This window comes from Rhineura floridana, chromosome 2, assembly GCF_030035675.1.
Source record: "Rhineura floridana isolate rRhiFlo1 chromosome 2, rRhiFlo1.hap2, whole genome shotgun sequence".
Lineage (NCBI taxonomy): Eukaryota > Metazoa > Chordata > Lepidosauria > Squamata > Rhineuridae > Rhineura > Rhineura floridana.
The window spans coordinates 122,870,200-122,923,120 of record NC_084481.1 but is presented as its reverse complement, the minus strand read 5'-3'; the positions used below and the strand labels follow the sequence as shown (position 1 = coordinate 122,923,120).

General features: G+C 41.0%; 1 protein-coding gene across 1 annotated transcript; it reads right to left on the bottom strand.

The window, feature by feature from the left end:
- Positions 1-23,662: 23,662 nt before the first annotated feature.
- On the bottom strand, positions 23,663-52,551 carry CTR9 (CTR9 homolog, Paf1/RNA polymerase II complex component). The gene is made up of 25 exons (XM_061610413.1): positions 52,220-52,551; positions 50,942-51,040; positions 48,165-48,404; positions 46,933-47,050; positions 45,240-45,329; positions 43,541-43,689; positions 41,308-41,415; positions 40,620-40,727; positions 40,282-40,518; positions 39,397-39,486; positions 39,171-39,299; positions 38,877-39,060; positions 37,922-38,010; positions 37,318-37,503; positions 36,814-36,901; positions 36,560-36,708; positions 34,699-34,815; positions 34,434-34,579; positions 32,970-33,041; positions 29,918-30,053; positions 29,241-29,384; positions 28,280-28,434; positions 26,557-26,653; positions 25,550-25,662; positions 23,663-24,871 (listed from the first exon to the last, which is right to left on the bottom strand). Exons 1-25 carry the CDS (start codon positions 52,262-52,264, stop codon positions 24,427-24,429), a joined length of 3,534 nt encoding a protein of 1,177 aa, XP_061466397.1. The 5' UTR covers positions 52,265-52,551; the 3' UTR covers positions 23,663-24,426.
- Between the last annotated feature and the right edge of the window lie 370 nt (positions 52,552-52,921).

Sequence of the window (52,921 nt, the reverse complement as noted above, 5' to 3'; positions counted from 1 at the left end):
CCTATGCCTAGGGTAGACGCAATGTTAGAGTTATTGGGGGCAGCAACCATTATCTCTACACTAGATCTCTGTAAAGGATTTTGGCAAATGGAACTAGACGAGCAATCCAGAGCCAAAACTGCCTTCAGTACACCAGATGGGTTATATGAGTTTGTGACCTTACCCATGGGACTAAGGAACTCACCAAGTTCATTTCAGAGGCTAATCAATACTGTGTTGCGAGGCATGTCAGATTTTGCAGTGGCCTATATCGATGACGTGGCCATTTTTAGCAAGTCGGTGCCTGAGCATGTCCAACACCTGACAACAGTATTGGAGGCCTTAAGAAAAGCAGGCCTCACAATAAAACCTAAGAAATGCCAGTTTGGACTAAAGGAAGTAATCTATTTAGGACATAAGGTGGGGAGTGGGAAAATCACCCCCTTATGGAGCAAGGTGGAGGCAATACAAGCGTGGCCGATCCCCTTAACCAAAAAACAAGTAAGGGCATTTCTGGGTGTGGCTGGATTTTATAGGAAGTTCGTGAGAAATTTTGGGGAAATAGCAACCCCCTTGCATGAATTAACAAAGAAGAAGTGTTCTGAGCATGTGATATGGACGGATGAATGTCAGAAGGCTTTTGATCTACTGAAGCAAGCCTTGTGCCAAGGATCCATATTAATAGCACCAGACTATGAGAAACCATTCATCGTGGCTACAGATGCATCGGACCTCGCGCTGGGAGTCGTCTTGCTACAGGAGAGAGAAGGCACCAGACATCCAGTGGCGTACCTGAGTCGCAAGCTGACGCCGAGGGAGAAAAACTATTCGTCGGTCCAGAAGGAGTGCCTAGCGGTCGTGTGGGGACTGAACAAGTTGCGCCCATACGTGTGGGGACGAAGATTCACAATGACTACGGATCATCGGGCCTTGTTATGGTTGCAGACTATGAAAAACCATAACACTATGCTGCAGAGGTGGTCCTGGGCCCTACAGGACTATCAAGTGGACTTCCAGTTCATCAAAGGCAAGGACAATGTACTGGCCGATGGACTTTCCAGGCAAGTGGCTGGGACTGCAGTGACGTGACCAGACAGAGGAACAAAGAAAGACATTTTCCCCATAGAGACTTTTATTTGTTAACGCGACGTATAAATCCTGGAACAGGAATAATACTCTGCTGTTGTTTAAGGGGGGGGGGAAATGTGATGTTCCTATATTAATGTATATATGGTAAGTGTTGGTTGTATTAGAAGATACATGGTAAGTGGAGTGAAAGAGGAGGGGGAGTGAATGGGCAGTAGAATGCGAGATGATTGGCTGAGTGTTTAAAATGGCTGAATGTATAAAAGGAAGAGTGAGAGTGGAATCAGGGGGGGAGAAGAGAACTGAGTGGGTTGCTTGGTGGGGTTTAGAGAGTTGTTTACCAGGAGGAAGGTGGAGTTCGGATTAGTATTGAGTAAAACCATATGCTTATGTGCCTTAAGAAGAAATCTTGTTAATCTTGTTAGCTTTGTTATCTGTAATAAATACTTAATTTGGTTTACCAAAGGCCTGATCCTTGGCTGGGGTTTCACAGACCAGAAGGGAGGGTAAGGTAATGACCAAGGCTGAAGGGGAACTGTAACAAATGGTGGCAGCGGTGAAGAGAATAACAATACCAGTATTTAGAGTCTCTGGGAATACTAGTATTGGGACGTTACTGGTGGTTGCCTAGCAGGGGGATCTGTTGAGATCTGTGCTAGAGCGGGGAGAGAAACCATAAGAGAGAGCGGCCCGGACTGGTGGAGTCCCTGGTGGTGCCTAGTGACAGGCAGTAACCACGAGCAGGTAGGAACCTGACAGGGAGAGCCAGGGAAGGGCTGTCACAGAAACCATACCGGGTTTCAGCCTGAAGCTAAAGCTCAAGAAACAATAAACTTGAATGGGCGGGTCTCTTCCCCCTCGCCCAATGCTAGTTTTGCCCACTGGAGCACCAGTAGTTCATAGGTTTAGAGTCACAATCCCAGTAGTAGTCGGTCAAAAGAGACCTCCGCTGGGCTATTGTAGACGTGACGGATCTGTTTATAGACGTGACCGATATAGTTGGCATCCAGTTACCAGTACTCAAATTACAGTTAAGATAACTACTTGAGAGATTGGCTTACAGGGAAATTATTAAAAGGTAGATGGGTGGAGCGCTGGTTCCCACCCCAGCCTTCCAAGTAACGCCTATTCAGCTACCTTTTGATCCAAGACCACATACAAAAGTCTTGGTTTGTGCAAGTATTTTGATACGAGGTAGACGGTGTCTCCTTCCCACAGTTGAAACGTGGGTTACCCCTCGGGAATCGACACCTGTGCTACTGAGACGGATTCGTTGGTATTAAAGTAGCGAATGGGAGGCTCTGCACGACCTTTACCTTTGAAGACAGCTGTACAAGAGTTTCCAGGAGATAGCCGACCAGCGGTAGATGTGATAGTATTGTACGCTCGACCTAGGTTAAATCAGAAGGGCTACGTACGAACAAGATACCGTTGGAAAGTACTGACTTGGGGCTTGTTAACATTTTGGAGATCAGGATTAGAAGATATTAACATAGAATAGATTATAATTAGCAATACCTTATGTCAAAATGGGTCGAACCCACCCAAGTACTAACTCCTTTGGCTTTAAGCCTATGTTTGGTACTATCTTGTGTTTTGCTTATATATTTATGGTATATGTCTGCTTCCCAGCTTCTTTTCCCGCGCAAGAAATGAGAGTATGCAGACGTCAAAGGCGCTCATTCCAGGAGAAAGGGGAAAATGTGTTTGTTAAACTTGCCCAGGAAGTAGCAGAAGGATTTAACCTTAGCAATTGTTGGGTCTGTGGCAATCCAAGAGGGTTTCCACAGTGGCCATGGATGGCAATACCTCTCAACCCCAAGTGGTTATTAAGTAACCTTAGCGAGGTACACAATGGAACAGGAGTTTGGGGAACGAGTCACTGGTGGTATTTAAATTGGATTCCTACCGGCCAGTATTGTATTTCACAGAATTCTACCAAGGCAATGCATTGGCTCGGAAATAGTAAGTGTAATTGGACTCTCCAATATGCTACTCGATATTATCCAGGACCTGGAGAGACCATCACTCCTTGTGCCCTGTGGAGTAATGGGACACATGTGGCATTAAAGAATGGTACTTGGGCACCATGTATTCGGATGAAAAAGAATGGGACAAATGATTCATATTCATGTCGTACCCATTGGAATAATTTAACTCAAGAGGGACAGTTATGTGCCTGGTTCAAAAGTAGCAAGAATCAGTCCCTCAATAGAAAAGAATGGGTTTGGCACCATTTGAATGGGACAGTAGTGAGTGGATTTCAAAACTATTGGGCAGTCACTAACCATACAAAACCAGGGTGTGTCTGCAAATGGAAAAATGAAACAGGGTTATGGAGATGTACGGTAACCCAGGGAGGTGCTAGTTTAAGCCCTCTTGGAAATGAATCATACTACATCCCATATCAAATTAATAAATCTATGTTTAACAGAGAGGCACTTCCAGCATCAAAAGGCCATTATTGGATTTGTGGATCCATAGCCTACTCAATTTTACCAATAAATTGGACAGGCACATGTTATATTGGGATTATACAACCCCAATATGCAATAAAAGGTGGAGGTTTGAATCCCTTAATCCCAGTGTTTGATGAAGAACAGTCTGAAAGAAAGAAAAGGGCACTCGATCTTTCCCTGACGAAGGGCCAAGGTAATGGTTGGGGGGATACTTGGCCTCCAGAACGTATCATTGCAACTTATGATCCTGCCTCATGGGCACATGATGGTTCAGCAGGGTACCGAGGTCCCATATACATTTTAAATAGACTTATTCGACTACAAGCAGTAGTGGAAATTATTACTAATCAAACAGCAAAGGCTCTGATGCTACTTGCGGAACAATCAACACAAATGAGGGAGGCAATACTCCAAAACAGGCTGGCCTTGGATTATTTGTTAGCCAAAGAAGGAGGAGTCTGCGGACTCCTCAACTTAACAGAATGTTGTTTGAAAATTGATGATAATGGTGAGGTAGTAAAAGACATTGCTAACAAAATCAAAAAGCTTGCCCACGTCCCAGTGCAAACTTGGAAAGGAATAAATCTTGGAAACTGGGGAAGTTGGTTCAATTGGTTTGGAGGAATGAAAACAATGATTGTATTGGTTGTTTTGATTTTATTGGGATGTATGCTTTTACCTTGCTTATTACCTATAATCATGAATGGTGTTCGCAGTATAGCAGATAATGCAGCAGCAAAAAGTAGTATGCAAATGTATGGCAAAATTATGTATCAACAAGTTATTCAGAATGAAGAAGCTATATGATATAAATATCAAAAAGCTTCTAAGGGGGGAATTGTGACACTGAATTTTGGTTATTTTAGTTAAACATAAAGATTGCTCATTTTGGGAAGTGTAGCCCAGTTAATTTACACAGTCAATTTACTTGTGTGTGTGTTAAAAAGAAATGCTAATCTGCTGACTGGCCTTGTTTGTTTAAAGCTGTGTTTGCAAAATGAGAAATTAGATTTAGTTGCAATATGCAACTGTGTTTGTAGGAAAAGGTATCAGATATGAGTGAAACATCCAATTTGAAATGAGAAAAACAAGTGTGAATAACAACTTCCAAATATGGAGTTAGGAAGAAGATGGGCATGGATTAAAGTGATGTAAGGAAAATGAAAGTGATGTAGTTATGATGCTAATGATGCTAATGTAATTAACATATCAAAGTTAATAAGAAGGCTGACTGTGCTCAGCTTAAATCAGAACTGGCTTGGCTGTTTCTCCACGTGCACGTGTTAGTAATAAATATACTCCTTCTCCATCATTGTTTCGTCGTTTTCTGAACTCTATTGGGTGAGTATTGGGAGCGAACTCAAGCCACCAGGATCCCTAAAAGGAACTGGGGCATTTTGTTTGTAACATTTCCTTCCACCACCCCTTTTCCTGGCCTACCAGCTGCCACAACAGAGGGCCACGGGAGGGTGCTGAATGGCATAATTCCCCCCCCCCGGCCGATCCTCCAACATGCCCCGGAATGCCCTTTTGCAGGCCTTCTGCCAGCTCCCCTTCTACCGGTCTGGGCTTCCCCAGCTGAGCCAGGATGAGGGGGTTATGCCGGCATAGCCTAGCTGAGCTGGAACCCAGCCAGCTCAGCCAGAGGTACGCCATATCCAACTCACCTCAGCCCAACGTAAATAGCAGTTGGATTGCACCCTAACTAGTTATTTTTTTCAGCAGTCAAGTTTTAGCTTTACCTAGTTAAAAAAAGAGAGCCTCTTTTTTAAGTTAAAGTATAATTTAACAATATTTTTCAAAATATTGAAATCTGGCTTTCCCAGATTTTTCCCTGATAGAGTCACTCTCTAGGGGTGCTTCCAGACAACCTGTTTATTGAGCATTTATCCTGATATGTTTTCAGGGAGATTAGACAATCCTGGCTATTTAATAAGCATTAATTCAGATTTGTTTGTGGGGAGGTTAGAAGACGTTGCATCAAGGCATGTGTTATCCCACTCTTTCCAGTGCATTTCCTCCTCATGTTCCTCACAGCAAAAAGTCTGATCTTTTGTGAAAGTGGCTTTGTCACACAAGACTTCCCAATCAACTATAATTGCACAACCTGAATTTGCTGGTGTGTGATTGAATCCCACCTGAAAATAGCAACAATCTGGAATAGGCAGAGCTTGGAAAAGTTACTTTTTTGAACTACAACTCCCATCAGCCCAATCCAGTGGCCATGCTGGCTGGGGCTGATGGGAGTTGTAGTTCAAAAAAAGTAACTTTTCCAAGCTCTGGGAATAGGGTTGCCAGGTTTCTGGCCTGAGACTGATCCTGTATGTTTAGGAGAAGAGAAAGTCTGCCAAGTGCAGGTGTTTTTACAACACTGTAATGAGAAAAAGCACAAGGTGGAATTCTCCCTTCCCCCTACACACCTTTTAAAGATACAGAAGACCTCTTCTCCTAAAGATACAGGATCAGTCTCAGGTCATGAACCTGGCAACCCTAATCTGGAAGCATCCTAGGACCTCACAGCAGTATTTCTTTATTGCAACTACAGAAATTCCTGTTTGAGAGACTGATATTTGGCTTCTTAAAGAACTACATCCCAAAGCTCCTTATCTCATGCTGGCATTTTCTGTGCACTTGCAGAAGTCAACAGGGCAGACTCTTGGTTGCAGGACAGGAAACAAGCACGAGTTAGACATAGACAAGAATAGTGACGGGTACAGAATGAGCATGCTCATCACCACTGTCCCCACCATGTCTTTAGCAACAGTCTTTATCAAAACTCCTGAAGAGGGCCCTGCTGTTTATTCTAAATGAGAGAGCCATCTGAACCCATTAAGTCACTTGCCCTACCTTCAGATTATGTCCTGAGGCTAGTATCTGAGTTTTTTCTATAAGAATACAGTGGAGGCAGCTGCTGGGGTTAACCTGGTCATGGTGACAGCTATGCCCTTTAGATTCTACACTGTGTCTCTGCCAGTCAGACCAAGAAAGTCTAGGGTTTCTAACTTAAGAACTGCTTCTTGCTATGTACTGCTAGTAACTACAAAAATAATAAATTTAATAAAATTTTAATATATTTAATACATTTTGAACTATGCTTAAGGCCCTCTTTGTAATTTGTGTGCATACACAATTGTCTTTTTAAAAAACAAAATCAAAATAACATTGATCTGTAATTATATTAACTTGACTTTCCCCAAAAGGCATGTACGTGTGTAGCAGTGATACACCCACTGATGATGATGATGATTTTTACAAACAAGCATTTTGGAAACAAAAAGTAGAAGACTAGTGACTGATACTTAATAGGTGATTGTATTTGTTAATGCCATTAGGCAAAATCATGGAAACATGCTCATTCTGGCGCATTTGCTTAGTTTATATATAACAATGAAAAACTAGCTTTGGGCCATAATCATGTGCTCTTGGACTGTTATTTGGAGCACCGTTTCATTCTGGAAAGGTCATAATTTCCATCTTGGGACACATGGAACAGGATACTGGTGTTTTCTCGATGCTAATCTCAGCGGAAAGTAGATTCCGTGTTGCTTGCTGCAAATCTCTGTGGAGTTCCATCTTCATTTCTTAATACTGTTATGTGCTCATTGCTTCCACTGATGCATAAGAAATAACTCTTCAATTTCACCTGACGCCAAGAGAACGGCAGAAGAAATGCTGTTGGCAACATTAAAGCACCTTGTGTATAGGGGGGTATGCAAAACAAGAGCATTGAAAAATATGAAGCCAAATATAGAGAGGGAAATACACATCAGAGAACCAAGGGCTGGTTTATGCCACCCCTATCTCTGACTACAGAAAAGACACCCTGCATTTTACTGACTCTCCATTTTCTTCCAGAAAAGTCATAAGGTGGAATTCAATGGGCTTCCAACAGGGCGCCGCCTTCTTCTCCTCACCCCTGCAGCATCACATGCACACCCAAAAACCCATCTGGAGGGTCCCCCTAAGGTGCAGGAGGGGTCGCAGGGAGGGGGAAGGAGAGGAAGGTGAAGTCTCGTTCCACTCAGGCATGTACAGTGATGGATGCAATCTATAGCAAGGAATAACTGTTAATGTCAAGATGAAGAGCTGAGGATGAGTCTAGAAACTGGACAAGCTAGAGGCTGAAGTGCGTTAAGTTGCAGCTCTGCTGACCAGACATCAACAAAGTCAGAAGGCCAGGCTCTAGCAGTTACACCAGGGTTCTGAAGAGGGTTTTACAATGTGCACCCCAGGGCAAACAAGGGGATCATCCACACTACAATTTACTGTGTGTTTGGTGCTACTCGCATCCCCTTTTAATTTGCATGGTTCACATGACGTCGCAGGCAAGCAGAAGCTGTCACACAGTTTCCCCCTTTAAATCTGTATTAACACAATCTGCTGATAATGCAAAAAGGGAAGGAAAACCCATCTCAGCTGCGCTGTGCTCCTCCTTGTAGGAGCTTTGCTTCAATTTTTTTTAGTGGGCGGGTGAATTGTCACTTTCAGCTGTTCCCCTTTTTCTACCCACTGTAACTCTCCCTTGAATTCCATTTTGTTTCCGGCAGCTTAACCAGCGACTTCCAACTGACTGCTCTGTCCTCCCCCATAGGACTTTGCTGCAGCCCTCCTTTCTTTCCCCCCTTTCTCCCCCAGTAAATTTCCTTCCTTCACTCCTTGCAACCACCAATGGGCTCCATTTCCACAGTATCTCATCAGAATTGCCATCGTATTTCATCCTGCTGGGGGGTGCATGACCCCACTTTTCCAGGTGCAGAATCCCCCGTTCTCCCCAGCCTTTCCCCAGGATGCTTTCATTGCACCTGCTGCCCACAAAAGCTGCCGCAGCTACTGCCTACTTTGCCTTTCACTCACTCCCCATCCCCAGGTCCATCTTTCACTCAGGTTTGGTCAATGGAGAAGGGGAAGGGGGTGTCTAGTCAGTTTCATTGTTTCTTCTCAATTGCATGCCAATGTGCTTTCCCAGCTTCAGTCTTGAAGCCCAAACAGTCATGGGGACTGCAACTGAGGGAACTGTTGCCTTCTATCACCACTCCATGGGGAGTAAACATGTAAAATTGGGGGTGGGGCCACAAGGAAACAGCGACACTAATCCTTCCCAGAGGAATGTGTACTTGTGTGAATGGAAAACAGTGGATTGGAAGCTACCATTGAGCAAGAAGTGTGGACCTTGAAAATCTATTACGATGGTAAAAGCAGCATCTTTAGTACAAAGTTAGGTCCAAGATGTGACTTTAAACACATGTTTAGAAAGCATGCCTTATACTGGCTATGTGTGTCTGGTCTCAGAAAAAGCAGTTGAGGGCTCTGTCATCTAAACTGGGACCATGGTAGGGATTAACCCTTTCCCCTGCAATATTTTCATCCTTGACACCACAAACTGATATTTACCAAGGACAGGGGAGAAGATTAAATTTCCATGGTCCAGACCAGTCGGGGGCAGGCGCAGGATCCTGCAGCTGCTTTTTCTACACACATGGCCAGTCTAAACATGTCTTTTAACTGGGAGGGGAGATCTCAGAAATTACAGGCTAGTTAGTTTAATGTTTATCCCAGGAAAGCTGGCAGAAAGGATTGTTAAAGATAAAATAACCAAGTGTATAGAAGAGCGAGCCTTGCTGAAGCAGAGCCAGCATGGCTTCTGCAAGGGTAAGTCCTGTCTCACTAGCCTATAAGAGTTATTTGAGAGTGTCAACAAGCATATAGATAGAGGTGATCCAGTGGACATAGTGTACTTGGACTTTCAAAAAGCTTTTGACAAGGTACCTCACCAAAGACTCCTAAGTAAGCTTACTAAGGAATAAGAGGAGAGGTCCTCTTGTGGATCAGGAATTGGTTAAAGAGCAGGAAGCAGAGAGTAGGAATAAATTGACAGTTCTGGGATGTAGAAAGTGGTGGGATGTAGAAAGTGGAGTCCTCTAAGGATTGGTATTGATACTAAATTATTCAGGGTCGTTAAAACAAAAAGAGATTGTGAAGAGCTCCAAAAGGGTAGCAGGAAGGCAAGGAGGGAAGCATGCAGAAGCACTTGAACCAAAATGAGAGGACCCTCAAGGTGCCACACCAGCAAATGGCAGGATGTTAAGAATAGGAAAAATTATTTATTGGGCTTCAATAAATAATTTTTCCTACTCTTAACCTCCTGCTGTTTGCTGGTGTGGCACCTTGAAGGTCCTCTCGTGTTGGTTGAAGAGGTCCAAAAGGACCTCTCCAAATTGAGTGAATGGGTAGTGAAATGGCAATTGCAATTCAGTGTAAACGAGTATAAAATTATGTATATTGCAGCAAAACATCTTCATTTCACATATACACTCATGGGGCTCTGAACTGGTGGCGACTGAACAGGAATGAGACCTTGGGGTCATCATAGTGGATAGCTCAATGAAGATGTCTACCCAGTGTGTGGCAGCTGTGAAAAAGGCAAATTCCATACTAGGGATCATTAATCATAATGCCATAAAAAAAAAATCTGTGGTGCAGCCGCATTTGGAATACTGTGTACAGTTCTGGTTGCCTCACCTCACAAAGGATATTGTAGAGTTGGGAAGAGTTCAGAAAAGGGCAACCGGAATGATCAAGGAGATGGATCGACTCCCCTAAGAGGAAAGGTTGCAGCATTTGGGGCTTTTAAGTTTAGAGACAAGGTGAGTAAGAGGTAACATGACAGAAGTGTGTAAAATTATGTATGGCATGGAGAAAGTGGATAGAGAAAACTGTTTCTCCCTCTCTCATAACACCAATATTCATGGACATCTCATGAAGCTGAATGTTGCAAGATCCAGGACAGACAAAAGAAAGTATTTCTTCACATCGTTCATAGTTAAACTATGGAATTCACTCCCACAAGAGGCAGTGATGTTCACCAGGTTGGATGTATTTAAAAGAGGATTAGACAAATTCATGGAGGAAAAGGCTATCAGTGGCTACTAGCCCATGATGGCTATGCTCTGCCTCCATAGGTGGAGGCAGTATGCTTCTGAATACCAGTTTCCAGAAACTGCAGGAGGGGAGAGTGCTCTTTGCACTCATGTCCTACTTTTGGACTTCCCATAGTCATCTGGTTGCTGGACTAGATGGGCCATTGGCCTGATCCAGCAGGCTTTTCTTATGTTCTTATATGCTTTAAGTTATGTTTTGTTTAGCCCACAGTTCCAAATAGCTCACTGGGTCAGTTACCACAAGCCATTAACAAACTACAGTTCCCAGGATCTTTTTTGGGGGAGAAATGTGCTTTAAATATACAGTATATGCCCAGCCCTGGACAAAATGATTCATACTGTATAAGATCTGAAACTGGTACACACAGCTTTATTTTGCCTTTTGTACTTCTTATTGGAAATGCCAGCGGTCTGCCAAGACACTGTATTTCTTCACTGTTTTTCCTTCTCTTCTATGTCATGTTCCAGTAAGCACCTCCCCCTTTTGGCCTCATAATGAAGTAAGGTTGCTTTCTCTAAAGCCTCTTCAGCAGCTTCAGTTCTATATTTCTGAGAGATTTCACTGGGGGGGGGGTGTTGGAGAACCACAGGAAAAGAGCCAAATTGATTAGTGAATGATAATAAAGAAACCAGCTATCAGAACTCCACAACAAGTGCCATGCTGCAAATTTATTGTGGCATGTCCCCTCCAAATTCGAGTACTTTGTAGACCTGTTTCTATCTACACCTACATTTTAGGGCTTAAATGTTTCTATCATGCATGTCTTCTGCTTTTATCAGTGAAGAAGCTCTAGCTAAACTAAGGGTTATGTATTGGATAAATATTTCCAAATGTTACCAAATTACACTTTATCTAGATAACTTTCCTGTGAGTTCTAAAGGCACACCTGCCCAAAGCATCAACGGTAGCACTAGTAGCAGCATATCTGTTGAACCAGGGCGAGGTCTCTGAAGAGCACCTGGTCCTCAGGACTTTCCTTTGCCACTGCCACCAGAAGAAGGAGCCACATGATACCATCATTTGATGTTGTCTACAGCAGTATTCATATCTATCATTTTCAGAAATCTGATCATCCTCAAATAGGAATAAGGAATCTGTGGCCCTCCACTATCAACTATCAGCCCCAACCAGCATGGCCATTGGTCAGGGATGATGGAAGTTGTAATCCCAAAAATATCTGGAGGGCTACAGGTTCCCCATCCCTGTTCTATACATTTGATTTTATTATTGTGAACCACTTTGAGAACTATTATGGTTGAAAAGCGGAATACTAATATTGTAGTAAATAAATAAATGAATAAGTACAGAGGAAAGAAAGATCTAATCATTGCCTTGAGGGACTCATATCAAAAGACAACTTTAATTTTGCTTTAATCTTGATGGTGGTAGACTCATAAACAGCTCCAAGAATCACCATTATCCATGCTTATAAATATTCTTGTTAGAGCTGCCCAAACAAGTCATTCTCTTAGTCCATGAGTTGCCAATGCTGATCTCCAGATAGTGTTGAACTACAGTTACCATCAGCCTCAGCCAGCATGGCCATTGCTCAGGGATGATGGGAGTTGCGACCCAACAACATCTTGAGGATACCACATTGCCTACCCTGCCTTAGTCTGTCTACATCACACTCCTAGATTAACAGCAGTATGACACAAGACATTGGGATCACTTGTATCTATGGCATCATCAAAATAATTGCGTGGAAATTTTGGACAATACATGAGCATTTAGACAAGTGCATGGAGGAATTTGGCAGTGGTTTCTGTCTGAAGCAACCCAAAGGAATTAGACTATGATGGAAGAATAAATATTTATGTAGATGCATAGGCTTCCCCATCCTGAAGGCTCAAACTAGGTAACAAAAAATAAAATTGTGACAGCAGAATAATATTTTATCTAATTCAGTGAAATTTGATTGTCATCTTAATGCTAAGCCCCAAAGGCTGGTGCAAACAGGAAGGTCAAATGACACTTCCAAAAGGTTCTCAGGCTTGGTCTTTGGAGAACTTGGGAGAGAGAGAGGTTGCCTCTCTCCATGCCCTTGCTGAATGAACTTCATGCTATCGTTAAGAGACTATTCTCAGTGGATCTCAGCGATCATAGTGGGGATGATGCTTGGAGTGTTCAAAGTCAAACCCAGAGTAGCAAGTAGTGGCTGGTGGGGCAGTATTGCTTACCTGGCTTCCCAATGTGGAGGTCACGGCTGGTAACTGAGAGGGAGAAGCAAGAGGTGGCGGGGAGATCAATGCAGCAGTGAAGCTAATCTGTCACCCCTGCCACTGCGCCTGCACCATGCCGACCTTCCCTCTTCCACCTCCTGTCAGATACCAGCAGTGACCTCTGCATTGGGAAGCCAGGTAAGCAACACTGCCCCACCCCACTCCACTCCCTGCTACTGCCTGTGGCCCTCCCTTGCTGTTGGACTACAACTCCCATCATTCCTGACCATTGGCCATGCTGGCTGGAGCTGATGGGAGTAGGGAGTCCAACACACACACATCAGAAGGGCCACAGGTTAGCTACCTCTAGTTTAAAGCTTTATAATTTATAATTTCCTCCGCCCTTGTCCCTCCGCCCACCCCACATCAGAGCACCTCACTCTGTCGCACTCTCTCGTGAAGTCTTTGCTACATACTCCCCCCACACATTCCCATTATGGAGATAATGTGTTGGAGATGATTGGAGATGGCTCTTTTGGAAGGGTATACAAGGGGCATTGCAAATACAGCGCACAGGTGGTGGCCTTGAAGTTTATCCCCAAAGTGGGTAGGTCACAAAAAGAGCAGAAGAATTTACAGTGAGAGATTGAGATCATGCGGGGACTTCATCATCCCAACATTGTCCAGATGCTTGACAGTTTTGAGACTGATAAATGGTGTGAATGGAAAACAGCGGATTGGAAGCCACAAGATCCTGCTCAACAACAACAACAACAGCCACCGCTACGTCCGCCTCCTCCTTCAGGCAAGGCCCAGGCCCCCGAGCCTGAGCTGCCGCTGCCACCACCCAACATGAACCACCACCAGCAGCAGCACCAGCAGCCGCCGCAGCAGAAGTCCAGGGAGCAACAGCTGAGTGAGCCCAAGGACGTGCAGATGGAAGCAAGCCTACCTGGACACTGAGGGAAGACACAAATATACTAAATAAATAAATAAATAATTTAAAACCTTTATCCCAATTTTAAGACAAACTAAGAATGGAGGGGATGTGGGAGCTTTCACAAAATGGAAGGTAACATACACAGAGTCTACAATGGAATAAACAAAATTTAAAATCATCATATGCCAGTGCCAAGATTTGGAACACTTCTGTGAAATAATACAGACATTTATGATAAAATAAGCAATTGCTTTCCGAGATGAGAGAGACCAAGTTAAAAATCTGAAAACCTTACTTTTCTTTACACTTTGAATTCTCTTCTAGTATTCTATCCAGTTTCTGCTTTAGTTCATTCCTTTCATGCTCCAAATACCTTTTTTCCTCATGGATGACTTCTCCATTGTTATTCTCTCTAGTTTCATCAGACTTTCAAAGTGACTCTTTTCCAATTGTGCTAAGAGCTGTTGCAGCTCAGTTAACTAAAAGAAACAAACTAGAAAAACATGTTTTCCCTTCTTTAAGACAGAAAGTTGTGGTGAGCCTGCTGCGTAAACTGCTCCAATGGCCTCCCAAGCACCCTGGAAGTGCTACCACCCCCCCAACAGCCCCTTCCTGGAGCTGGAGCTGGAGCTGTGGGCAGAAAGTAGCACCCCCAAGATCCCTTTAGGAGATTCCCAACTTAATCCAAATAAGGATCCTGCCCAATGCCTCTCCTGCTGAAATAAAGTTATGACAAATAGAAGTTATTCATGTCATCCCACCACCGCCCAGTATTGCTATCAGGAAGGCAAAACCCCCACTGACCCTGGCCCAGTTGTGGCTGCGGGTAAAAATTCCTTTCTAGACCCTTTAGCCAGCAGCTAATCAATGTCCACAGGAATGTACCTCAAAAAACACTCCTAAGAAAAACAATGCAAAGTTCAGTTAACAATAAAGGGAGGGCGGGTTATGGAGGAAGTCTCTGTCAACACGGCTGGAGCCTCCCAGGCTGGCCCTGCATTCATAGCCCAGGAGCAGGCCACAGGGAAGAAGTCTCCCCTCCAGTCTGCTTGCCAAGCCCACACCCAGTAAGCTAACTGGAGGCCCTCGTTGGCTCCCTGGAGGCAAGCCTGCCTATGCACCAGTGTGGATGAGAGGCACATGCTGTGAGACAACAGATCCCACTACCTCCCATCTGGGGCACAAGTCTGGGGGCCCAAGTGAGTCAGGGACCCAGGACTTCATTGATTGTGCCCATTCACAGTGCCATGTATTTGTGTATGCATGCGCAAGTGAGGGGGATTTATTTATTTAGAATATCACTCGCCTGTCGATCATAACCGGTATCAAGGCAGCATATGCATGTGTATCATCCTGTGTGACACCCACCCACCCTCTCTCATTTCTATTCATTCTCTCCCCCCCCTTTATTTCTCCTGTTCTTTCTAGAACTGCTGCTTCAGTGGCTGGATGGGAAGGAATAAGCTGAAGCTGAACCCTGACAAAACCGAGGTACAGTTCTTGGGAGACAAGAGAAGGTTGGGGGATGTTAACTTGGTGCTTGATGGGGTACAATTGCCCCTGAAAGACCAAGTCCGCAGCCTGAGGGTCATTCTTGACTCCCAGCTGTCCATGGAGGCTCAGGTCTCGGCTGTGAGCCAGGCGGCGTTGTATCAACTCCATCTGATACGAAGGCTGCACCCCTACCTTCCAAACCATCTGCTCCCATTGGTGATACACGCCCTGGTCTCCTCTCGCCTACATAAGAACATAAGAAGAGCCTGCTGGATCATGCCAGTGGCCCATCTAGTCCAGCATCCTGTTCTCACAGTGGCCAACCAGGTGCCTGGGGGAAGCCCGCAAGTAGGACCCAAGTGCAAGAACACTCTCCCCTCCTGAGGCTTCTGGCAACTGGTTTTCAGAAGCATGCTGCCTCTGACTAGGGTGGCAGAGCACAGCCATCATGGCTAGTAGCCATTGATAGCCCTGTCCTCCATGAATTTGTCTAATCTTCTTTTAAAGCCATCCAAGCTGGTGGCCATTACTGCATCTTGTGGGAGCAAATTCCATAGTTTAACTATGCGCTGAGTAAAGAAGTACTTCCTTTTGTCTGTCCTGAATCTTCCAACATTCAGCTTCTTTGAATGTCCACGAGTTCTAGTATTATGAGAGAGGGAGAAGAACTTTTCTCTATCCACTTTCTCAATGCCATGCATCATTTTATACACTTCTATCATGTCTCCTCTGACCCGCCTTTTCTCTAAACTAAAAAGCCCCAAATGCTGCAACCTTTCCTCGTAAGGGAGTCGCTCCATCCCCTTGATCATTCTGGTTGCCCTCTTCTGAACCTTTTCCAACTCTAGAATATCCTTTTTGAGATGAGGCGACCAGAACTGTACACAGTATTCCAAATGTGGCCGCACCATAGATTTATACAACGGCATTATGATATCGGCTGTTTTATTTTCAATACCTTTCCTAATTATCGCTAGCATGGAATTTGCCTTTTTCACAGCTGCTGCACACTGGGTCAACATTTTCATCGTGCTGTCCACTACAACCCCGAGGTCTCTCTCCTGGTTGGCCACCGCCAGTTCAGACCCCATGAGCGTATATGTGAAATTAAGATTTTTTGCTCCAATATGCATAATTTTACACTTGTTTATATTGAATTGCATTTGCCATTTTTCCGCCCATTCACTCAGTTTGGAGAGGTGTTTTTGGAGCTCTTCACAATCCCTTTTTGTTTTAACAACCCTGAACAATTTAGTATCGTCAGCAAACTTGGCCACTTCACTGCTCACTCCTAATTCTAGGTCATTAATGAACAAGTTGAAAAGACTACTAGACTACTGTAATGCGATCTACGTGGGGTTACCCTTGAAAACGGTCCGGAAGCTGCAACTGGTACAGAATGCGGTGGTTCGCCTGATTAAGGGTAGCCGCCAGCGAGACCATATCACTCCAGTGCTGAAGGAGTTGCACTGGTTACCAGTTGCTTTCCGGGCCCAATTCAAGGTGCTGGTTTTGACCTTTAAAACCCTGCACGGTTTCGGCCCAGTCTATCTCCAGCATCATCAACGTTGCCGCCCAACAAGATCAGCCTCAAAAGACCTTCTCTCCGTCCCACCAGTTAAAACAGCTAGACTGGTGAGGACTAGGGAGAGGGCTTTTTCAATCGTGGCACCCACTCTGTGGAACTCCCTCCCAAATGACATCCGCCATGCCCCCTCCATGATGAGCTTCCACTGGACCTTGAAAACCTGGCTCTTCAGGCAGGCTTTTGGGGCGGGTTAGGTTTTAGTGTTATTGTTGGAATTTTAAGGTTTTAATGTGAATTATATGTTTTTATGTTGTACATCGCCCAGAGTGGCTGGTAAACCAGCCAGATGGGCGACTAATAAATTTAATTAATAAATAAAAAATAAAAAATAATCATCCCCATAAACCCAATACTTCATTATAACCAAGCCAAAGGATGGGCAATTGAAATCACACATTTTTCTTCAGCCTACCCATGCCTCCATTTGCCTCTTCATCATCTGCTGTTTCCCTGAGTCTGTTTATAATAATAAGCCCTTTTTGGGAATGGACACATTCTTATATCTGTATTTTTTAAATAAAGCACCATGTACATAGAAGATATTAACTAACTAGTATTTAATTGGGTGGAGATAGTGTTGGAAAGTAGTGTAACTCTGCTGGTCTGCAGGATGTTATAGAGCAGCCATCCAGTCATGTATCAAATAAGTGTAACTTAACGATATTAACCCAACCAGCTTTTTATTTCTTAGGTTTTCCCCATTCTCTTAGCCAGGCCTCACTTCAGCAGCAGCTTCTGTAAATGATTGGTTTCTCCTAGCCTTCACTGAAGTTTCCAAGAATTCAGTTGTTCTCTATCTACCATTCATAGACTTGTCTTCACATTTCAGAGTGTTCTAAGATAAACCAAATATTAACTCACCAGTTTAGCTTATGCCTCATTTCCACTAATGTGGTGGTAAACCTGTGTCTGGTCTGTATCACCTTATACTGCAAGTGGTATAATTAGTTTAAGCTCACATAATTGGATGCTCCTCCACTGAAAACAAATCTGTCCACTCGGGAAAACTAGGCTGCATACACACCATACATTTAAAGTATATGACTTCCTCCAAAGAATCCTGGGAGCTGTAGTTTACCTCTCAGAGAATAGAGTCAAGCAAGGCTAATAAGGTGAATTCAGAGGAAGAGCTAACAATCTCACCAAGGTCATGCCAGCTGGAGAAAAGGTGGTTACAATTAGGCAGATTTCTTTCTGCTCCTAGAAGGAGCTCTTACCTTGCAGCATAAGGTAGAAAATGCTAGAGTAACTAGTGCCAGGAGAGTGCCCACCTACCTCTATGATATTTTAAAGTGGCTGGACATGAAAAGTCTGCTGTTGCCTCCACATGTCTAGTTTGTTCCTGAAACATGCCTGGTTGGTTCCTGTTCTGTATCCTGATATATGCCTAGAATGCCTGATGCTGCGTTCCTGTACTGACTTCTGGAATAAAGCTTCATAAAAAATCCAGCCTCAAGACCTGCTTCTTTGGTTGAGAGCCAGGATACCGGGGGGGGGAGCCCCCGGGGAGTGCGGTGTCTGGGTGGATGTCTGTGTGTTTGGGAGGGCTTGTGTGTGTGTTTGGGAGTGCCTGTGTGTGTGTTTGGGGGTGCTGGGGGCGGGGTGTTTGGAGGTGGAGATGGGAAGCATGCAGGCCTTGTACAATAATAATTACTTACAAAAATGCAAAAATTATTTTTACCACTGAGAATCACGATGCTCAAGGAAAATTTAAAAAGCAAGCATGCTTTCGAAAATGTACACTTTCTTTACATCTAAAAATTACACATTGCTCTATGTTTTGTTGAGGCATGTCACTTTAGCACACAAATAGCCACTGACCTCCCTTTTTCTCTCAAGTTCTCCTTGCAGACCGTCAATGTGGGCAACAGAGCCGCCTTGCATCACAGAGCTTGTTGGGCAAATCCAACAAACAGGTCTTACCCCACAATACAGACTGGCATGATGATCCCCGAGAGAAGTGATAGAAATGGGAGATTTTCCAGTAAGCCCATCAAGGGTTGGTTTGCCATTAGTGGCGGATGTTGCGACACCAGCATTGCTGCAGTTGACAGTGGAAATGCCTTTGCCGCCTGCTGCGTTCTCCAGCAGAGATGGTTTTGTTGACAGGTTGGCCCTTTGTGAGTCTCTCTGTAAGAATGTCTTTTGTGGCATATTTGAGAAACATTTCCTGAAAATTTGTTTAAACTGCTAAGAGTACCTGTTCCAGATTTTCCAGCTGAATAGGTACTACCTCTTGCTTACACAGTAAAAAACAGCCCTTCTTCTGAATACTTGCAAGAGACAATGAAGATCGAAAGGCTACTAATCTGTTACTGGAGCCCAGAATAAAAAGAGCAGAAACAGAAGCTTCAGGCCAGCGATGGGAACAGACAAATAAAGATTTTAACTCAGAGGTGCTACGCGGTGCAAGTATTAAGAGCTTTTATTGGTTCAATTAACTGAATGCATTATTTGGTTAATGGTAGGAACCAACTGCTAAGCACAAAATTGAATCACCAGGGCTAGAAGTTAAAGCATTTTTCTTTTGGAGGACTATTTTGGATTTGAAGTGTCGCTGTAATAAAAAGGAAAGTATTTGACATTCCTTCTAACAGTGAATGACAGCTTTCATGTATAAAGTACAAGTTCTCCGAGGCTTCTTTCAGTATCTCAGGAAGGCATCTCTGTATTTATGTATTAGTCATAGCACATATTCATCACCTGTATTTATCTTTACAACATAATCCTATAAATGACTTGGTAACCTCAAGACTTAATTACTGTAACACACTTTATGTGGGGCTGCCCTTGTATCTGGTCTGGAAGCTGTAGCTAGCGCAGAATGCAGCTGCCAGACTGCTGACAGGAGCAGATTGCTGGCAACATGTTACCCCGCTGCTGAAAGAGCTGCACTGGTTGCCAAATTGCTATTGGGCCAGGTTCACAAACCCTAAACAACTTGGGCTCCAAGTATCGTAAGGACTCCCTGACTCCCTATGTCCCATCTTGATCTTCTGATGGGCACTTTGGTGGTTCTTGACACCACCCCTGAGGTTCAGTTGGCTTCCACCAAGGACCGAGCCTTCAGTGTGGCAGGTCCTGCCCTGTGGCACTCCTTACCAATGGAAGTTCGGCAGCAACCATACCTTCTTTCTTTCAGGCGTCTCTTGAAAACCAAACTTTTCAGACTGTCCTTTTAACATGAATTTTTCCCAACCAATGCAGTATTTGTTGATGCTTTTATTAATTGTTTTTAATGTCTTTATTGGTTTTTAATTTTATCATGTCTTTGTATTTTGTAAGCCACCCTGACATACTTTTATGAAAAGTGAGGCTTATAAATACTTTAATTAATAAGACATCATAAAGTCCCACTGAATTCACTAGGGTGTACTTCCAGGGAACTGTGTATAGGATTGCAGCCTTCATTAATTAGTTAAAAAGTGGATGCCTTATCAATTAAATATTATTTAATTGATGGAGAGGCCTAATAAACAAACAAAACCACACCCACAAACTATTGTTTCCCCTCCAAACACCTGGAATACATGGTTGTGGTCAGTTTACACATAATGCCACTCTTCTTCGGGTCTCCCCTTTTCAGACTGGATGGGAGTTTTCACTTATTTCAATGGGTTTACTGTGTCTGGATCCATCCCACCCTGTTATCAGTGTTCCTTGAGAAAACAGAGACCCTAGCCATAGTTTTGGGCAGAATCTAACATTATTTTAGAGCAGGGATGGGGAACCTGTGGCCCTCCAGATGTTGTGGGGCTCCAGCTCCCAGAATCCATGACCATTGGCCATGCTGGCTGGGTTGATGGGAGTTGGAGTCCAGCAATGTCTGGAGGGCCTCAGGTTGCCCACTCCTGTTTTAGTGGGACACAGGTTCCTTTTCAGGTCACACAATTGACTAGGTCAGGCCGGTATGGGGGAACCCAGGCAACCAATATAAAAAGCAGTAAGCATGGATATAAAGTGGCAGATTAGAGACAGGTGTGTACATTTGCTCTAGGTGTTTCTAAAATAAATAAATTTAGCAAGCGAAGCCATCGTATCCTACACTGCTCTTCTCCATTACATTTCAGAAGATGAGTCCACTGCTGGGTCCGTTTGATAACCTGTAAAAGCAGGCACAATGAAATGAAACAATTGTTGTTTCTGTTCTATTTCTGAAAAAAGGTAGCCATCTACAATACAGAACAGTTGTTAGCATTTTCTTTGCATGGCCCTTATGCTATCTATGGAAAATTAGAAGTACAACCTATACCAAATCTAGCAATTATTCTGCTTGCTTTTCCTAGCATAGCAACAGTGTCACTTTTTTGGCAGGAAATCAGACTTGCCTACATTTCATATGGAACTCCAGCATATGAAAAGTCAACAAGATTATAATCAGGGTATTAGGCAATCCAACACTTAAAAAAAACACCCTGACATTTCTCAAGGAAGGAATGCATATAGGTAATTCTTACCTCAGTAGCAGCCTATGTGAACAAATGGAAAAAGCTCTTCACATAGTACCTTTTGAGTTTCCTGCAGTTTGGGGTGTTCTATTAGGAACAAACTTTCTTGAGAAAATATTTTCTTTCATATAAGTCGGGTGGAAGACTGTGACCCTCCAGATGTTGCTAGACTCCAGCTCCCATCATTCTTTACCTTTGGTATGCTGGCTGGAGCTTATGGGAGTTAGAGTCCAACATCTGGAGGGCCACAGGCTCCTTGTTCCTAATGTAAGCGAATAGCTGCCATTCACTTTATAGGAAAAAGTAAATTACTAAACTTTATGGCAGGCAGAGGGGGAGTAGAGCTAAAATTGTTCCTGGCCCTTTGGCGTGTGCATACAATGTGTCCAGCAAAAACATGGCTTCTCTCTCTCTCTATAGTCAGAAGCTAAGTTCTTGCTGAGACAGCAAATCTGGAGAACCACATAACTCAATCCTTCTTCACGTACACACATTCCTTCCCTTCACAAGTTGGGGAAGCTAGGCTAGAACTCTTCTGCCCAACATTCCGGTTTTCTGTATGCAAGGAATTTTATTTGAGACTCAGGGAGGAGTCATATAAGCCCCTATCTGCTATAGTAGAGTCCAGCCCAGCTTTTGCTAACCGGGTACCTATTAGATGTTATGGACTACAATTCCCACCAACTTTTTCCATCATGGTACCATTATTCAGTTTTAAAATGCAAGGGCCTGGGTCTTACCTCAAGCATGTATAACTTTTAATACAGCTCTTAAACCCTAATTTGCCACAAAACTCTGTAACTCTTTGACCTTTAATAGAGATAATAACACCCCTATGACGAGGGCAGACTATGGCCATCCATAAAATGGCTCTGTAGCATTGCTTCTTGGTCAGCAAGAGTGATGTTATTCCGCTCTTCTCCCCAGGTGGGGAGTGGGATGGTATGACAAAGGTATATTTTTAAAGATGCTTTGTTTAAATATATTTTAAAGTCTGTTTTTAAGATGTTTTAAAGTGTTTTTAGTGTTTTGTTTGCCACCCTGGGCTCCTGCTGGGAGGAAGGGTGAGATACAAGTTTAATAAATAATAAGAATCCTTCCCAGATTGCCTCTGGAGGCTTGGTCAAGGAACTGGGCTTCCTCCCACCCATTAGCTATATACTGAGACCACTCTCTTAAAAGCCCAATAAAACAGATGAAGAATGAACAAGTCCCACAACAGGTTTTGGCAGTTCTCTCTTTGCATCAGTCTTAGTGACCTCACACTCAGGGATTGGTAGGACCATGCAGTATGATATAACCCCACTTTGAAGAGTCTCCTCCCTTTTGCTTCTTCATATTAGCTATATAGAAAGCCACAAATGAGACTCCTTGTATACAAATCATGTCCAAACTGGCTATGCCATGTCAGGGGCAGCTCCCAAATCATTCCAGTTCAGTGAGACAGGGAATGAAACAATACTATCTCTGTAGTTTTTTTAACTGAGCATTTATCAGTCGTCTTCTTGCCTAACTCATTTACTCAGATCACATTCCCATATTTGTTTTACTGTTGTTGGACTGGAAATTCATTTCATGAATCGTAGGAGTTGGGCATTTGGAAACAAGTTTTCCCCCAAGTGTTACTCAACTCTGCAAGCAGCTTCTTTGCAGTGAAATGACTAGCAATGTGTAGGTGGGGAGATTGCATGAATAACCACCTAGCTTTCCTTTCATGGGGGGCAGGAGGATCACACACTCTTCAGATCCTCACCCTATAAGACAGCCTTTGCCAACCTGGTGCCCTCCAGATGTTTTGGACTACAACTCACATCAGCCCCAGCCAGCATATGCATAAGGTTGGCAAAGGCTGTTAAAAATTTCAATCTAGATTATATCAATTGCTTTAGAAAAGACTCAATAGAGACAGTGCAATCCTACTGGACAAGGAAATTGTATTTCTTTAGGAGGGCTAAACATTTTACATAAGTAGGTTGAGAGAAAATATTTTTCTTCAAAAATGTTGATACTACCCACATCTGTTATAGGAGTACAAAATTAATTTATGTGTAATGTATTGTTTTAGTAAGTAAAGGCATTTAAAAATATACCAAGTGATTGCTTCTATCAAACAAATGTTATAGAAGCAATAATACCTCAGTGACTATCCTGAGTATTACACAGGAATGGAGAAAAGAAACACTAGAACTTCAGCAACAAATAGAACTCATCTTCTTTTAGGGCCTATAAGAAAAACATATTCAGAGTGAAAATACAATGGTGTTCTCCATCATCTTCACTGACCCATAATTACTGGTCAAAGTGGGGAGGTTTCTAAAAATGTCTGATAGATAAAAGATTTCACATGGGCATGGCTGTTCCTCCCAAAATTTCCCAGACATTCAATGTATGAGAACAGGTATGGAAATGCCTCTTAAAGGCAGCATTTCCAAGCCTGTAGAAGGCTATTGAGAATTAGAAATTGAAACCTGCAGGTTCATAGAATATGCCAAGTTCAGCAATTCAAGAATACTGGAATATGATCTAACAAAATATTAAAAACCGTAGTAAAAATAGAAGACTCTGAACCAGATGGCAGCAACAGTTTTTATTAGGTGCCGCAGGCAGATCTTTTCACTCCACAAAGACTTCTAATTTTACATTCTTAAAAATCTGCCAGGTCTTAAATCTGACATTTATCTACATTCCTGAAGCATTTTTAGACATTGTTTCAATTTTAAGCATTTTACTACAGCACATATGTACTTTAACAGAACATAAAAATATACTTTATAAGAGCTACATAACCAGAAGAACAGTTTTGTAAACTCAAACATTCTTTATACCATTTGAGAAATTAATGGGAGTTTTATGAATACCCCTATTCATATATATATATATATATTAAAAAGTACAACACTTGATCTGACTAGGCAAGACAGCATGAGCTACAACCTTTCACTCAGTTAAATTTGCTTAAGTGCCAATTCTTCCAGAGGGCCTTAAGCAAACATAACTGTATGCAGTATAACAATCTTGGTGTTTTCGTTCTTCAGAACTTAGGTACACTCGAACAAAGTTTCTTAACCCCCTATGCAGCATACTGATCCTCCAAGTACAGAATGTAGGTAGATACAGTATGCTAGAGGAACATTAGCAAGTGTATAGTTCAGTAGAAAAATGCTATGGGAAATGTTTCAACTTTTTAATATATACTTTTCCCTAAATCATAGCTGTCCATGTTTTTAAATCAGTTTTCAAATATAAAATATGGATATCCTCCATCTTCCCGTTCTTTTGAACCAAAATATATTTACAAAGCAGTTAATAAAAAACAGGCTGCAACTGAAATCTAATCACTGTCATCTGATCCACCATATGAACCCCGTTCAGATCCTTCATTGTTAGATGCCTCTGGCTCAGACTCATTACCTGAGCCCCCATGATCAGATGCTCTGTCAGATGCTCTGTCAGAATCTCTGTCAGAATCAGCACTGTGAGAAGCTGGGCGAGATTCGTTCTCAGAACCACCCGAATGGCTTCTCCCTGACTGCATAGACTGACTTCTCCCTGACCGCACAGATTCGTTGTCAGACTGTTCAGATTCAGACCGTCTCCTCTTTCTGGTTGACCCATCACTGTCCGAATCCTCATCAGAAGGGCGGGCACTGCATCGCCTGGGACTGCCCCCCTCGCTGCCAGACTTATTACTATTATCCAAATCACTGTCCGACATGATGCTCTTGTTGCGTGGCTGCTCTGCATCATCGGAATCACTGTTGCTGTTCCTGACATTTCTGTTCAAGAGTAGAAGGTCATATAGTAAGGCAAGCATCCCAAGTGTAACATTAAACTTTGTAGCGCTATACGTGCTAAAAAAGCCCCTGAAATTCTGTACCAAAGTAACACAAACTGCATGCCAAGAAAAATTCAACTGTGCAACATGCAAATGAAGCCTGTATTGCTTCCCATTTATTCTGCCTCTTTTTGTGATTGTAATTTTGTTAATCAGAAGCAGCACCAGAAAAAAAATGGTGGTGGGGGGGAACAGAAGGGGCAAAGTATATTTCTAGGAGATCAAAACATACTAGGTGGGGGGGTGAGCTCCTTGTTTGGGGGGCGCTTGTCCCCCCTCACTGCCGCCCCTGGTTAATCACAGAGATAGGCAGGGGGCTACACAGAGTACTGAAGTACTGCCTCTTGGAAACCGTGTCAAGTCACCTCTGTAGCTCCCGAGATGTTAGCAGGCATTCTGCCATCCACCCACCAGCTTCTAGAAGATCTTTGCAACCAAGAGGGAGCTTAGCATTTTATTTTATTTTTTTAATGAATACTGGGAAATTTCCAGGAATTTGAAATCTGTACAAAATACCATACCATTTTCATACTCCAGAACTGGAAAAGGAACCCATGTTTTCTGTGCTTTTTACCAAAATACATGTAACAATATTTCTAAGTTCATAAACACTACATACCCATCATCAGCAATCTTGAGTTTATCTTCATCAGATGAGTCATCACTTGATGAAATGATGGCTTTAGATTTGATTTTTCCCTTCATTGATGGAGGCAGGCGTTCTGGCTTGGACTATAATGAAAAAATATTGTTAAAGAATAGGAAAGGAAACTGGACTTTAAGCTTTATTATTATTACTATTACTACTAGTAGTTTTACTTGACATTAGTTGCTTGTTACCTAAAAGGTGTCCAGGCAACTTACATTTTAATATATATATATTATACCAAAAGAAAAAAATGCATAAAAACATTTTTCATACAACATATAACCCCCCCCCAAAACAAATAACAGCCATAGGAGCTTTGGTCACACACTATTATTATTATTATTTATTCCTACAGTTACTTATACTGGGAAACTCCAACTATTGCGGTGCGAAACCTATGGCCCGCCAGATGTTGGTCTTCAGCTCCCATCAGCCCTAGCTAGGATGGCCAATGATGGTCAGGAATATTGGGAGAAATAGTCTGGCAACACCTGGAGAGCCACAGGTTCTCCATACCTATATTAGACGGGTTGATGTTTGTATCATCTACCTCTTCCAATCAGATTACAGACAATTATACAGAAGCAATTTAAAATTAGTAAGCTTCAAAAAAGTGTTTGCTTCTGAAGCACAGAGAAGTAAAATATAAAATTTCAGTAGACTGCAGCTGAATTCAGATGTAACAAACCAACCATATTGTTACATGCCCTAGGTTTGCATGCTTCCCCTCCTCTGCACATGAAGGAAAGAAGTCTGAAACTTCCATTCACTGTTTATAACAAACTGAAGTTTGTTTTGAAAATGGGAAACTGCAATATATGTAAACCTCAGAATTAAACCAGTATCAAACCAGGATCCTGGTTCAGTCAATATTTCCAATTGAAGCACACTTAACCTTTTACCTTTGACCCAAAACTACTGCAATTCTATTAAACCGAAATACCAATTAAATGATTTAATTTTTTAAAAAAACATACTGCTTTTCTCTTCTCATTCTTTGCTGGGCGGCGTTTTTTAGGTCTGGGTGCATTGTCATTTTCATCATCATCAGTACCCTCATCTGCCTTTTGGGGTCTTTGGGGAAAAAGACATGCACACAAACACAAAATTCATTTCAATTCAGTCTTGTAACTATTATATCCTAATCAAATTGCTACATGTGAGTTTATTGTATGTATTATTTTTTGTTCCTTACAACATCTTATGATTGTAAATAGTTCTTTTAGTAATTCATTAGCAAAAATGTACTTCTTCATCTTCTTCATCCTTTATTACGATCACAGGATCAGCCAAAAATGTACTTCTAATAAAAGTAATAATTACCTTAAATAATACTTCTTAAAAGGACAGTGATAAACTGAGTGCCATGTAACTGGCCTAATGCTACAACAGGAGCCCAAATAAGCTTACTGGAATAGCTGTGTGCTGCTAAAATAAATATTAACAAGTGGACATTAAACAAGGTAATTAAAAAAAGTACATGCACACAGGGTGTATAGTACTGGTTCACAAGCCAAACTAGACAGAAAGCAGTGTTTCTCAAATAACTTGAGTCAGGTGTGGCATGTACTAGATACCATGAGGACACACCAAGATATGTGTGAATTCCATAGTTTAACTATGTGCTGTGTGAAGAAGTACTTTCTTCTCTCAGTCATGTATCTTCCAACATTCAGCTTCACTGGATGTCTACAAGTTCTAGTGTTATGAGAGAGGGAGAAAAACATTTCTCTATCCACTTTCTCCATACCATGCATAATTTTGTATACTTCTGTCATGCCACCTCTTACTCACTTTTTGGCTAAACTAAAAAGCCCCAAATGCTGCAACCTTTCCTCATAGGGGAGTTACTCCATCCCCTTGATCATTTTGGTTGCCCTTTTCTGAACCTTTTCCAGCTCTACAATATCCTTTTTGAGGTAAGGTGACCAGAACTGTACACAGTATTCCCAATGCAGTCACACCACAGATTTGTACAACGGCATTATGATATCAGCAATTTTATTTTCAGTTCCTTTCCTAATTATCATTAGCATGGGATTTGCCTTTTTCACAGCTGCTGCACACTGGGTCGACATCTTCACTGAACTATCCACAATGACCCCAAGGTCTCATTTCACTCAGTCACTGTCAGTTCAGACCCCACGAGTGTATATGTGAAATGAAGATGTTTTGTCCCAACGTGCATCACTTTACATTTGTTTTCATTGAACTGGATTTGCCATTTTACTGCCCGTTCAGTCAGGTTGGAGAGGTCCTTTTGGAGCTCTTTGCAACCCCTTTTTGTTTTAACTACCTTGAACAATTCAGTATCATCAGCACACTTGGCCACCTCACTACTCATCCCCTAATTCTAGATCATTTACAAACAAATTAAAAAGCATAGGTCCCAATACCGATCCTTGGGAGACTCCACCTTCTACATCCTTCCATTGGGAGAACTGTCCATTAACTCCTTCCGTCTGTGTCCTGTTTTCTGTCCAGTTCCTGATCCACAAGAGGACCTCTCCTCTTATTCTATGACTGCTCAGCTTTCAGGCAGTGGTTGGGGCTACTTAAGGAAGAGGGAGCTCACAAGCTCCAGAGCAATCAAGAAATGTCCCTTTGGAGTATCCTGAAGCCCCACCAAAGGGGTTTGCTACCACAAAACTATTTTATTTGATAATTTTATATCCTGCTATTTAGGGAGTTTCTACTTACCTTCGTCGCTTCTTTTTCTTCTTCTCTCCCTCTTCCTCCTCACCATCTTGTTCACTGCCACTGCCCTTCCTCCTCTTTTTCTTTCTAGACACTGGGAGATCTTCATCACTGTCATCATTGACAAACTCATCAAATTCCCCAGTTTTTTTGGAACGCTGTCACAAAATCAGAAGCATTCCATTATTTGCTGCTTGGAATGATCCCCAAAACAAAACCAACAATTTTAGAAGCCAGATCTCTTCCAATGTAGAGTGTAGGTGATGTGAAGTAGTATTAGGTTTGGACTTTATTAAAGAAATTTCTGCACAGCCCTTCAGCATTATTACTACAAGACAGCAATTATGTAAAATCACAAATAAAGAAAGAATATCAGAATGAAACTGTGATCACCAAAACTAATGGACACAGGACAAGCAGATAAGGCCTACTAGATTAAAAACATATCAATGTAGAGAGAAGAACAAATAGTACAATTATAGTTAATAATCAATTGCAGAAAATGAAAAGATTAGAGGAAGATGGAAAGAGTATTTAATGAATACTTGTACTTGAAGAGCTTTCAGATGCAATGGAAAGAGAAGAAGTGGCAGTAAATGAAAGAAGGCAATCATACATTCTTAGTCTGGACATTAGGCAAACAGAAAGGACAAATCAGTATGTGTGTGTCACTTTCTGTTAAAGGTTAAAAAGAAAACCTCCTCTCTCTGCACTTACACTCCAAAGAAATAAGTTCAAAGACAATCTCATATGTATCTAAATTGGCAAAAACAAGTCTAAGTTTCTTACATGGCTTTAAATTCTGGTCTTCAAATGTCTAAAATTTGACACTGTTTTTCCACAGCCTTTTCCACGTGAAGCAAAGAGTCTGACACCACAGTACAACTTTACAACTTGGTAGTAAAGCCTACCATTACATTTGAACTATTTGAGGGACTATTAAATCCAAAAACTTATTCTGTACCCGGCCAGCTCCACCACGTTTTTTCTCTTTTGATCCTTCAACTTCTCCAGTAAACATCAGAATATTCTTGGTCTTCTCCACATACTGTGCTCTCTGTTCCAAAAGTTTTTTTTGTTCTTCTATTTCCCTGAGGCGCTTTTCTTCCTGGAAAAGAAAGGACAACCCAACTAGTATGCTTTTACCAACAGTACTGATGCAGTTATGCAAAACATGAATTTAGCTACAGACATAAACCGATCTCCTATTTTTAACAAACAAGTCAGACTATTGCTGAAGAGTCACCTGGGTTCTTCATGATGCAAAGGCCTAATTGTGCATTAGCTGCCTTTGAATGGTCTGCTCTGAAACAATGAAATGGAGACCCCACTGCATATGGCACGCTACAAAGACCCATGCAGTGAAAAGCAAGGTATTGCTGTTTTACAGACCTGATAGGTGGCAATAAATATAGTATGATACTTGCCCAATTCCTAATTACCTATAGCTTAAAATTGAACTCCCCATCCCTCCAAATCTGTTTTGGTTGGAAAACCTGTATACATTTATACAACTGCTAGACCTCCACACAACAACTTAAGCACATCACTGTCGCTGCACACCTGCTCCCTTGGCTGTTCTTTGCTGCAGCATAATGGGCAGTATTCTATTCTACGGCAGTAGCAGAAAGACTAAAGTACCTGTTCTTTGAGTAACTTCTGGCGCAGCAGTTCTTTTTCTTGCTCTTGTTTCGCTCGCAGCTCCCGCTCTTCTTCATCCTGCTTACGAGCCCGAGCCACATGATACTGAGCTTGACTCAGCAGATCAGAACACTGCCTGTTCAGTTGGAGTTAAGATTCGGAGGATTAGCAAAAACATTTTTTAAAAAAGGGCTCCAAGCCAATCGCCAAGATAGAAATACAGCTTATAGTTGGAAAACTGTAAGTGCTTCCTCATGAGTAAATGCAGTTGGTTGAGCAACAAGAACACAGTAAGCCACAAGAAAAAAACATCTATGCAGCTGGGGCAGCCTCCTTCATTAGTTTTCCTGGGGCGGTTTCCATGATCAAAGAGTCAAGCTACTTTTAAAACATGGCAGAGACTAGACTCCCAGTGAGAATTGCTCATTTATATATTGCTCTATTCCAACTGTACATTGCACTTCTAAAAACTATACAGACAAGTATAGTTTAGCTATGTCATTTTAATATTTTTACATTTATATCCCGCCTTTCCTTCCAAAAGGAGCCCAGAGTGGAAAACAAGTGATAAAATACTGGCATCGGATATCTACCTAAAAGGCTTGTTGAAAGAGGAAAGTCTTCAGTAGATGCCAAAAAAACAACAGAGACTGTGCCTATCTAATATTTAAGAGGAGGAAATTCCAAAGGATAGCTGCCACAACACTAAAGGTCTGCTTCTTATGTTGTGTGGAACAGATCTCCTGATGAGATGGTATCTGCAGGAGGCCCTCACCTGCAAAGTGAAGTGATCGACTAGATATATAAAAGGTGAGATGATCCTGTTCTCAAGCCGTATATTCAGCTCTTTAAACACCAAGGTTTTAAAAATCAATGATTTTTTAAAAAAAATTTAAAAATCAGATTTTTAAAATTTACGTCGGATTTCAAAATTTTCTTAAAACAATTAGTTAAAAAAGAGCCTAGGTTAAAGACATCATCATGAATACTAGATTATACAACTTCTAATTATACTCTATAAAAGCAGTTTATGGAGATGGGATCAGTCCTATTCTGCACATGGTATACATGAAGTGCATACTCTCTCTCGCTCTCTTTTAAAGCCATGCCTCTCTCTAAATGCAAAGATAGAGAAGGTAAATGAATAGAGAATTTAGAGAGACGGAGTAGATCTGAACAAGGAGGAGACCATTGAAGTGGCAATCCAGCAGTAGCCTCTTCTGCAGGTGTAGAAAGAATTTTTTCCTCTGGACTAATTCACTCTAAATTGAGAAATAAATTGGGAACTGAAAAAGCAAGAAAGCTGCTATTTCTTTTCCAGGCAAGGAACAAGTAAAACGAAGGTGAGAAAGAAGACTGAGTTAACTGTACCAACCAATATTTTAAGCTTCTCATGTTGACTTGGTTGAAATTGCCTAAATTTTCTTTTTTAAAAAACTTTACACTTATCTAAAAACTGAACAGCTGTTGTTGAAGAAGAAAATTAACCAGAATAAGCAATCTTGTTAGTACAATTTAAAAGCCTGTTTGGTGGTGGTGATTCCAACACATCATGACAAAAATATCATGATTAACCGAACAGTTGGAGCTGGTTCATCTCTTAAATGACTTCACAAGTTCAATCTGCTTTAGTATTAAAATAATCAAATTATCATCCCATTTTTGATGAAAATTAATTTGAAAACAATTAAGAAGAATTGCTTAGTGTGCACCTACCTTCTAGTGAAACTTACATCTCTGAATATGCATTATGGTTATATTACACAATAATGTAATTCTACTAAAAATGATCAATAGAATCTTCTTCACTAGTGATTTAAACTGATTTAAATAATTAAAATTGAGTCCTTCAGCGGAGTGTTTTAAATAATGGTTTAAATCAACCCTGTTAAACACATTAAGTAACTTCTGCACTGCATCTTTTCCCCAATTAAGTTAAGAACTTGGTACTAAAAAGAAAAAGTCAGCAACAAAAGTTGCTCAGAGCTGCCTTTTGAGAACAACTAAACTAAGCAGAAAAAGGTAGTCTTTTAAGAGTCTAACAAACAAAGTTCTTCATTAAAAGGACAATCTTTAAAACATTTAGTTCACAGAATGAACTTCTGCGCTAAACATTTCAAACAGCTGTTGGAAGAAAACCCAACAGTTGAATTTATTACATATGTATAACCATCACCAGAAAACTAAGTAGTCTAAAGAATGCCAACTACCACAATTCATTTATCAGGGCCCTGATCCAGAGATATGCAAACATAGCAAAGAGCTATTGACATGGCCTGCTTTGCATGTCATGTTAAACCATAGTTAAACAATAACGCAAACAAGCACCACTCTGTTGCATGCCGTTCAGAAGTTACTGCTTCACTCCTCTCCTCAGAGTGGCTGAGTTTCAAACCAACAAACCACAAGCCTCAACTTGTCATCCAAATCCAGGCTTGAGGCTCATGGCTTGTTTTCCCCCAAACCAGATCACAAGTGGAACATAAAGCTCATGGTTTATTTTGGAGGGAAACATACCATGAGCCTAGGTTCAGATGACATATGAAGCCAAGGCTTGTGGTATTTTGCTTGAGATGTGGCCAGAAGCAGAGGTGGAGTAAAGTAAGGGGCTTCAGAGCAGCATGCACTAGCACGCTGCCCATTCATGTATAAACTGCAATTTAATGTGATGTGTGAACACAACCAGTGCTGCATGTCCACATCCGCCAGATCCTAACTGCCCAACAGATGGCTGATCGCTGTCCCCTTCCTGTTCAGGAAGATACGTGGGGCCTAAATTAACACTCCTACCAAGTGTGGATTTAGCTATGGTTATGTTAGTTTGCTTTAAACCTCTGTACAGAAGTAACCAAATCCTACAACTCTACTATTCTATGATTCTATTTGATTTGGATTCCTGCATTGAGCAGGGGGTTGGACTCGATGGCCTTGTAGGCCCCTTCCAACTCTACTATTCTATGATTCTATGAACTCATGTGTTATACAAATTCACATAATGCATTTAGATTCTTGTAGTCATTGGTTATGCAGAGCACAAACACACAGTTCTTACCTTGCTTCAGTTGCAGCAAGTGCCAAATCAAATCTCATCTTATCTCCTACTTTGCTCAAATAACTGAAGTATCTGAACAGAAAATAAGTTAGGAATCAAAATTTTAAAATACTTCAGATGCATCCTAAAATTTTTTCAGATGCCACTACAAAGTAATATTCTAATCTTGACCCCTTACATTGCCTAATGCCTCACATATCAAAATACACTTTTCAACTTCCATCTGAAAAATATTCTCAAAGTACTTTGGATACAATTCCCTTCTCTTTATAAAGTAAAAAAAAAAATCCATACTACTTGTAATGGATTTGGATTATTTTTGTAAAGGACTGAATCATTCTTGCAGATGCTCTGGGAAAGTATTGGGGATGTTGTAGAACCTGTCAAACAACTGTTTAATGGAAATCTCAAGCAAATGAAACTGAGGAGGCACATTATTTGGCACCAATTATCATTTCACACCTGTAAATATTGCAAAAAGTACTATAATACTATGAGAAAAAACAACTGGCTGTATATAGACAGTGAGGTATGAAATAAAAATAGCTTTCATCTTTTAAAACAAGTTTCCAGTGTAGAAACAATAGAAATATCAAGTCCTAAGTCATAGTTTGCTTCTGTTTGGAGTGGCTTTGTGTCTAGAAATTGTTCTCCTACGTGCCAACAAATGCAGCAACCCTTGAAGGTTACAACAGCAGGATACTATTCTGAAAGCCTATTCTTCACCTTCTAGCTCCCAGTTCTTTCTAGGCTCTGCTGGGAATTTTCATCACTGCTGCTCCTAACGAGTGTTAACTGCCCATCTAGCTGCAGCTCTGGAGGATGAGAGTAACTGGAGGAAGCTGTTAAAGCAAGAAGGCCCACTACCTCCCAACTTTCTGTAAGTATAATTCAATTAGTTTACTTTTTTGGGTGGAGGTCATTATTTTGCATCTCATTTCATGCAGCTTATTGAAAGAAGGATCTAACTGCTATTGGATAGAACTTACAGGAGTTCCTGTTAGTCCATAATGAAACTTATGGCTTAAAATTGAAGATACGTCTCTTCATACAGGCCTTTGGGGAGGTTTGGTAAATTAATGCTCTATTGGAGCTGCTGCCGTTGGATTGGATTTTTTATAGCTATTCTTCGTCTGTATATTGGATATTCTGCAGAGTTTCAATTGTAACTGTTGAGTGGATGTTTTGTACTTCGAAGTTTTATTAAGTAAACCGTTTTGGGATTCTTCTATAAAGGGTGGTATACAAACTAAATGAATGAATAATATAAATCCAAAACTTTAATTAAGAAACTGTTTGGCAAATCTGAGAAGCCTCTAGCCAACACTAAATCCATCTATAAAGCTGTGCAAAATATTAATAAAATGGTAAGTTTGGTATTTGCTTTGTCAGTTTCACAAAACACTAGTATGATGCACTAATAGGTAGCTAAATAGTAAATAAAGTTATGGTAGATTTGCTTACCTGTGAGCCAGCTCCAGCTCTTTCACAGCATTTAGCACTTCCTTCAGGTTACTTTTTTCATCTTTCAAGACAGAAGTAGCCAGCCTCTGCAGCACCAAGGCGACATTGAACATAAGGACCGTATCACTGGGTGCTACATGTCTAGCCTGAGGATTCAAATAAAGCTTTAAATTTAATATGTGTGAACCAGTCTCAACTCTAACACACACAAGTTGGTGCTACAGCACTTCCACTGTAGCAATAAAAGTAACAAGCTGAATATTACCTTCAGCAGCGTTTGCTTGCATTCTTGTAATTTGCCACATTTGAAGAGAGCTCGGGCTAAATACAACAGTACCTCCGTGTTCTGGTGTTTATAGAATTTTCTGAGACAGTTTTCATACTACAAGGGAGAAAATTAAATGTTTTTAAGTTTAAAACTCTGTTTTGATAGAACGGACATGCTTCATTAAATTGGATAAAGGGCTTAAATATGTTTCACAGGAACTTGCAGCTGAATCCTAAGCATGTTTGCTCTGAAGTTCGGTCCTTTCAAGTTCAGTAGGGTTCAAAGAATAACTTAATGTGCTGCTAAATGTGTCTGCAGTTGTATATTTTTTATCTCAACTTCAAACAGTAGATACACAGGGAGGGCTTTTAAAAACCTTTTCGTCCCACACTGCAGTCTTGAGAAAATTTGGCACACCAAGGAAGATCTCATTGGTGCCAGTAACTAATTAAGTAAGGACTAGTAAGTCATTAGGTCTGCTGTATGTGTCTCCAGACAGTAAGCACTGCCATGAATTGCTCACTTCTGCAAGCCTAGAAGCCTCAGATACTTTGGGCAACATGAAGGTTTCCACTTTGAATACATGATCTAAAGAGTCATTGCTGAAATTTACTATACAAATTTCAGGACAGGAAAAAAACACCATAGGTTGCAGCCCATGCTGCATCAGCAGGGTTCTGCTCGTGCAACAGGTCTGCCATTTCTTCTCCTTCCCTCATGCATCCCCAAAATCTGCTTCATAGGGTCCTCCCAACCCTCCAGAGCTGATCCTGATGGCACACGGGGAGCTGGAGGGGACAAGAGAGGAGGAAGAAGAAGCTTTGTTGAGTGCACAGAAGTCCGTTGCGCCTATGGATTTGCAGTGTTGGATACAAGCCCACGAAATTTAAAGGACAGAAAATGCAAGCGGTATTTAATGAGTACACTAGCTTTTCTTACCAGGAATTTGTCTCTATTTTGTACATTCTACTGTAAACAAGGCAAATCAACAAAAAGGCTTCACAGTAGTTTTTGTATTTAGTACTTCATTATTTCTACCCAGGGACATACACGTTGGTAGCTCAAAATTTGGGGTATTTTTAGTGCGATGACATTGACAATACTAAGAACTTTGAAAATTGCCTGCTTAAGGCTTGGTACAGAGCCTCTGATATATTCATTAAGGCAAAGTAAGCAGCTCAGGGTTTGTTTGCCCACTGTATTATCATGGCATTTTCTATACCAGGTTGTAGTTGGTACACCACACTTCCTTGGTGAAGTTCGTTCCCATCCTTGCTACTTTCACCTAAAGTTCCTACCAACACCTGGTGGAAACTGCGATAAGGGAAAGGGGCAGCAATTGAGGAGGAAAGGTATTTCCTCCAACAGTAAAATAAAAGTGTATGTCTGGCAGGCCTAACAATTTGATATAGTCAAATCATCAAATACTTTAGCTAGCAGTTCAGTATTATATTCAGCATTGAATTGTGCACTTAAATGAAAGGTGAGGAAAGATTATTTTGCTAACACTGAATAAGCTTTGGTTAGGAGGCTCAGCCTTTAAGTTTTCTATATACATAGAACACATGTGAACCTCTTTGCCGTGTTTTTGAAATAAGCGTTCTCTCTCTCACCCTCCCTCTACTCATTGTTTCATTAAAGAGCAGTTCTAGCTGATGCCCTGAATTTGTAGGTTTAATAGAGATAGCTCCTTATTGCTTTTATGAAATAAGATCATGCTGAAAGAAAGATATTTCATGGCAAGTAATTATTTAATAAGGTGCTATCATACCAAAAAGCTTTTTTTAAAAAAGACTCCTTATGGAAAACCCTTGTCTTTACATTTTTTAAAACAGTCTGTCTATTTTTTCAGGATTACCATCTGAACAGCACTGATGTACTGCTTCTGTTCCACATAAATGTGTGCCAGATTGAGCCACACATCACTAATATCTGCTGTTGCCTCTCTGACTTGGGCAAAAACATCACGAGCTTCACGGAAATATCCTTTGTGTGCCAGTACAGCTCCTAGAAAAGAGAAGCCAGAGGAGAACGTTCAGATATATGCACTACCTCAAGCCCAGTAGAATGCTAGAAGAAAATTTAGAGAAGAAATCTGAACCCAATAATCACCTATGCCGTTAGCAGCATACAAATTCTTAGAGTCATTCCTGAGTACCTGTTTGTAGATTGCTAGTGCACGATCTTGATGACGTTTTTCCTACAAAGATGACAGGAAGTCTTGTGAAAATGGGTATTTGCAATTTAAATATTTCAACGGCATTTTCCCAAACAATCAAATGATAAGAAGACATTAAAGCCGTATCAATCAATGTCGGTCAACATAAATACCTAATAGCCCCAGAAACTTTGGTCAGTCAAAAAACCTTTTGAAAGAGAGAGGTATTATAGCCTGTTAAAAGTAAAATAACTCTTCTAACCACCTTCAGGGAAAAGATTCACAGTCACAATCACCATAAAAACCATGCTCCCACCAGCTGTTGCTTTTCAAACCTACTGCAAAGTCAGCACAGACAATGAAATCTGCTGACTAGATCTCAACTGGTCCATGGAACAGGTAATGCCCAACCATTCAAGTGGCCATAGAAATGCAGTATGAACATGTGCAGCATTTACCTTCTCTCTGTCCCTAGTGGGCTGGTGCAGAGTCTGTAACCACACATTGCCAAGAGCCAACATAGAGTAAGTGTCATTCTGAGTTGATGGCTGTTTCAATATTCTTTCAAATTTCTTCTGTCCTGGACCCCACTCTTGTTTGGCCAAATGAAGATTACCAATTAGGGACCAAGCATCTGGATGGTCCTGAAATACACAACCAAATATACTAAAATGCAACCAGTTTGCAGTGAATATTTCTTTCTAATCTTCCTCCAATCCTCCACGTTTAGGGTAAGAGTAATAGTGCAAGAGTATTATTTTTTATTTAAAAAGCTTTACTAAGTTCAACTATTTGATTTTTAAAAAAGTGTATCTCTCTTCCACATATCTTGGGCAGATCTCTAAAGGGAGTAATACTCCAAAGCAGCTGCCAAGAATGTTTCTTTATGTACCCCAACTAATCATATAAAGATGCATTATCAAATGGTTATTTCAAGCAGAGCATGGAAGCTGAATATATGCTAATCTATGCGAGAAACAAAAAAATGATTTGTGCTCGCTTCATAGAAAACTTTAATTCATAGTCTATGAGCTAGTTGAATATTTACAAATTCTTACTAACCTGATTGATGTGAAGTGCTTCTTTAAACCACTCAGAAGCTTCATAAAAGTTTCCTTTATCTCTAGCCATCGTTCCTAAACGTAGATAGCCTGAACACAGGAAAATGTATTTTAATAATTAAAGGCCCTGTTATAAAAACATAAAATAAAGTGGGGGGAGCAAGGCCCAGTGATGGAAGCCAGAGTGTCATTAAGTAATCATTCATGAGAAGGTGTATCTACTGCACCAAGCATTTGGATGTATGATGTCGCATTGGGTTGGGATGACAGCAGAGTGGGTTGGCATAACTGTGCAGTGAACAGCCATCAATTGCCAGATGTAGCATATAAAGTTATTGTGTGGCTGTTAAGTGGCAGCAGAAAAAAGGGCTTGGTAGGGCAACCCAGGGATACTATACACCATTCTCAAATTACATGGGAACAATGCAAAGTCCACAACTTATAGCTGCAAGCTCTCTTGTGGCACTAAACTGAAACACAAAGCAAAGGAGGACTGTTCTGTCCAAGTAAGTTGCACGAATGCATTTCAACCATCGATTATATGTACATGCACAATGTCAGACAGTTAACATGGCAAGCTTTACAAGTTTTCCTGGTACAAGTTACAGAGGCTTTTAAAGTAGCTTCTGAAATTATATATATATATATATATACACACACACACACACACACACACACACAAATTCAAAGCAAGGAAAATTGAGCAGCTTAGACTTCTAATCAATAAAACAATGACATCTGAATGGTCTTCTAGCTGTATGAACTGAACTGCACAGAAAGTTGGCGAAAAGTTCCTTCTGACAAGGAGGATACATTCTGCATGCTACTTAGCTATAATGCTTTACACAAAACCACCAGTGAGTAGATAGTTAAGATTATAAGAACAAACATGAATGCACACAGACACAAGGGATCGCTCAAATAAAACTGAAAACTGCCACACCAAGACTTCTTACAGTCAACATAGTTAGGATGTTCTTTTAGGATGTTTTTGTACAATTTGTCTGCCTCATGGAATTCACACATTGCTTCATACAATCTGGCAAGGTTGTAGGATGTAGTCACTGAAATAGCATTGTAATAATGCTCATCATGTTCGGCTTCTGCTTTAGCACGATCAAGAGATGCCAAGAAGTATTTCTAAGGGTAAATACGGAAAAGGGAGCAAAAAAAGTATGTATCTTGAATACGAAATATATAGAACAAGCTATAAACATGTTACACAGTAGTAGTAATAATGAGTTTCACACCTTTGCTTCTCCTAAGTTTCCAAGTCTAAAGTGGAGAGCACCCACATTATTCAAAATTTCTGGAGGTACATCAGCTTGCACTTTCTCCTGAAGGATTCGTGTTGCTGTACCATATGCAGAAAGAGCACCCTATGAAATTTAGAGACGGTAGAGAGTGGAAACTTTCAGTTCTATGCATAACTGTTCAGCTTAAAAACCAAGGGTACATTACACATCTTCTCCATACCTGTATATCTGTCTGCTCTAAGATTTGTGCTAGTTCAATCCAGGCTTCTACATCATCTGGGTACTGTTCTGTCACCTTCTTCAAATGACCCTACAACACACAATGGTTATTTATGCATGCACATACCTTTAAATTGCCAAAAGATAAAAAAAATTAAAGTGCACTGTAGTTTTATTATTTTGTCACGAAAACAAAGACAAGATACTTGAGAAGAGTCAGAGGCATTTTTATAAAGCTAGCAAGTTCCAGATTTACAGATATTAACTACCATCATTAAAAACTTGTTGAATTATTAAGCATCAGAACAAACATTTGTCAAATTAATAATTGTCAACATGCAATGTCTTTACTTTACTTTCTGGGATGTAGCACATCTGCACACAGTTTGACACTTCCTAACCTGTGGAACCAATGTTCCCAAGTTCTTGCCTTTTCCTTGATGAAGGTAATACGTTATCAATATACAGAACTCAAACTACTGCCATTAAAAACACTGTAAAAATAAATTCCCATTGATGCAGAGAAATTAGCCTGCATCACAATGAACACTGTGTGAATTATTAAATCGCATGAGTACCAAAAACATTAGAATACACCAACCACAGGATTTGAAGTGCATGGTGGGCATTTGAGCTGGAATGGCATGCTAGCTCTTAAATAAAAGCTACAGACAAACCAAGAGCTGTAACGAAGGTTGATACTTGGCTTACCAGGAACCTACACGTTTGTGCTACGCCTTGGTTTAGCGTTATGTGCAAACTAGGCCTAATAAATACATTACAATTGTCTACTCTGAAGTGTCCTATTGAGTTCAATAAGGATTACTCCTAGATAAGCAGGTACTGGATTGCAGCCCCAACCTAAGATGCTTCCTGCTGATTGTACCTTTGCAATATCTCGTTTGTCTTGATCTTCTGAAGCAGCATACAGAGACCCGAGAATTTTCATAGTTTCGTAATTGTTAGGATAGGCTTTCAAAACTTTTTCAAAACACTGTGATGCATTTTCTTTATCTCCCCTGTAAATATACATTTGACCAAGTCCAAAAAATGGTAGCACAAAAGAAGAGGAAGCAAACTGTGTAGCTTGGTAGTAGTATTGGAAAGCCTGATCATAATCTTCCTAAGGTAAGATGGGAAAAAAGGCAGTTAGATTTTCATGTGCATCATAAAAATCATTTCAAAAATAAGAATGCAATGTAGAAAGAGAGGCTTTCAAAGTACCTGGACGTGAAAAGACCTAGCTAACTGGTAGCAGCTTTCAGCCTGCATTGCTTCAACTTCTGTATTATGGAAAGCATGAAGAGCCAAGTGCTGGACTTTACCATAATCCTGTAGAAAGAAAATACAATGGTCATAATCATTTTCTTATGGTATTCGAAATCACGGTCTAGAACACTTGGTACCTAGAAACCTGATCTTCCATTGTTTGAAAGATCACATATGGTTCTTGTCTATTGAAATCCTCAAGCATTTCGAGAAGTGATTGTGGGAACCGAAGCAATTACATATAACTAAAATATGTATATTTGTCTGGCTAATACTCTGTTTTCTCCACGTGAGTGTGATATACACAAGCCTGAGGAATCTGTGTTTAGAAACTTCAGCAGCATTGCAACCAGCATGAACTGACCCCAATTAGAATTCAAAGACAATGTTTCAACAACAGTAATCATGACATTAGAAATGGCTTTAGGCAATCCTGGTGAGCATATAATTGTTTAAAACAAAAACATTGAAGCATGGCTTTTCTTGGCCTTTAGTTAAAAACACGATTCTGAAGTTCACTTTTTTGTGTTACCACAAATGTTATAAATAATGTCAAAATATAAAGCATGATCAGTTATGAAACTGCCTGAAGACGTTCCACTAGCAATATTTCAACAACTCCAGCATCCTACATTTGTCTTACCTTTTTGAAGAAGAAGTGATTAGCCAAGTGGTTTAGCACCATCGGGTTACTGGGATCGATTGTATATGCTCGAGAAAGTAGTTGGACACCATTTTTGATAGAATCGGCCTAAAAGCAACATTAACAGATTTTTTTTATTTATGCTTAAACATTTGTAAGCTTTCTAGTTGTGCCTTTACTATCTTCTTAGAACTATCCTTTTAAACTATCCTTTTTTTAAAAAAATGTTTTTAAGGATGTTTTGTTTTAATATATTTTAAAATCTGTTTTTATGATGTTTTAGAGTGTTTTTGCCACCCTGGGCTACTACTACTGGGAGGAAGGGTGAGATACATATCTAATTAATTAATTAATTATAATTATAATAACAATAATAATACTATGGTCTCATGGGGCATTCTATTCCATGCAGCTTGGTGTCCTAAAGCATCTCAGTCTCAGCTCCCTCTCTGTAAAAGGGGAAACAACAGTCTACATTACAGGCATGCTGTGAAGATGTCTGAGAGGAGGACTATAAAAGTCACATTAATGATATTATTAATCATAAGAATAAAAGCTACTTAAAGTCAACTCTACAGATCCTCCGTGGCGCAGAGTGGTAAGCGGCGGTAATGCAGCCGAAGCTCTGCTCACGGCCGGAGTTCGATTCCAACGGAAGGAGGAAGTCGAATCTCCGGTAAAAGTGGTCAAGGTCCACTCAGCTTTCCATCCATCTGTGGTCAGTAAAATGCGTACCCGGCATATGCTGGGGGGTAAAGAAAGGCTGGGGAAGGAACTGGCAATCCCACCCCATATATACTGTCTGCCTAGTAAACGTCGCAAGAGTCGGAAACGCAGGGACACCTTTACTTTAAAGTCAACTCTAGCATGTGAGAAATTTACCCTAAGAGCCAAGAATAGCAGTACAAGGGCCAACAAAGACTCTTCCTGGTCCTTTTTAACCCATTTCTAAAAATGAAAGAAAACTGTGTTCTTGTGACACTCTGGCTTTACGCCAGTTAGGATAGAGGGTACTATTCAGTGCTAATTCTACTCAGAGTAGACCCACTGAAGTTAATAAACATGACTATCTTCGGTTCATTAATTTCAATGGGTCTATTCTGAGTAGGATGTAGTTGAATACAACCCATACTGCTTGCAACAATGAATATTCTAAATGGTAGATCAGAAGCAGAACATGGATCCTAGTGGACTGAAGGCCATCAAAACTGGTGACAATGGCCATGTTTGCAAACCATGGAACCATGATTTATTGCTAACTCTGGCCAGTTTCAAAATAACCCAACTCCAAACCAAGTATTACTGAAGTTGCCTTGTTTAAACTAACAGTTAATGACAAACTACAATCATTATTCTAGATGACATGACAAGGCAACTTCAATGGAAACTGGGGGGAGGGGAGAGAGAGCACACTGGTGAAGTCCTCCTCCCAGCCACAGGGACAAAGGGGAGAAAGTACATGAGTCCAAGGCTAATGGCGGCTCTTGCACATCTTACTAAACCATGGTAGTGAGATGTGTGAATTACGCCATTAACACACACTAGGGATAATGGATAGATTACTAGATGAGGGCATCAAACCACAAGCAAAGACTAAAGTCTATCAAGATGTCTCCTAACTAAAATTTTGAAACCTTCTGACCTATACTTCTTTTGTAACTTGGAATACTTCTGCCTTCCTTGTACCTTGAGAAGTGTTAAGCCTGACAGACTTCTATTTAAGCCAATCAAGGATTTTATAGTACTAACCAACATGTAAATTTAAATATGCCATTTAAATTACATGTAACAGATTCAGCTTGGTATCAGTTTTTAGTTTTTATTTAACACACTATTTCATACTGCAGCTCTATATGCTACAACATGAGCACCATGTGCAAAAAACATCTTGGCAAGTTCCCCCTCTCCCAATTCCTGTGGGGAAGAAAGGGGGAAAGACCCGACCAGGGTGAGTCACTTGACAGTGCCAAGAGTGCAGCAGACTAAGTATGCGCTGGCAACCTGGAAATGGCCAATGGCCCTTACCTTGCCTAAACCAGCTCAATTTTAAAGACAAGTCTTCAAGGGTTACATTACTTCTCAAAATCAGAAAAAACTGTATATAGATTTATTAAGATAAGATGCAGTGAGGTTTTTATTTCAACTGGCATAGTTTTCATGTCTGTATAGAAGACTGTGTGACTAGACCATCAATGAAGCATATTCCAGTATTAGCACTTTAGGTCAAACCCACCTCTTTATTATTGAGTTCCAGAACAGCCAATCCAACTAAAGCCCCGACACATTTGGAATTGAGTTCCAGCGCCCGGCTAAATGCGAGGCGAGCTTTCTCCAGCTTGTTCAGTTTTACAAAGCAATGGCCCATACCCAATCGAACCTCAGCTAGTGGGGAGAAAAAGAACATAGCCGTTTATACTTCTATTGCAATTTAAGCAACGTAAGTTCATAATTTATTATTTCTAGAGCTCTTAAATCTGTACCTGGGACTTTACAACAGCGATAGCAACTATTTGCAATGGTCACTGCCTGGAAACTTACAACTAAAGATTTGCATATATCCTCAGTCCTTCTCAGGCACAATGCCTCTCATGCAAGGAGAAGAAAAGCAGAGACAACTGTGTTAGCTGCATCACATTACTGTACATGTCTCCAGTGCCCTCCTGTACTGGAGGGCAAACATCTGCAGGGAGCTACCGACTGTACTTGCAGTATGCATGATTACGAGTACAATAGGTGTCTGCTGCAGATCTTTGCTTTCCAACAACTGGAGGGAACAAGCAGTGATATGGGAGAGGGAGAGGCTAGTGTGCTTGTTCCTGCTGTCCCTCATGTGATAAAATATATGAAGGGGTGAGAGGAGCCCTGAGCACAAGGACATCAGCACGATGCGTGCCCCCACTCTTTTACACATTTAACACTCATGTGTTCAGATGAACACATGAAGAGGGCTCTTATTTCCTCAAGATACTGAGATTCTCAGTTGTGTAAATGGCTTCAAAAAGAATTTTAAAGAATTATGGCAGCATTCAAGTAAATAATTGTGTGAGCAGAGCAACTTCCATTTGCATGAGGATACTTCTCCTTCCTCCTCCCACGCACATCTCATGCTGTCCCCAAATCTACTCTGGAGGCATGGGGAAACCCCAGAGCAGATTTAGGGGGTACACAGGGGGAGGCAAAAGGAAAACATTCTGCTGACAGAACATTCACCTTAGTGTTACGCTGAATACAACCATAGAAAGATTTTAGAGAATGAGAAAAGAATGGGTCTATCATTGCCTTCAATTTACAACAATACAGATGACAATAACAAATACCTGGAAATTGATATTATCTCACTTTACATGAGAGCTGTTCTAGAGTACACAGAACAAGATGGGAACAAGAATTCACAAAACTAACATTACAGATTAAGATGCCAGCAAAGTTCTGAACTCAGCCTTGGAAATGATCTTCAGGGCTCATAAAGCAATGCCTCAGGATGAACAAGCTTCATAAGATGCAAAATTATTCCCCAGCTTGAATTACTATTTGAGCCAAAGAAGAATTCCCAACTTCCCCAGTCGGCCTCAAGCACTCCTCCCCCATTTTCAAAATCTGTTGATTTTGGAGTACTGCAGCCTCAAGAATTCTCCATCAGGCAGAAATGTCTTCAGAACAAAAATAAGATCTTCTAACAGAGAGACCATAGCTCAGTGCCAGAGCATATATACTGCATACTAAGGTCATGGAAAAATACATCTATCACTGGCTATTAGTTATGTTTCTATAGAACTCCAGGTTTAGTGATAATATACCAATGAATCCCAGCTGCTGGGGAAGGGAGGGAGGGAGACAGAGGTGCTATTACTCTGTTTATGACATTCCTGGGGGCAGCATCTGGATGAGCTAGAATTGTCTTTTATTAAAGTGACATTTTTCCTGCTCCTTACCTGGACAACCTGGGTTGGTGCGCAGAGCCTTTTTGTAGTAGGCAAGGGCCCCTCTATAGTCTTTCTTGTTGAATGAAATGCATGCCTTACCTATTAGACAACAGCAATAAATGTTGATAAATAGCTACTGACGTTTCATGTCGGACAATTATGACAAATCAATAGTAATTCATTGTTTTACTAGCTGCAAGCATGTATGTACAAGAACGCACAAAAGAACACCACTCAAACAGCAAGTATTTTGAGTGTAATGGGCCTGATCTGAAGCACATTTATCTGGAAATACACTCGCTTGACTTCAATGGATATAAACCTCAAGTAACAGTATTTAGAACTGAAGGAAAATCTGACAGTACAAAATTCAATATGACAAAAACTGATATGAATGACTCTTACAAAGGGTATTTTCACTTCCCACTGGCCTTTCTGTGCTGTATGGAATAAGTGGAGAGGGAAATTTCCAGATACTCTGTTTTCATTAACACAGCAGTGTTGAGAGAGACAGAGACAAAATCCTGTCTGTATTCATACAAGATACAAAACATAGTCAAATTGGGAATAGGACTGTATCTTTCTCTCCACCCCATACTATCTAGAAACGCACTCTGAGGTGGAGAACTGGGGAGAAGAGAACAGATCTCAGATGTGCAAGGGTGTTTTACTAATATCTACACAAAGCTCGTGATCTTTTTTTTTTAAAAAAAGTTTTTTTTTGTACAGTAAAGAATTGGGGTACATACAGGTCATGGGGGTTACATTCTTGTACAGTACATGTTTTCATATTCATAATACATTAGTTGTGTTCTAGGTTAGAGGATGGGAGAAGGGAAGAGGATGGGAGAAGGGGAATGGTTTCTGGCAAGCAATCTCATGATCTTGATGGCTGCTGCAGCATATATAACCCCATCACAGAGCTACAATTCCTGGAGTGGTTTAATAATCAGTCCCTCTTCCCAGGGAACTCTGGGAATTGTACCTCTGTGTGGGGAATAAGGGTCTCCTAATAACTCTCAGCACCCTTAACAAACTACAGTTCCCAGGATTCTTTGGTGGAAGCCAAGAATGTAAAGTGGTATAACTCTGCTTTAAATGTATAGTATTGATGGGGCCTATGAAAGCAGCATATTCATTCAAAGAACACTTGAATGAACGAACACAAACATCCAGCAATGACAACCTGAAGTTACTATTCCCTCTCTCCCAAATGTTGGCACTCTTCATCTCAGCAAATAAAATGTCAGTGAGTTATTTTTACCCTTAACCAACTTAATGCTCATACTACTAAAGAACCGGTAGAGGTGACCTTAATGAAATCCCAAAGCCCCTTGCGATTCCCCCCAGTTTTAGCCAAATCATGTCCTCCCGTGTTCAAAAATACATTAAAAGGCCATACAAAATAGGTAAGGTGTAATTTGAGCACGGAACTTAACCCTGAGCTCTGTTGCCCAGCCAAATTAGGCAAGTCTCACAACATTTCTCAAAAGGTGCTCAGGTTTGGACTAACATGCTTGCAATGGAAGGATATTTTATGCAAAGAGAAGGTAGCTCTCTTTGTGGTCTTCAAAACTGATCAAGAGCACAAGGAAAGGAGGTAGTCTGTAAAGGGATGTTGGGCCTAAGGTTTTATTAGTTAAAACCAGTACATAGAGTGTATGATGAAGGGAAGACACCTCAAATATATTTCAGTTCTCACCAAGAAGGGCTGGAATATTATTTGGAGACTGGTTGAGCACAAAATGAAACTGTGCATCAGCTTGATCCATTTTATCACCCTCCAGAAGACAGAAACAGGCTCTTCCCAATAAGTGGTTCTAGAAAAGCAAGAAACAGATGTACATTGTCTTTACGTCAAAAGAGTGCTAACTTTGTTTCACCTTATTCCACTGGCTATTTCTGCTGAACCCATTTAGTTCTCTTTTCCCTACCGTTAGGATGTCCTTCCATTCCTCTACGACTGTAACAGGAACAGAGGGATCTGCCTTTGTCAGACCATTGGTTCATCTAGTTCAGCACACTCCACAATGTAGACTTTACAATCACTGGCAGTGGCTCTCCAGGATTTCAGTCAGGAGCCTATCCCAGACACACCTGGATATGCCAAAGACTGAACCTGGAGCTTTTTATATGCAAAGCAGACGCTCTACTACTGAACTATTGCCCTTCCCCCAGACTTTTCCCCAATTGATCTTCCTCTTTTATCTCCTTTCTTTTTTTAATGTATCTTGTCTCTGATCAAATTGATAGACTATGGACAAGGCTTTTTTATTATTATTAACTGTACAGCACCTAGCAGCTTTATATAGTTTATAAAAAATTACTACTGCCGCTACTTGTACAGGCCAGGAATATGGAGGGAGAATGCTCCAAAATGCACTAGAAAAATAACTTCAGCAGATTTGGCCAAGAACAGATAACACTGATTTTATTAAACAATTGATAAAATTATGACAACGGCTACCTTCCCCATAACAATTATCAGCCTTGTTCTTGCGGCAGCAGTCCACAAGCTGAAACAGTTCTCTGCTTGCAGATCAGCCGGAGAAAGTACACAACATGGTGTACGTATGTCACATGAGCGAAAGCAAATGACATCTAACAACAACGTTCTGCATGGTTATCTAACTTTGGTTCTTCCATGGCAGTGTGTTCAGAGCAACTATGAGAACAGGATGCTGGAGTAGATGGGCCACTGGCCTGATCCAGTAAGCTCTTCTTATGTTCTTATTCCATTGCACTTTCTGTCTCTTGGATTGGGGCAATTATCTTTAAGAAAATAGTACATTAGGAGAAAATATATATCATTTGTACGTAAGCTAAGTATGTAAGGGCATGACTTTAATGTCCCAACTAGTTAATCAGTGTTACTCTGTTACAAAGCAAGCACACAAATTAGGAAATTTTCATTATAAATTGATTCGTTCTTACCTGATCATACATGATGATTTTGTCAGCCATAGTGTACAGCAGAGTAGCTTGTGTAATGAGCTCTTTCTTGTTGTCTTTATTCTTTTCTTTCCGAGCCTGCTGTACATAGTAGGCTGCTAAGGTATCTAAACAAGTCATCTGATCTTTTTCATGGTCTCTGTAATCCAGGTTTCCATCTATACGAGCAGCCTCCAGCAGTTTCACAAAATCTTCTGTTTTGCCTTGTTTGTAATATTCCAACTAGAAAAAGCAAATGCAAAGACATATGTACTATGTTTCATATTACTCTACAAGGAAACAATTCATCAACTTAATGGTGGACATTAGGTAGACATTATCAAATCAGTATCTGTTCCATTCAATTTTTGTACTATGAAAACGCACACAAAATAAAACAAGTTCAAAACTGCATATTCTACAGAATGTACTGCATTGTGATGATTGGTGACATGCTGCCGTCACCAATAAATGCCCCTGATAAAGACAGAAGTGTAGAAATGATCTGTAAAATATTATTTATTTATTTAATTTATTTTGATTTCTATCCCGCCCTTCCTCATTTCAGTATTAAAATGAATGGGACAATTTACTGATCATTTCAGGGGCTAACAAATTTTGTCTTGTCTTGGTAGTCAGCCAAAACTGTTCTGCTCATGATACCTTGCAGAGGGACGGAACAGGATCTCCTGACATTACACTGAGTTTGAAGCCCAGCACACCTGTGTGCATGGAGTGGTATGAGTTCCTGACCTCCTCCAGAGCGGAGGAGGGGCTCATTCCAACTGCACTAAGCCCCAGACATTCAGAAAGCAGTGCCTCATGAATCTTCAAGTGTCTCTGGTGTTCAGCATAGCATCAGGGCGAGTCCTTGCCATTCTGCCATGCTTCTGAAGTCAGCCTGTCATCAAGGAGAGTCTTCATGCTTCTCTGCACACAAAAGAAGGGCAGAGACTCTCTTGGATTCTCTGTTCTGGCCCAAGCAAAATATGTATTTGCTAGTGGTGAGATCACGAGTAACTGGGACCTTTAAGAATTGCATCACAATACATGAGTGTGTAGGGCATGTGAGAGATCAACTACTACAGGGACAGTCCTGCCCTAGGAAAATTGAAAACACTCACTTTCCAGACTAGGTAGGCATATCTCTGCAGCCACCACCTCCAGATGCAGCAGGAACATATATTAACCACCACCATCTGTCAGTGTTGAAGCTTTTAAGAACTGCACCAGAATATGAGAGGGTGTGGGGCATGCAAAATACCATCTTCTGCAGGTTGTAAGAAATCTGACTGCCATTTCCTGGACTTTTGATGTACTGGCTGCTGGTTATATTAAGGAATAACTTTCTGCACTGTAAAGTTTTATCATATCCAACTCTGGCTACCTATTTAAAGAAATAATATCAATTTATGTGTCTCTAAAATATTGATATTGCCTATTTTATAATGAATTTAAAATGTTATAATATTATCAAAATTAGTTTTTTAAATTTTTTACTATGTTTTGAAATGAATTAGTATGAGACTGTTTACTGTAATGATGTATTACAAATATGTATTGCTGTTAAGTTGTGAGCCACTTTCGTACAATTAGGTAACAAAGCAGCATACAAACTGAAATTATTATTAGTGAGTCCTTGTTTTACACTACTCTATTCATGTATTGAGAACTATCAACACAGGCGGACAGTGAATCACACTGTAATAGTGCAATTCCATAGATTAGTCAGAACCAAGCAATTCTGTGTTCAATAGGATTTACTTCCAGTAAGTATCCATAGGATTGCAAGCTAGTTTCAGAAACTGTGGGTTGTATTCAGCTAACTTCTTCTCAGAGTAGTCCCATTAAAGTGAATGAACCTTACTCACGGTTATTAACTTCGATAGGTCTACTCTGAGTAGGACTAGTAATGAATATCACCCTGTACCTGGAAAATACACACAGCAAACAATGTACATGCATTTTCAAATGATTGGATTACAGAAATGAGGCAAAGCTGGCACTACATTTCTAAAGATCCAACTTCCCTTTTCAATACCTCCTATCTATGCTTGATTTTGACAATAATGTGCTATGTCTAATTAACACACGACACAAACTCCAGCTTTAGACTGAACTACAATTAGCTTTCAGGTATACAGGTACACTCTGATGAAGCAATCTGTTTAAGGCACAGAAGCTCTGGCATGCTCCTGAAACATGCCACCCATTCATTTCAATGAAAGACAGCACTACGCACACAGATTTCTTCGCTCCCACAAGAGGAAGTGATGGCCACCAATCTGGGTGGATTTAAAAGAGGATTAGATAAATTCATGGAGAAAAAAGGTATCAGTGGCTACTAGCCATTACAGTTATGTTCTGCCTCCATAGGCAGAGGCAGTATACTTCCAAATACCAGTTGCTAGAAACTGCAGGAGGGAAGAGTACTCTTTTTACTCAGGTCTTGTTTGTGGCTTTGCATGGCAACTGTCTGGCCACTGTGAGAACAGGATTCTACACTAGAAGGGCCATTGGCCTGATCCAACGGGCTCTTATGTACATGGATCAGCTACTGAAATGAGCTAGTCCTAATCCCACATATACAAGAGATCAATAAATGGATATTTTGAACAGGGCACAACAATATAAATAAAAAGTGGGAGAAGAAACAAGAGCAGTTATTTCAAAACTAAAACACACTAACACTCACATTTATACATATGTATAAGTGACAGATAAGGGTGGGATAAAAGTATATTAAGTAAATATATACAATGAACTGGCAAAATACTAACCGCTAGAGCAATCCATATGTGCAGTTGAGTATGTTCCTGTTTCAGAATACTTATAACTTCATCCCCCTCCGGTAACTGATCAAAGTCAAGCTCAATGACCTGGAAAAAAAAGATACTGAAATTATAAATATTCATAACTTGCTATAGGCAAAATTTATGAGGTATTAAGGCACATATTATAGTAATCATGCATCTTAAAGCAAGTTTTCAAGCACATTTGAAAGTGATACCTACTAGTTATTCCCTGAAGATGCTTTAACTATCCCCCTTGATTAATATGCTTAAAGAGCCAACTTTTGTAATCCCACAACTTGGGGACACCTCACACATGGCTACTTTCCTACACAGAAACATGCAGAAAAATAAGAACCCATGCATCCTTAATATGAAATGGATTACATGCAGGATTTATGCGTTTTCTTATACAGAAGTTATTCCTATGGGGAAAAAAAGTTATAAGAAGCAGTCCTGAAATAGGGATAGGGCACTTGTAATCCAGCAACACCTGGACGGCCACCACTCCCATCACCACTGAGCACTGGCGAAGCTGGCAGGGAAGGATACAAGGTAGAGCCCAACAACATTTGGATGTCCACAACAACATTTATCCGTGTCCTCAGAGAAGCACAGAATTAACAAAACTGTTATCCTCTTTGAATGCATGTTTGCATTTGGAGTGACAATTCTAAACTGGGAAAATGATTTTCAATACAGAGCCAGGGAGAGGCTACTAGGCTCATCTTATGTGGGTTCTCCAACTCCCAGATCCATGTACACACCTGTACATGCTGGGAGTTGAGCAAGTATAGACAAAAAGACATGTTATTGGTATTGCCTTGTGTGTGACACACACAGAGACGAGGGAAGTTAATATTATGGGCATAGAAGCAAGATTCATACACACAGATAAGTTGGTTATGCTATCCTTCCTACAGCCTGTCAAACGCACAGGCTGGTAAAGAAAGTGACACAGGTTAGGGCTTAGGGCTGATATAGAAACTCCAATGCTTATTGCGCAAGATAAATATCGGAAACACATCGGTAGTTATTTGGGGTTAATTTACACTAGTGCCTCGGTTCCTCAGAAACAAGGCAGTTCTGGGACTATCTCCTTAATGGGTTCGCCCACAAAGCTCTCACTATACAGCTCCCTCCAAGGGAACAACGGACGAACACACGAAAAGGGAAAAGCGAAGCAGGCGACTAAACTCCCTCCCCCCGCAACAAAACAAAACAAAACATCACAAGCGCTTTCCGAAAAGTCCCCGCGCCACCCACCTCGTCAGTGTCCCGGAGGGGGATCTCGATCGAGCCCCGAGACATGGTGGCAGCGGTACCGCCGCAGTGGCCGTCTCAACCGTGCAACTTCACACGACGCCTCCGGCTCCCCTGGACGAGGAGCTCCCGCAGCGCTGTCCCACAGCGAGTCTCGTCGTCGAGGTCTGCGCAGCCGCTTTCGAGCCTCGACCTCGGAAGTGCTCGTAGGGAACGGAGAACAAGAGAAACACCGCCACACTCCTCCCCGTTCTTGTTGCTCTGCCAGCTCGGCTCGCCTCCTTCTCCTGTAGGGGGCAGCGAGCCACCGGAGCAAGAGATGAGAAAATGGGCCTATCCGAACGCTTTCCTTTCTCACTAATAGGTACCTAAAAAAGCCAATCCTCACGTTATGCGGAACGAAGAGGTAGAAATATTCAGACATGGACGAAGAAGATTGTAATGCTTTCCCGTGAAAAGTAAAAGGGGGGGGGGACAAACTTCCTCCTTCCCAGCTTAGTTGAGTCTGGTAAATTAGCTCAAAGGTTTAGCCTAGCTCACTTCCTGAAGCACTAATTTGTTTCATGCAGGGAGCGTTTTAAAATCGGGAAGGACTGAAATATGCAATGCACCTGCAGCCTAAAATTATATAGGCCAGAATTCCACTACTTTTGCTATACTATAATGTATAATTGGCTGAAGAGCTCTAAAAGAAAACTATAGGCA

Excerpts from the sequence above, each read along its gene's own strand:
- CTR9 (XM_061610413.1), bottom strand. The coding sequence starts at position 52,264 with ATGTCTCGGGGCTCGATCGAGATCCCCCTCCGGGACACTGACGAG. Across the intron at positions 40,728-41,307 it reads ATCACTTCTTCTTCAAAAAG|GATTATGGTAAAGTCCAGCA; the intron begins GTAAGACAAATG and ends TTCTTTCTACAG. Across the intron at positions 24,872-25,549 it reads CTCAAGATTGCTGATGATGG|AAATGTCAGGAACAGCAACA; the intron begins GTATGTAGTGTT and ends ACTCTTGAACAG.